This window comes from Perna viridis, chromosome 12 (genome assembly GCF_037379345.1).
Source record: "Perna viridis isolate PV_CMFRI_1.1 ecotype Kerala chromosome 12, ASM3737934v1, whole genome shotgun sequence".
NCBI lineage: Eukaryota > Metazoa > Mollusca > Bivalvia > Mytilida > Mytilidae > Perna > Perna viridis.
Window position 1 is genome coordinate 30,442,366 of NC_142456.1, and position 65,102 is coordinate 30,507,467.

The 65,102-nt window shown below is 31.7% G+C and overlaps 1 protein-coding gene across 3 annotated transcripts; it reads right to left on the reverse strand.

Annotated features, from left to right (window-relative positions):
• Positions 1-37,610: 37,610 nt before the first annotated feature.
• LOC148601991 (high affinity cationic amino acid transporter 1-like) lies at positions 37,611-58,576 on the reverse strand. Of its 3 annotated transcripts, none has more exons than XM_088556036.1 (8): positions 58,420-58,576; positions 50,033-50,150; positions 45,818-45,937; positions 45,256-45,451; positions 44,671-44,785; positions 43,625-43,762; positions 38,444-39,602; positions 37,611-38,208 (listed from the first exon to the last, which is right to left on the reverse strand). In XM_088556036.1, exons 2-8 carry the CDS (start codon positions 50,148-50,150, stop codon positions 38,084-38,086), a joined length of 1,971 nt encoding a protein of 656 aa, XP_088412162.1. In that variant the 5' UTR covers positions 58,420-58,576; the 3' UTR covers positions 37,611-38,083. The 3 variants fall into 3 exon arrangements, with proteins under 3 accessions (XP_088412162.1, XP_088412164.1, XP_088412165.1); XM_088556038.1 differs by lacking the exon at positions 58,420-58,576 and adding an exon at positions 50,522-50,613; XM_088556039.1 differs by lacking the exons at positions 50,033-50,150; positions 58,420-58,576 and adding an exon at positions 47,751-48,451.
• Between the last annotated feature and the right edge of the window lie 6,526 nt (positions 58,577-65,102).

The window sequence follows — 65,102 nt, forward strand, 5'->3', positions numbered from 1 at the left end:
TCTGATCCGTTTGTCATGATACTATGAGACGAATTTATGCAGTGAAACCTTTCGAAACCAAATCTTGAAAATTCCAAAATCTGACCAAAACAGACACATTTCAAAATTTGTTAATATTCTAAGTGTATTTGGAATCATGGCAAACCAAACATCTGTCTAAACCGAACCAATTATGAAATCAAAAGGAGGTTCTGCTTAGATATGTTTTATTGTACATCTATATTTTCTCCAAATGATAAAACACTACATTTCATGACATGAACCCCCTGTTAATCTGAAATAACCATTTGTACACTTGAAGCAGAGGACAGTTACCCTACCGGTGCACCTGGTCTATGCTCTGCTTCCTGTTTTTAGTGGAGTCCAAGTTGCTCAATTGCTTTTGTTACTTTGTATATATTATTTTGGTTATTTTATGTTGTTTGTTGTGCATGTCTGTTTTCCATGCCTGATGTTTATTCCTGGAATACATTCTTTTTATTTCCGCTAGAATCTTGGTTCTCTTGATTACTTCTTGAGAAATTACATCCAGCTTAAGGACATTTATATTAGTAGGAAAGCAAGTTTGAAATTTCTTTAGAAATAGTTTGCCTATGAACGCCATTTAAATGCTTCCCTTCTGTCGATGAATATCGTTCAAACCACAATTGAAAACGGATTTTTTTTCAACGGTGGGGTAATATTCAAGTAAAGAGATTTGACCCATTTTACTATGAGTTTTAAATGACATAGCACTGTTTGAAATCTGATTCTTAGCATGAAAATAGACAGAACTACGGTGACAATGTCAATCTATAATTTTGAAGATATAATACAAAGACATCGTCTGATGTCAATTACATTTCCATCAAAGGATTCTAGTAGAAGAAAAGTAATCATTTTGATTTTTCTTTACATCAATAAGATTAACAACGAATGCTGTTTTATATATCTTACATTTTTTCAGACAAATAATTTGCCCAATGAAAGCCGTAAATGGAACAGTAAAACGTGTTTTTGTCGGTTAATTTGTAGGTCATCATCAAGGGCAATTTATATAAGGAAAACAAAGCTAAGTTACAGATGCCATAATGTTGACAATTTTAAGATGAAGTGGACATACGAGAAGAAATCTGTTGTGAAGTAAACGAGTGACAAATCGCAAATTAGAATAAAGATACCATAGCCATACATATCCTGTTATACTTTCAAAATAATCTATATGATAGACATTCTTTCTGTGACACTTATACAGACTGTGCATCAACGACCTCGTAAAAGTTTTGTTTTGTTTTTTCTTTTTATTTTATCAGTTTGTTGGTTGTTTTTTTCATGATTTTGTTATAATTTCATTTGGGTATCGTACTTTATGACGATTTTGTCATAACTTCAGGGCAATTTTTTCCCATTTTGTTGATAAGGATAATTAGAAAACGCTTATTAATTATCATAAAACATATAGAAAATGAACAAATTGATCTCCACTAAAAAACTGGGAGCATGGACAAGGTACAACGGTAGGGTAAGCGTCTCTGTTTTCCTAGAAACACATGTCGAGTTGCTCATAAAATGTTAGGTAAGATACATTTAAAAAGAAAGACAAAAGGAACAATGACACTAAAAACTACACCACAGAAAATATTAACCAAAACTTCAAACTTTACATATTAACAAATGCTAGAAGTTCTCTATTTCGGACAGGCGCACAGGTATATTATAGCTGTTCTGACACTGTTAGAAATTCATGACATTTTAGTTCCCCGACAATCCTAAAATGTCTTGTAAAACATTTTCCCTCGTGCCGTCTGCATCAGTGTGTAATTCAATTTCAATCAGAAAATCAAATGAAACGCCCCTGGTACTATCAGTAATGGGAAATTATCTTTTATCTATTGTGTACTATTATAGGACATCAATTTCCTAATCCTGATTACATTTAAATAAGCTAACCGTGTTAAAGGAAATGAAATGTCAAAGAATGTTTTAAAAGAAATATCTCTTCAACTTACTACGTGCCCTTTTTAGAGTTTTGGTTATTTCACGATACTTTGTCAGAAGTTGTACTGGAAAAAATGTACAGTGAATCCAACCTCAATTTAACACACTTTTAAATTTCTTTTGGTTAAGAAAAGGTTTCCTGTTTATACAGGTTCTAAGTTTTTTCAGGGTTCAGTATAGAGAAGTTTTACTGTAAATGATAAACTTTAGAGAGAGGAGATATTTCTAAATATATTTTTTCTGACATAAAGCTTGAATAAAATTTACTTGACGTAACCTGATTAAGTTTTTTCATTGTTTAGTGTTAAAATTGTAAAGACATAAATTAAAATATACTGATTCAGATGAAGACTGATACAAACTTAATAATTGTAACCTTAGCAATCCAAGTATGAAGAATCAGTTTCTTTTAGAGGCAGAGAAAAACATTGAATTAGTGTATTCAACATAAGTACATCCAATTTATGCATTGCTAAATATAATGCGTTCATGCTGAAGCTTAACGAGATTCGACTACATATGCGTTCAAAGAGTTAGTTGTCATTATCAATTAAAATTGGAATATCTATTTTTTTACATATATTTTTTTTAAATTGTGTAAAATTCTATTAGTGTAAGTATTTTTACTCTTTAGCAAGACAAGATAACCTACAAAATACCGAAGCGTGAAAAATTGGATAATTCAGATACATACACATTTCAGTAGATGGCCTAAATTTGAAAACATGAAACAGACAATGCTCTTGCACCGAGGTTTGAGGAAGGAAAAATTCAGAAAATGGAACCTAACTATATATTGTCATAAAAATAACAAATATATCAATCTTACATTCAACCAAAACCATTATATTTCAGGATCAGAAGATTTATCCGTATTTGCATTTGACAATATGCATCACACATTATGGAGCACTTTAGTATATTTCTATTGCCTTTGTTAAAATTACTTAAGTACATCAAAGTTCTGTATAATGAGCGGCTTGTATTCTCTTGTCGAAATAACGTAATTTATTGCGAATAGGTCTATTACCTACGTTGCATAGTTACTAGAACTTAAGATATAGGCGATGAAGAAAACTACCGGAGTTTTCAGCGTATCTATTGATATTGATAATAGAATCAATGATTCCCCAAATTCTCATAGACTGTAGATATAATTGGACTCTCTGATAAGTTGTGAAAATGTGATTCATTTTTCAAATGATTACATCATTGCTTTCTCACTGGCTTTACAAATAAATTTATCCTTCACCCAGATGATTCTGCGGGTAATATTTCAAAGGATTGGAAATAACAGTAACCTTCATTCATTTAGGAAGGATGCATGTTCACTATTTATGAATGAACAAAAGGTTGTATAAAAAAAATAGGAAGTTAAAAAATATGGATTTCATTAAGATTAAGTGGAAGTATTGGGTGGAAAGTTCTGTATATTAAAATTTCCTATTTGTGAATCTTAAAAACTCAAGAGAGAGAGAGAGAGAGAGAGAGAGAGAGAGAGAGAGAGAGAGAGAGAGAGAGAGAGAGAGAGAGGGGAAAAAAAAGAAACAATCACCGAGGATAAGAGTTCGTCTTAATAGTTCATTGATATTCATGTTTCCTTGACAAATATTTTTTAACCTTATTTGAAGTCCCTGTCTTTTAGGGAGAAGGGAAAACTGGTATCATTGTGTAAATTATGCACTTTCGCCCATATCCACATTTACGTTTACAAAAATAATATGTATAAAAATATTATATGACGATGATAAAAAGGGGAGTTTCCAATGTGAAAAAGAGACCTTCGATTACCTTATATAAATTCTGCCTCGTATCTTCACCTTCGCTTAGAGAAGAAAGACATTGAATGTACATTAACAACACAATTTTAAATCAACTGCGATGACTTTGATTTTCCCACTGTCAACTTTCCATATCTATGCATTAATTTTAGTCTGAAGTCTTGACAAAGATTCGACGGTCGTCACCATGGCGTATCTGTTTTCAGAATGTCTTATGGAAAATATTTGACATTTGTTCATATTTATCATACAACTTCAACGGGCAGTTAGGCTGATGTATACGAATTCCTCCTTCGTAATGTAAGCACCAATAAAATAACAGAATAGTATTACTACAAAATGTCCTTTAACATCTTATTGAAATTCAATAAGGAAGAAAAGATGGTGTCATTAACCTTTAACGGCTATTGATGATATGACAAAAGCTCTTTCGAAAGTAAAAATAAATCCGAGGATTATTTAAAGATTACATTTTTTGGCATTTCAAGAGTAGCATGAAATTACATTATTGCTCATTTTTTATGAATTACACATTCCCATTACAGTTACAATAGGCTTTTTAAAGAGTTTTTTTTGTCAAATTAGACACATTGTGCAAGATATTAGTGTCACGTTCGCGGTTTTCTTGTTAGGATTAAGTTGGTCGAACACAAACTTTTGCAACAAAGATATGTTGCCCAAAGCCTAAAGTCGATTCCTTTCTAGATATTTGACAAGGCAGTACTACACGGTAAGGTCAGTTCTGAAAACTTGGTCTTATTTTGTTGAAATAAAGCTGTTTTAAAACAGTTCATACAGATATTTCGAGTTTTTCTTCATAAAAAAATTTTTTTTCTTATCCTTGGTGTTTGGAGGTTAAAGTAATTGATCTCTAAATTAGTAATTATTGTCATAAAAACTAGTAGCCATGGTAACATACTGACAAAAATATGACTTCGTATAAATGCAATGAGGGGTGCCTTTACAAAATTAACAGCTAAATACTATTTTTTATATTATATCAATTACTTAGAAACTAGCATAGGATGAATGCATATTTGAAGGTGGAAAAAAATAACACCCTTTTTGATTCATTTTCACGGAAATTTGAGTCCTGAGGTTCGTGCGAAAATAGGTATTTTAATATTTTAATTGTCGTCATTTTTGTTGATTGTTAGATTGAACGTATTTTCGCATTGGTCACTCCAATATAGAGTCGCTGTATGAAAAATATATTGTATGCATTATGATATATGTGAGTTTGGAAATTAAGGCATCGCGTACTTGAAACAACGATAATATAAGCAGTCAGAAAATGAGGAACAAAGAAATGTTATGATCTAAGCATGCAAAGCACAACACAAAAGGATAAATAAACAGCGTAAAACGCACGAACGTAAATATAAATAAATACCAAAAAAAAAAAAAATAAATAAAAATAAATAAATAAAAAAATAAATAAATAAATGAAATAAAACTGTGGGAAAAAATTTACATTTTACACATATTTGTAATATTTCAAACAGGGAAAGCAAGATGAACAGGCATACCTTTGCAAATAGTACATGCAGGTTATTCTCCTGTGTATTGAAGGGATTACAATATAATTTTAGTACTAAATTGCCACAAACATCCTACTGGAATTCAATAAAAAAGGAAAATATAGTCGTTTACCTTTAATGACTACCGATAAAGTGACATTAACTTCTTCGAAAGCAAAAATAAATCCGAGAGTTATTGCATGGTTTCATTTCGTGGTATTTCAAGAAAGGTTTTAAACTGACTTACTGCTCATTTCTAGGAATTTCATAATCGTATTATCACTAGAATAGGCATTTTAACGTCACTTTTAAATACCATAAAAATATTAAAGGTTCAAAACAATGAGAGCAGAATCCGCTGACATGGTCAAAACATGAACACAGAAAACTGTGACTCGGCACACAAACACACTGTAGAAAACAAACGTATAAAAATAAACACAGCACATACTAATGACACTGCAATGTAAACTCCCACAACAACCGGAAATGATATCAGTCGGTGCGCGGAAGGATGACCATGCTGTACTTTGTCATCTAGCAAGTCACCAAACTCCATGCAGCGGTAGACATTCGGACACTGCAGTTGCTCATTTGCTTTTGTTGCTTTGTATGTATGATTTCAGTTACTTTGTGTTCTTTGTTGTGTACGTCTGTTTTCCATGTCTGGTATTTGTCCCTGTCGACTCCTCTCTTAATTACAACTACAGACAGGTCTTTCGAAATTCGCAGACGTTATTCAAATTATACCTCGTTCGACAATCGGATAACGTCGCGTAAAATCATTTATTTTTTTCCGACTTTGCAAGATTCTTGCATTTTCCGAAAGGGTTGGCTGCAGTATCTAGGGAGAATTTCGAACGTCTGACCCTGTTCGGAGCTTGGCACGCCACATTGCTAGTGAGCATAATCTTGTATGCCTTCAATGTGGGAGATAGTCAATTAGGTATCATGTGAATGCTAACTGAATGTCATCTGTGATATTGAAATTTAAACTATAATTTCATGGTGTTAGTATCAACAGGACTGCGCATTCTCCTATTCTTAGAAGCGTATTTGGCATTATCATTACTCAGAAAGTATGCTTAAAGCACATGCACAAAGAAACTGATCGACTGGTAAATGTGTACTCGATAGACTAGAGATGTTGGTTTATTGCCGCTTAAAAGGGAAAGTTTCAAAATCACCACGTTTGTTACAATTGTCTTGTGTCACCCATTTATAGATCAATCACTGATAGTTGTTTCTCTAAATTCAAAATCATTTTTGGGTAAATCAAATATAACTAAACAGTGAAAAAAACCAAAGATATTGCATCATCTATGTACAAAATGTCAAAAAAAAATTTCAGTTCAAAGGACTTCTCGTAAAAATCTGAAAAAAACCCACTTTTTTTACGTATTACTAGATGAGCATACCTGTGTTGTAGAGAAATATTTGAGAAAATTATATCATGGTTCCCGGGACTACTTTGCAGGTATTAGCTACTAGCAATACACTGTCAACTACCAACAATTTTTATATGTGTAACATACTGAATATTGCGATCGGGAACCAGTTTAAGAATATTATCACTCAGATATGGCCTAAGCATGTCACGTGGGCTATTTGTAGCGTATGCTATATCATAGTAAATTAAGAGTCCAGTTTACTATTTACCATTTCTTTTTCTTCATGTATTCGATCAAAACAGTCTTTCATATACACATACTGCAGTAGAATAAAAAAAGATACAAATATAGAAGAAAAACTAAAACAGAGTAAAATTTCCAATAAAAAAACAAAAAAGATTCGCATTGAACTTAGTTGACCCAACAATATATCTCTGTTTCCATGGACACTTGTTAAGTTTCTGGTATTCGATGAATGGAATGATGGGCATATTATGAACCCCACAAAAATAAAAAAATGGAAATTAAAACAGGCACGTGATTGTTAATCATGTCCCACTTAGGTACAGAACAGAATGAATATTTTTGGTTGTTTTTCAAAAAGAACTGCTGAAACCTAAAGTCAACTTTTCAATGACTATTTTCTTTTCAGTTCTTACACCTGACTGGTGTTAATTTACAAAAATGCAATGACATAGACCTTACAATGATTTCCCTAATTAGAATAAAACCTAAACTGAATATCATTCTATGTCATTAAATAAAGCAGAGAAGCCAGCAATAATCCCTATCAGAAGGAAATTAATTTCACTTTGCAGATAATAAATTTCTACATGTTCGAAGAAAAAAAAACATCTTGTCATCACGATAATGCAATTCCCCATTACTAAAAAGGGATTATTTATTGTCGAAGAGTTTTGATTAAATGTGACTTAAATGCGGAAATAGATCCCTCAGACCTACGTAATATATCTCTGATTGTATGAGATCTCATAACGCATTTAAGGCTAAAACCATTTAATTAAGAGTTTGTGTATTTCCATTGTAATTCAATAATGCACTTTTTAAAAAAACTCATTTTAATTATATTTTGACACGTCTTCAATATGCAACATACTGATTAAATTAATTTAAATTTTACAACAGTTAATTTTATTATTTCACTCGTTTTTTTTCTTTAAATTGAGAACCTCAAAGTATTGAAAGCGAGGTTAGCAAATTTTTAAATGAAAAAAAAAAAAAATTTATTTGGGATTTTTATGTTTTATCAGGATGAGTTATGGCGAGTACGCTTCTAATTTATATTACATTTTTCAATTTTAAAGGAAAAGCATTTCAGTAGGTCAACAATATTCCAAAGGACCTACCTATGCAAAACTATACCACGTGAATTTCATCGGCAATGAATAAATGAAGTTTCCGACAGATTTCACTTGAAAAACATATGAATGGATTTTACAAGAATTTTTTTATGAACCTTTAAAGAAATTATGAGATTCACACGTGAACCTCACATTAATTTCATGTAAAAAATATTGCCTGTTTTAATCTTACCTCAACCCTGTACGTGGCCAATATATTAGTTTTATTTGTAATCAGCGTGCTCACACAGTATTAAACAACTTTTAAAGATCTGCATTAAATTGAGTCCGTGCTCTATGCTTTCGTTTTGAGTCCACTTGTTACATTAAGTTTCATGGTGATTTCGTCTGTTCTTTTCTTATTTTCCTGTATAATTTCTTGCTTTCCGAATTGCTATTTTATTTACCCTTCTCACACTGATGAAATGATATCTATTTAATGTTATTATTCACTATTACAGCCTTCGTTACGCAAAAAAAAAAAAAACATTTCAGTGACTTTTGTTTAACAAATGTTGGAACATGTCTTATAAACATGTTTCTAATTTAAATCAAAAAGGAAAACTCCTAGTTTGTGAAATCTTGCTAACTTCCTGTTCACTAAATGAATTATGTATTCCAGAAAAGCCTAAATTAATGTAAAACAGCTATATACTTGTGTTTTATTTGGCTTCGGTTCATTTGCACGTCATTTATAAATATAATCATGACCTTGAGTTTACCTTGAATTCCGGATCATCTAAACATCACCTTCTTTGAACGGTTTCGATAAAGTGTGGTAAAATACCTATTTCCGGTCCATAGAAGTCAGAGACAAATTGCACTGGGTTATTCTTCAAATGATTGTTAAGCCAGCACTCCACAGTTTAGTTTCGCATTTTTAGCTAGGGATGAAAAATGACATAAGTGGAAACCGGTGGTTGCTATAGTGATTAAAAATGAAGAATCTATTGTTGATAAAACATTTTCTGAAAAAAGGGGACTTTTAAAAGTATTTTGCAATGTTTTACATATTTTCAATGTTGAGGGGCCTTTTTCAATGACAATTTGACTTCATTGTGAAAGTGAAAGTAAGTCAATTTTTCAGCATGTTAAATTTAATAAGTGGGTTACAAAGTGAAATAGCTCAAAATCTAACCGGCGATGCCCATATGAGGAAGGGGTTTTCGAAGGAAAAAGTTTGAACAGTTTCAGAGGATGAAATAAAAATTTCAGATATTTTGCGGGAAATTTGATATTTTTTAACCTGATTTTATGAACTTTTTTGCAAATTTTCGCATATTTTTGCATGGTTTCTATGGCAACCCTATATGCTGTGGGTAATTTTTTTCCAGAAAATTTTTACTGCATCCTGAAGGCTTTGGTTTGAGCTATTTCTAGATATTAGATTTACAGATGCTTGACAATTTTTTAAAGTGATAAATGTTACAAAGCATCAGATTACAAGACCAAAATTAGGCAGTTCTACAATATTGTGGAGTGCTGGCTAAGAGCGTTTTTTTTTAAAACTATTTACAGTACTGGCTTCTACAACTTTGTCTAGCAAGCTATTCCAACTGTCCACTACCCTAAGCGATAAGCTATTTTTTTCTTGTTTGTTCTACATATTTTTCTGAAATTTTTTTACTTGTGGACTCTAGTTTTAGTATTTGAAATATGGAACAAGTCAGTACACTGTAAGCGATTTATGATTTTGTATGTTTCGACAAATTATGCCTCAGTCTCCTGTATTGGAATAATGCTAATCCAAATTATTTTAGTCTTTCTCCGTAACTGACGTTCGTTTTGGATTTCTCTTAGTAGTCGTATTGCTCGTCTTTGAACGTTTTCAATCAATATGGCTGTTTTCTTGTTTGTAACTGAAAAGACTGTGCTACCGTATCATGTTATGCTTTAAAGTGGTTCATATAATTCATTTTAACATCAAAGCAATTTATTATTCATCATTCACGATTTGATAAATGTCCTTCATTTCGGTTTTCCCATGGCCCAATTCAGCATTATTAAAACAAATTATAGGATTACAGACATCTATATTGCTACTGCTCTAAACTATTCAAACACGATTGTGCAATAAAGCACCCTATACCAACATTACGTGATCGACTCCTCTAATAATATTATTTGCATGGGAATCATTTGTTACTAAATAAAAGATTCAGGTGAAGTAATTCATATTTTGTTCTAAATAATTGGATTTTTACTTTCTCTTTTTCTTTTTTGACAAAAGCAAATAGTTTATCAATTTGCTTAAATCTACATCAAGGGAATATTTCAAACCATGACATCTGTGATATTAAGTGCATGACTGTAACATATCCTTGTCCATTTATTGGAATAATTTTCAGAAATATTTAAGGATTTACCTAATTCTTCTTTGTTATTGCACATCTGGTTGACCCTTCATACGTTATAGAATACTCTGAAATATTTTAGTGCCATTCTGTGTAAGAATTATGCAAAATTCAATCATTTCTTTTTCTAAATTTTAAATATATTCAATACATCTATAAAAACCGATAGGCTGTACGAATTATCCTGAAGCATCTGTGACGTAGAATGTTATGACTGCTTGTATACATACATGTATATGGATTTCCACCAATTTTCAAAAATGCATTTCGACTTCATTTGACGCATCATTATCTAAAAAAGGCAAAATTTAGAAAAAAAAGTTCATTTTTAGCGCTTGAGTATGCGGTATAAATGCAATGCAATCTTTGTTTTTTCGTCACATGTCATACTTATTGACATTTTGCCGAATTCCCAGACAGAGACAAAAATGTATTCATTATTTCAATATGGCTGTTGAATCATTTTAGCTGAAAATGCAGAAGAAAAGTACATAAGAGTATGCAGTTTAGGAGGAAGATTTATCGGCCTACATAGTGCATTCGATGCAACATTTGCATGATCCTTGCTGCTTTGTTCGCTAGTTGGAACGTTGAAATGTCTTATCTAGAAACATTCAAGAGATGCATTTGAAATCACCCAAAAATGTAGTCTACAAATTTTGCATTTATTTTCGAAAAAAAAAAGAAAGAAAAAAACTGACATTACTGATGTTTGTTCTAAATACGACAAAAAATCAGTTCATGTTTTGGTCTGTTGTACAATTGTCTTTATCATCTTTTGAATAAATATACGTTATAGCGAGAATTATTCAGTTCTAAATCATCCGGCATAGCTAAAATGTTATCAAACAGATGTTAGTACATATTGCAATACACCCAGTATTTCAAAATATTTATCTTAAAAGATTCTCAGGACAACATATCGGGAATATTTATAGAGAATTATCAATAAAGATCTACCAAACGAACGCAAAGAGGAAGAAACATAATTAATAGAATCAAAACAATAACAAAACATTCTTTCTTTCGGTCAAAACAGTTATAGGATGACAACTTTGTTGCGACTTTACTTTCGTTCATGTAGTATATAAAGAAGCTACAAAACTGAAGTCTTTTTCTTTCAGAACCATCAACGTATTTCTTAATAAAATTGTTTGACTGTACAGATTCAGTTTTAATTGAAACTTTGCTCTGAAGGTGACATTTTATGAGCGACTCGGTGGTTGTATCTTGGAAAGCAGAAGGCGCTTGCCCTATCGGTGCCCCTGGTCGATGCTTCCAGTTTTTAGTGGAGTACGAGTTGCTCAATTTCTTTTGTTTATTTCGCATGTATTATTTTGGTTACTTTATGTTCATTGTTGTGTCTGTTTTCAATGTCTGGGCTTTGTCCCTGGATTACGTTCTGTTTGATTATCGTGCAAATCCTGGTTCCCGTGATTCCTTCTGCCCAATTTCCTATTGTTAAATAATATTACAAAATCTGACGATTGCACGTAAGCAATTACGATGCAAGTTACTCTACGCATAAGCCAAATAAAAGAGGTTACTTAATAGGGCTTAGTGTCAGAGCCTTGTCGCATTAAAAAAGATTAAAACTTCTAATTTGAAAGATGCCTAGCATTTTAATGGTCATGCACCTTAAGACGAAAAAAAAAAAAGATGTAGTTGAAAGCAATTCAATAAGATTCACAGTATTATCAGGAAACTATTAGCTACAGAGGTTTAATATAACGTGTAAAATTTTCATCCCCAAATCAACTTATAAATATCTATAAAATACAACTTTCAATACGAGTTAAAGTGATTTATTTCAAATTTTGCTAAATATTTTAAGTTTGGTTGGAAGTACACTGATCTAGGTCTGTCACCATACTAAAGCATAAACAAACATTGATAAATAAAGTAATATCCAATATAGTCATGTAGATTGTGTTTTAGAAAATAATGATTCTTCTGACAAAAGAACATTTTGTCGTCGTAATTACGTGCACAAAGTAATTTGAAATTTAATAATTTAAACGTTTTGTTACGTCGAAGACAAATTAAACACTAATTCAAGTACCATTTTAAAACAACCCATAGATTGCGAAACTCTCTCTCTCTCTCTCTCTCTCTCTCTCTCTCTCTCTCTCTCTCTCTCTCTCTCTCTCTCTCTCAATCTCTCTCTCTCTGTGTCTGTGTGTGTAATTGTTACTCTTATAAGTTCGTTCATCAGATTCTTAATAAGACATATATATATCAAAAGAACCATTTAATTTGCATTATTCGTGCTGTAAGTGTATTCATTAACCATAAAAGGATGAATTGTCTGTTTACGACCTTACGGCGTTTTTGAAATCTGATGAATGTAATTTTAAAAGAAAGTACCTGATTGCTATCGAGTTCATGACAGTAAGAAGCAATACTTTGAAGACCCCAATAGCTTCAAAACTTGTAATTTTTTTTCTTTCTGCTTTCGTTAACTTGATTTAATATCTTCTTTTCCATGATTCTCCTGAGTTAATCAATGGTTCTGCAGGGCAACAGAAACTCAATTCCGAAAACAACTAGGATGTATGGAGATATCAAACTGATGTAATATCTTCGTCCTTGTCATGTTGAAAGTAATAAACGTCTCATTTGGTCGTCAATATTTTCAGAATTGAATATTCTATTGCCTCTAAAAGTCATTAATTAAAGAAAGAGTAAAATAACATCTTTTTACCAAGCGTTTAACATGAAACACTAATAACGAAGACTTTGTTTATATGTTTACAGGCGTATGATGTGTATAACTGCTTGTGCCACAATTATATAAGATTTGACTATTTTATTTATGATGTTGCAGTTTACTATTTTATGAGTTTAATTAATTTTGTATAAAAACGAATAATCATGAATGTCTATGATAGTTATGTTATTCTATTCTAAAGTACAAAAAGATATTACCGCCACTGTTTTGCTCTCCTGATTTTTGTTTATTACAAAATACTATTTTGTTTTATCTTTGTACATTACAACGTACATATTTTTCTAGAAACACCCGCCAAATTGATCATAAAAAGTCAAGTCCAGGGTAGACAACAGAGGGAGGAAAACTATGAAACGTTGAACAAATCAGTATTGCATAGTGCAGATGGATACACCGTAATGATCCAAGAGTTCTTGATGACGATTATGAAACTTCTGTAGTGATTACTTTAGGCTTGTAGCAACATAACCCTGTTCCAGAGTCTACTTGTAAGAAGACTAGCGCAATACAAACAGTATGCGTAGTTACGACAAGCTCTGTCATGAAATACGAATTGTGAAATGAAAAGTAAAATATGTGTTATGAGGTAGTTATCATCAAAATATTTTCTCCTAACTACATGTATTGGTGCATTCCTGTATTATTTGTGTGATAGAAAGTATTCAGGTTGAACAGTGGATGTAAATTCTAAGCTGTAAAATTAAATCTTTTGTTCATAAACTAAGTACCATTCTGTGTAGAAAAAGCTATTTAAATTTATTCCAAAGGATCTGTGATGTAGATACATTTCGATTGTTTATATAGGAAAAAAAGTACCGAAAAATTTACTGCCATTTACCCATAGTTAATTTTAATTAAATTTGACCTGTCAAAATCTTAAAATGACAAATTTTACAAACACTTTGCTGGCCAATGCTGGATGTTGTCATGTATAAATACTTGGTCAATGCAATAAAATCTGTTTTTTTTTTTCGTCATGTTCGTTCCTCACCTTCCACACATTTTGCCTGATTCTTAGACGGAGAATTACTGAAGACAAATGAACAACCACGCAAAGACCATACCAATTTAGTCGATTTGCAGTATGTTTTCAACCAATAACTGACAACTTGGAGAGGTCAACTGCAAATGCAATTCAGTATTTCCAAAATTATAATCGCTTTTTAAAAAACCGTTGAAATAGAAGGCACGTTTACTGTGAAATAAGACCAAAGAAGGTAGATTGTTTAGATTTTGAAGGCAATTACACTCTTTAAGTTTAAAATATTGCTTCTGTCCATGTTTTTCCACTGTAATTATAAGTACAGTCAAATACAGATTCCGATGTATACCATTGTCTTGATCTTTGAAATCAGATTTTGTATACTTCTCTGTTAGGCAGTATTGAATGGAATAAGTGTATACTTCCCTATCAACATCTCTTCTTATCACAACTCATACGTTATACCAGAGCTTGCCAAAACTACGCAGACTTTTTGTATCGCGCTAGAACTGTAACAAATAGGCTTCTGGAACAGGGTTATGTTGCTACTAGATTGAAGTCATCACTACAGAAGTTTTATGGTCGTCATCATGAACTCTTAGATCGTTATGGTGTATCCATCTGCACCATGAAAACTGATTTATTAAACGGGTCATAGTTTTCCTTTCCTCGTTTGTCTACCCCGGACTTGACTTTTTATGAACTCTCGGTGGGTGTTTCTAGAAAAGCAGAGGACACTTGCGCTACCGGTGCACCTGGTCCATGCTCCCAATTGTTAGTGGAGTCCGATTTGCTCATTTGCTTTTGTTACTTTGTGTGTATATTTTAGTTACTTTATGTTCTTTGTTGTATATGTCTGTTTTCCATATTTGGCCTTTGTCCCTGGATTACATTCTTTTGATTACCGCTATAAACTTGGTTCCCTTGATTACTCTTTCAATTCATTTCTAATCTAGTAATGCCGGAAGACGAAGAAATAAAAGCACAAAGACACTACAAACACTAATAAATGTAAACAAACAATTGCGAAATAAACAAAATGTGAATGGATGACTCAAGTTTGATACAAAATTATTAAAGTGAACATATAAAGACCTAAAATGTTTGTTCGTGAAACAATTTATGTTTGGAGGCGATGGCTGTTAGCTACAGTTAGCTACTCAAAGAAATTTATTATAAGTAATTGTTTCGCCAAAATCTAATAAAGACATCAACATTAAGAAGCATGAGAGTAATAAATATTGATATTGGAACCGAATCGTACCAATAAAGAGAAAGAAAGATTAAAAACATAAAGTGGTATCATATGGTATTTTCTGTTGAGGAAGATATTAAAACATTGATAAGAAATTGCTTTTCAGAAATCAAATAAAGACGTCGAAACGATGAGGCATGAGGGTCATAAAACAGCAATATTGGTATCGAGAGGCTATAAATATTCCCTTTATTGCCTTCTCAGAAGAACTAGGATAGCAGTACTTCTGTCTCATTTTATCTCCAAGTAAATGTTAATCGCCATATTTAATAAAAAAGGCTATTTGGTATGTACAATACCCTGACAGTACGTTTTCTATGCAAATCATTTCTTCATGGTTTTATTTCTTCTTTCCACATACCTTTTGTGTCTTGATCTTTTTAAAGAAAATATGAAAGTATTATTTGCATTTTTCCGAATGGTTTAGGAATTTAGATGCCGTCAAAGCTACTTTATCGGTAACTTACTTTCTGCAATAACATGTCTTAAAAATCCTATGTATTGTAATGTATGTGTATTAGATATGTATGTAAAGATCACATCTCTTATGTGAATATCGGAAAAAAAGTATTGCGACGTATACACATAAAACAATTCAAACCCAGGTTTTCATAAAAAATATCAAGTTGAAAATTTCCGCAAGTCATGTGTTTTTCCTAAGCATCTTCAATTTTAAGTGATCTGATTTGACTTGAGGAAGGATATGAGGAACGTTATATAAAACTAGACCCAGTTGCATAAAAGTCAACATACATAGCCAAAACGAGAAAACAAGATACAGAATAGAAACAAACTGACGTTAACACACAATAAAACTAAAGCACTAATAATTTGAACTCACAAAACAACCAGGAGTGAATTCAGATGCCCCAAAAGGACAAGGATGCCTTGCTTAGCAAGTGGAATATATCATATTATTAGTTATTAAAATCCGTTAACAGTCTAGAAACTTATACATTCACACTGTTTGAGGCTTCCAGTATGATTAGCTCTGTAACAAAATTCTGTATCTATAACGTCAAGGCGGACGATTCGGAAATTCATTGAGTGAAAACAGCAGTCAAGCCTGAATTACTTCCCCTTATGACTGTCTTAATTACTTCCGATTGCAAAGGCTTTCACTGCTTTGAATAGAAAGGCAGTCACTTTCGGGATGATTCGTTAATAGTTTGTTCAGAATATTGGTTAATGTTTAGTACATATGTTTTTAGAATTATGAAATTTCCAAACCCTAAATATCAATTGTTAGCAGCATGTCAGAAATAGTTCAATGAAACCACGAACGAAAACCACAATAACTGAGAAGTGAAATTGTCATTGCTTTTAGAATAAACAACAGTCTGCACTATTCTACTACTTTAAAAAGTAAAAAAATTAATGTCACAGCGGTACGAGTTCCAGTCCCGCGGAGGGAACAACAAAAAATTTGCATCGCAAATTTGACAGTTCTATCATCGTTGGGAATTTTTCAGACCTTTCTATATCTTTCCGGTATCAATTTGATCCTATGGAGCAGTGTAGCGAATGGAGTCGTCAAATTCTGAGACGTTTATATATAAATATATATATATATATATATATATATATATATATATATATATATATTTATAGAATGGTCTGAAAAATTCTCAACGATGTTAGAACTGTCAAATTTGCGATGCAAAATTTTGGTCGATCCCTCCGCGGGACTCGAACTCGTACCGCAGTGACATCTATGGCAACACCGCCTGCACTACGTCCAGCGCCATAGACCACTCGCCCATCTAGGCTATATGAAAAATATAGCTTTCGCTGGCCGTATCAATCCTCCTCGTAGGATTAATCTAGGGCTGTAACTTAGTACACGATGTATGGTAGTACGGGACAGTTCATTTAGATGTTATTATACAGGATAGAGGATCAAATTAATGATGCATGTCACAACAAATCAATATTATACAACGACTCAGAATGTAAAAGCTATATTTTTATATAGCCTAGCTGGCCGAGTGGTCTAAGGCGCTGGATTAAGTGCGGGTGGTGTTGCCATAGATGTCACAGCGGTACGAGTTTGAGTCCCGCGGAGGGAACGACGAAAAATTTGCATCGCAAATTTGACAGTTCTAACATTGTTGGGAATTTTTCAGACCTTTCTATACGTTTACATATCTTCCCTGTATCAATTTGATCCGATGGAGCAGTGTAGCGAATAGAGTCGTCACATTCTGAGACGTTGTATATATATATATATATATATATATATATATATATATATATATATATATATATATATTTATATATATATCGAAGCAAAAAGGGCAAAACGGTGCTTTTTAATGTGTCTATTCATTAGTTTTGGGGTAATTTACAATGAGTGCAAATGAATCGTAATGACGAAAGGCCGATGAGTTACCTTAAGCAGTTCGCCAGGTTATTACAATTAGTATATCAGAAATAAACTTCTTCATTGTATTCGTTGACTTAAAATAAAAATTAGACGGCCTTCGGAAGATATTTGAAGAAATGAAAAGGACACAAAAAATAAAAAATAAAACAGATCTCAGCAAAAACAAATGCAGTTATTTAAAAAGTAAAAAAAAACTAATTTCTGGATGCTAATCAACTTGTGTGCGAATTAAGATCATTTCTACATATAGCTGTGAAAGGGGATTTTACCAAATGAAATAAATGGTGACAGAAAGGTTATCATTGTAGGTTTTATTGTACCAGAAACATCATAAAAAATTAAATACCGCACAAAAAATATACCGAATCATCAATAATGGGACATTTCAAATAAATAAAAATCCAAGTATATGGCCTGAACAACCAAAAATAGAAACATTGCTCTCCGATATCAATTAAATTTTAATATAATGGGACTTTAGTCCATGTTATCGACAATACGTTTATTTCGAAAATTAAATATTTTTCTGCTTATACATTCAATGACATTTTATTTAATAAAATGCTGATTGACGCAAATTCATTAGAAGATCAATACATCTGATAGAACCTAATGCAAAAAAACCCATACTTTTCAATTAGAACAACCGATAGTTTTAAAATAAATTGAATTATTGAAATACAAAACACTTTAATTTGATTTTCTGATATTTTCCGCCCACAATTTGCGGAAAAAAATGAGAATTTTTGAAGACATATATATATCTACGACAGCAGTTAATGTTACATTTGAAAAATCAAGTGATAATGAACGTTTCTTTATTCAGAATTGGAATAATATATTAAGATGCTGAGTTAAATAATAATTTGAGATTATTTTTTACGGGTTTTATGAACAGACTGACTACCAAGGAACAAAATATTCTTTTCCTCTACATTTGAGATGATACCCACTTCTGAACAACGTCTGACGCCTGAAATTTATTCCATAATTGCAGACAATCATCTAAGAAAATAAGAATATTTTAAAATGATTTACTTGATGTTATTTGAGTGTAAAACGACAGTTGATTTGAATAATGTCAAATAAATAAAACAAACATATATTTGCATCGGAAAGTTAGAATGGGCGAACGTATGCTCTATCGTGTACTTTGAGATGAAATTTAGGGATCACACAGACACAGTATTTTTGGTAGTGCTTTACTTATATGATTACTTTTATGAGCAACTCTGCGAGTGTTTCTAGAAAATCAGAGGATGCTTATGCTTCCGATGCGCCTAGTCCATGCGCCCATTTTTTAAGTGGAATCTGAGTTTCATTTAATTACATCTGCTTCTTTATACGTATTATTTTGGTTGTTTTATGATAGTTTTTTGTAATGTGTCTGTTTTCCCTGTCTAGTTTCTTTCCTTGGATTGTGTTCTTTTAATTACCGCTAGAGTCTTAGTTCTCTCGATTACTCTTTCATATGGAGTATATTAAACAAAGTGATGATGATATAATAGGACCTTACAATTAGTGTTGTAGGATTTCACTTGTTTAACAGAAGAGCAAATTAAGTCAGAAAAAGGCCTTAATATACTTTACGGATACGTCTGTTGTCTATATTGTGTATGTGGATCATTAGAGTGTCCCCTTTTTAGGTGTAATGAATTTCGTTGGATTCGTATGTCTCTAAATGATACTATCTGTTTAGACACCTTGATACTTTTACCTAAGTCTTTACTTCTTACTTTTATGAATATATAACTGAAGTTGATTTTGTTTATAAATAGTAGCTGAAATTGTCATAATCGTTATGAAATAATTTTATCTATTATCTTTATATTAACTTATATCTTTTCTTTTCTCTTTCCTCTACCCCGGAATTGACTTTTTATGAGCAACTCGGCGAGTGTTTCTAGAAAAGCAGAGGACCATTACCCTACCGGTACACCTAGTCCATGCTCCCAGTTTCTAGTGGAGTCCGGGTTACTATTTACTTTGTTTGTATTATTTTAGTTTCTTCATGTTCTTTGTCGTGTTTGTCTGTTTCCATGTATGGTCTTTGCCCAGGATTACAATTCTTTTGCTTTTCCGCTGGAATCTAAGTTCTATACTCGGCGTCACATAAATAAGATACTGTTAAAATTTGAATGAAAATATTTTCTACGACTTTATTGACACCTACCGTCGTTTAACCAAACGGCTTCTCCATAAACATTGAATCGTTAAATTCCGGTCAGATTTTAATTCTCGGTGTCAATATTTACATTGTAAAAAGTCGGCCATGTTTACAGTGATCGGGTTGCTAGGAGATGTTGTTTACCTTTAAATGGTTTGTCCAAAAACCGAAGAACCCAGAATGCATTTCGGTGTTATTTCGGATATCTCGGATTTATTTTACGCGAACAACGTACAATACCGAGAAGTTGATCAAGCAGGCGATTGTCACCAGAGTTCGACAGGAACTTACGAACTTCGTTTATAAATAAATCGTCCTGTAGAAACCAACATGGCGGATATTAGTATGGGATTTTCCCGTAAGGATTTGTTACGCATGATTTAAGCTAATAAGCGACTCGTTGGTACTAATACGTGATGCATATATGCGAACTATCTTCAGATTAAATAAAAGAGAGACAACTCTAACGGTAAGTCCCGACGGTTTAAAAAGTAGAGCTTCAATTCGAAAATGTGTTGTATGTGACGTCGAGTATAAGTTCCCTTAATGAGAGGACGAGAGGATATTCCCAAACGCACGTGTACAGTGTGCAATATTTATATGATTGATTAATATTGCAACCACTGATTGTAGGCAATTGCTTCCCGATGGTATTCACCAAATATTTGTCAGACTGGCATAACCACGAACTATACATGTTTTACCAAAATTTTCCGAAGCTCAAAATCCCCTAAAAATTCTGAAGCTTCGTTCCTTGTATTGTTAAATATAGGGATACGATGAAGTAGTTGATTTGACATACTCTGGTACAACTTGTGGAAGGTAGATATGGTTTCCAATTGCAATATTCCTTGGTTTTATTATTTCTTGTATACTATGAACTTTCAAATCTTGAACTTCCTTCGTGTTTTTTCAAATGCCTGTATTGCCGTCGATGAGAGGTTATCCCCTGAAAGACGTGCACTTCATTCTCAATGCTTTACTTATATGGTTGGTATTTTCTCATATAAATGAAATTGATAATTGAACTATTTCTTTAATATTCGGCCATGTTTACCAAAGTTGTCATATATGTTTGCTGTTAAACGACACAATACAGAAGATACAACAAGAAAAGGACCTCTCGTAATTAGTTGTTTGCGTACTTAATATGTTCACAATAACGACACTTCAATCCATGCATACTTAAACACTCATATAAGCGGCATATTAGCAGCCTCTAACTTCACTTATATTTATCAACTATTAATAGTCATTACAACCTCCTTAATGTCATCATCAGAATAGAATTAATTATTGAAACTAGTTTTAAATGACATGTTTCAGAAAGCCCTTATCCGCAGTGTTTATGATATCATGGAGACAATCTATGAAGTTGACTTTATATTCGGTCATTGTACAAAACAGAGCGGCATTCTTAAGTTGGTACAGCTGACGATCTGGGTATATTTACCTGGTTTGAAGTCGATATTCATAATTAATGTCATTATGTCATCCATTAGGTACTATAGAAATAGACATGATTTTGTACTTTGGCGGAAAATATATCAACGCATTTAACATTTTCTGTTATTAAGCACAATCAAAGAGCAATCCATAATAGTTAAAAAAAAACCGTGGCGTCAGGTAGGTATGTAAAGACGGGAGATGTTGACAAATGAAGTAATTATGGATCGATTAACGGTTATTTGATATTGATTAAGTTCTATTTTAATATTCGATGCTAAATGAAAAGACTACGGAAAGTCCATTCAGGGATGACGTCAAGACAATAGCATAACATAACAAAGATCACAAAACAAATAATATATAATGCAAACATAGGAAACAAAAATCAAAAACAAAAACAAAACAAAACAAACAAAACAAACAAAACAAAAACTGGGAACGTGGACTAGATGAACCGGTAGGGTCCACACTTCACATGACCGACCTCTATCGTTCGTTCTTAACAATTAACAAGTGGTGACGTTAAAATGTAAATATGATGTTTTTAAGTATTCTTTTGCAAGAAATCTGTATTAAAACATTAATAAGTTTCTGTTTAATTTTTAACTAACTTTTTAATGTGAATAAATGATTGGGGAGTTATAAGGACAGTCGTAGACATACGACGACGAACCGTTGGCACATGCCGATATCTCGATAGTATATTATAGATTTAGAACTAATCTTTAATCTTGATATTCAGGATGTACCCCTTCGTCAAGTGAAGATTGTTCACAATAGGAAAATAATTATATAATAGATAGAATATGTAATTAATTAAAATTAAAACACATCTATTCTAGACTAAACTAGCTGTTGTTGATGGTTTCTACTGAACTTTAATTGTTAGGTACGGATGCGCCATATCAACTTAAGTATGCAATTAGAGGGTAATTCAAATTTTACTACAAATGCATTTGAAAAATATGTGAAGATATAGTTAAATTAATATTCGTTTGTTTAAACAATTCATGTATGTTGGATCTTATCTAACACAGAATTGGAGGTTCAAGACATGGTAAATAAAGAAACTGAATTTTTCGACTACATTTACTCTAGTAAAGGCAAAAAGGATTATGTCTATTAAAACATTCTGATCAATTAATCTCATGAAGATTTTACAACTGATTTTTACACATTTTGAAAGGCATCACTAACTGGTTGAAATATGATTGCGTTTCAAATTTACCTAACAACACACTTAAAACAGTTGCATGTTAAAATGAAATTATTGTTATGTTAATCCATTTTGATAAATTAATTTCAGAAAAATAAAAAAAAATATTTATCAGAACCAATATCGACCAAGCAATGCTTCTCTTTATAACATATTTACTTTACGCGATAACAGTTTTGCATTGCTATTTGCATTTAAATTGATTTTTATTTGGGATCAAGCTTGTTGAAGAAATAACTTGCGTAGATCGTTCAAAAAGTACCACTTAAAGACAAATTTGGGTTATTGATTGTTTTTAGAAAATATCATTTTTAATTCAGTTTTATATTGTCGACTTACGTATATATTTTAAATCATTTTCTACATACATCTACATATGACAATGTTAAAAATGCAATAATAAGTTTTGCATTTTAAGTTTATAAAATATACTTTAATAAAAACAACAACAGTTTTTGGATTTAAGTAGCAGTCTTTCTGAAAATGAGTCAGAAGGTGAATCATGCATGTCAAAAACCCACCGTCTTTTTAAGAAACAGTTACTGTTCGCATAAGCGATCTTAGTTGGTCATTTGATTGTTGCGCTTTTGAAATAAACATCATATAGAATGTATATAAAATTGGCAATGTGCAAGAGTTAACGTTCTTGATTTGATTTAATTTGGTTGATTTTAGTGGTAGATAAATTTATAATTTTCTAAAAAATACAGATCTGAATGCAGAAACGATTATCATTATGTGAAAGTATCGCATATGTAGATTGAAAAAGCATCGTTTGTTTGGTGGTTCTTTTTACAACATGAATCACTTTACCATTGGCAGTGTCTGAATTGCATATGGACTGATAATTAATTCTAATTTTAATTTCATTTAATTTTATTAATTTATTGTTCATAATTTCTGTACTGTTCTGACATATGAATTTACCGATTTTTAACTGTGATAATTTTATACTGCATGTTTGTGTTGAAATATACCAGAAATAATGAAACGCAATTAAAGCGAGAGGATGAATTCGCTTTAAAACCTGGTTTAACCACTTCCATCGAAAAAGACTATACTAAGTCAGGACAATAGCGGCGGTGTTTACTTTTCCGATTTTTAACCCCGATATTGTCATTTGTTATACTGATTTTCAGTTTAACTATTCATTTCGACTTTTGCCTTGATTTTATCAGTTTAGAAATTTTTTTACTCATAATACATACTCTCATATACATTTCAACTCTATAAATGCACGTTGAACACCGGTTTCGTAGTCAATGTACACAAGAGTAAAACTGAAATTATCGGAGGACAACATCAGCGTAAATGCCTTCACGGATATGATGACATTTTGCGACTCAAAAATCAAAGTAGGTATAAAAATTGAGACAATAACATGTTGCAGAAATTTGTTGTAGTATCTGGCAGTCATAATTTGCAATTATATTGCTTCTGCGAAAGCAAAAAATGAGATAAAAATTCCTTACATCTCAATGTTATCATACCTATAAAAGCTATCAAACGAATTGTCAACTTTGTCTGGCCAATGTTTTCAGTATAACAAAATTCAGAAGTACCTAAGCACTAAGGCTTACTGTACTCAGTGTTCTCAGTGCTGGTTTAGATATTTATGGTTTTACTTCTTGTAATTTTTGGATTTAGGTTATTTGGGTTTAATATGTTTAATTTTTTACAGAGTTTTGTTCTCCACATGACATTTTTCTGTATATGACATTATTGACATTCTTTTTGTTTTACTTCATATTGGTTTATGTTAGTTGAACCGGCAATGTATTCCTTTTACTGTATATTTAAAAACAAATTAATAAAACATGCATTTGGTTCAAAGAATTGCTTAATAGTAAACCACGAAAGAAAGCATTTCACAGTACCTTTTTTCGATGCACAATGAATGATTTAGGATGTGATTTTTAAAGGGTTGCACGCGCCAACGATGAACATGGGAGTTCCGCCAGTGACTCCTGCGGAATTTACCGACTAATCCGATATCTATATGGTTCAAGTTATTTTGCGGATCGCAACATTTGCAACACGTGTGGTCAAGTACCAATAAATATCAATTTTTCAATTAATATTTAGTGGAAGTATTTTTCAGTATCGGCGTTATTGTGCTATTTACTGATGTAAGCACAAAAACAACGCCAAAACGTCTTTAACTTGATTTGGACGATTCAGTTATTCAGTTTCACCAGGTATTTGATGTGTATTCCAATTATTACTGTAACTCACTTTCTGATTGTATAATCCTGTACATGAAGACTATTAACGAGTTAAGAAACAAAAATCTAGAAAGTAACTGCCCAGTTCGTCATGAAATGAATTTCGAGAAAAAGGAAAATTAGGAACTGTCGGGTTTTACAAAAATACCCCGTCATATCAAGAGTGTCTAATTTACATACTCAATGAATTGTCATGTAATGGTAATTTGTATATCGCTTTTCTTCGTATTTACACAATCAATATTTGATGGAATAACTGGTTGCTGAAATATTTGAGATCAGAATATTTGCGAGTTTTGTTGTTATGTTCCAGCAATTAAAGTCAGTCTGATAGTATTGTTTTTCTGTCCGTTTCATTTAAGATCTCTATTAAGTACTACTGGGTCTAAGAATCAAGCATAATGTGTGTAAGGTTTGACACATGAAGAAAAAAAAAATCACACAATTTTATTGCATAATCCAAATTTTTATACCTTATAACCATCAAAGTGTTTGTTAAGTTTGCATCTTCAAGATGTTGAACGGTCAAGTGTAGATGAAATAAACTATGGGAAAATGACGGGAAATTTTTTCTACATTGTTTCCTTATATAAGCAAAATTATCAATGTGACTGATACTTCAGGATAATGTAAATAGTTTTCAGGTGTTTTCTAGATGTAATGAAGATATTTAAGGCAAGAAAAGACTTAATTGAGAAAAACAATGTGCAACCTAGTGCCTGATTCCAATATAGAATGGTACTTAATGTGTAAATAGAGAAATAAATGTTTTGGTTATTGGACGAATTATTGTGAAGGTGAAATATTGTTTATTTTATCCAATGTCTCTGCCTGAACGGAAAATAACACTGTTATGAATCACAAACTGAATGGGAATGAGATTAAACAATTACATGAAGATCAAGTTACCAGAAAATGGAAACTGTCCATTGAAGGTCACTGATAGTCCGATTGATGTTGACCATATTAAGTACGATTAATAAATGTAGTTCCGTTAAATTCTTCTTCCATAAATGGAATAACACGCAACTGAAAAATGGATTTCTGGTCTAGTAAAAGACAGTATCCTGAAAGATCAAGGGTATCTACTAAAGGATCGGGAATAGTTTTGTTTGTTTGTTGTAAAATGATGATCAATAATTCTGTACTCAGCACATATCTGTCAATGCAGTCAGTAATTGTTGAATAAACCAATTACTCTTTTCTAGGAATTTATAGCAAACGATGATATGATAGATAAGATAAATTAGATAACAAACAAAACTAATCATAGTGGTTTCTGGTTATCTTAAAAGAATAATGTATCTTAATTTGTATTACGCAAAGTCATTGTAAATTTGTAATTAATAAATCGAATATTGTGGATATTAGTTCATTGGCATCAGGATCAATTGTTTTACTGACAAAATAGCAGCTTTCGGCGGTATTTGCACCATCATAACTTGGATGAAAAAAAAACAGTTTATTAAGGAGGTAGACCTAGGGTAAGGGACATACCTCATGGAATCAGTGATATGTTTGTATTATATTCAATTTCACCAAAGGCAGAATAAAATGAATCCAAGTTAGATGCTTACTTAAGATTGATGTAAAATACTGAATACAAACGTTCCAATGATTTTTAAGAGTTATGTCCCTTACCCTAGGTCTACCTCCTTAAATGATATTATTATTATATTGAAATGAATCGCATATGAAAAGCTCAAGAACATATAGAACGACATCATATTGACCCTGTTCAGAAACAAAGTAAGCATCAATATTGTCGTGGAAGAATAAAGAGGTTGGTCTTTCAAAGCTATTGTGTACCATGACATTCTCTCACTGTGCAAATATAGGTCAACCATAAAACGTAACATTGATGGTTACCGGAACCATTCTACAGAGTTATCGTTTTTAGTCGGTGTACTTATTGCCATTTTCCCATGTTGTACGGTGCAATGAATTTTGAGGAAAATGGGTTTTGTAGTCAATTAGTTCACTTGACTTAACTTGAGTGACGATCGTCTAGTCTATTACATGGTACACTACTTGTCTACATTCCCAAAGGTTAAGCGATTTGTTTTTGATTCTTCCGTAGTTAGATCGTCTCTGTTTCGTGACCGCTGATTTGCCGATTTTGACAACATCATGCAAATACTTTTTAATCACCAATGGTAAAGAATACAAAAAATACCAGTTTTATATATTGTAGATTTCGATATGCTGTACACTTGTTTCAAGGAGAAATCTCACACCACAGCATTAAAATCCAATATGTAGGAAGATCATAAACAAAATATCAGTTGTATACAAGTACTCAAAACCAAAACTATCGAAAGAGGAAACCAAATGCATCACAGAGAGGTTCTACCATATGCAATGCAAGGAATGAAGCCTCAGTGCTTTACCTATTTTTAAATGTGGAATATTGCAAGATTTCATAAATAGGGAAGATGATATATGATATAATTCGGGATCAGACAAATCTGAATACCCTCGGGGGCTTCAGGTCCACCAGCAGCAGCATCCACCCACTATTTCGTTTGATGTGTTTGTACCATTGCGATACCAGCTGCTCCAATGGTGTCATATCTATTTTGCCAGATATATGTTGGACTTGACTTAATCATGAAACGGATTAGTGTTCGGTAATTTTGTTGTTACCTTTTTCACGTGTTCCAGTTTAGGCAATGTTTTTGGATTTTTACGTATTTGAATCATTTCACTGCTGACCTTTTTTGCCGATATTCGGAACGATGCTCATTGAGCAACGACATTTTACGTATTAGATAAAATTGTTGAGTTTATTACCAACAGTTTGAAAGAATTCTTTCTATAGAAACCACCCTCTTAAAGTATTGCGATCAGATACATATCAATGATAATAAAAAAAATCGTGAAATGATAGCTATATATAAAAATCTATGAAAGATAATATTTTATCTAATTTTATACAGACTTGGATTTTGTAACATATAAATAGTTAGTAAGATCTACAATGTCACAGCTATAGACAATGAGAACATATTTTGAAACAGAGTCAATGTTCCCTGTAGTACAATAAAGGAAGATTATATTATCAGAATGAAATGATCCAGATATTATGTAGCTGTCGGTATAATGGCGCAATGTTCTATGTAATTAACGTACATTGGCTCCAGGGTATTCCGCAATAGCGAGTTTGTTACATAAACAACTAAAATGCACTGAAATTCACGCAGATTATGAATTCATTTAAAGTTAAATATCCGTAACAGGCGAGAAATGTTTGAAAGAATGTAAAATTCCGAGTTGTATGACAAGAAAAAATATCATCAATATTTTGTTTTTCTTCCGAATTAAAAAGAAATCAAAATGCCAAACCTTTTTTTTAAATGCTACTTTATACACACATAAGGTAATGGTTTGCTACTAGATTGATACAGAATAAAAAATCAAACAAGACCAGACTAAACTAGAAATGGGAAAAACAAAACTAAGCACATCATTTCATTTTAAAAAAAAAACATATTAATATGTCATAAACAAAAGAAGTAAAGAAGTAAAAATACAAGACTACAACATAAGTGCTAGATGTTTCTTTGAAAATATTAGATTTTCTCAAATGTTATGTTCCTGTTGGTACAGTACCACTATAAGTGCGATCTGTCATCGACCAACACTCAGTTTCCGATTAGTCATCGTTCCGTCAAACCGATCCGTGAAACCGTTGATGACATCAAGTGACCACGGCGGGGTAAATTCATGTTAAGGATTCCTTTGTTTCGTTTGTCAAATTTTACACAGATTTACTTAATGCAATCTATTTTAATGTCAATTAATTGCTTTTATTTTACATGTGTTCTTTTTTCAACAAAATATAATGTGTATTTAATATCTTCTATTGTAGATAAATTTGGTATGGAATTATATTGGATTCGTTTAAATGAAAATTCTGAAATTTACATGAACAGATCATGATATGACAAAACTGCGATCATATCAGTTAGCGATCATCGGTTATCGATCCGTAAGCATCGATCAGTTGAACATTTTTGCAGGTCGGTGCAGGGACTGTACACATGTATTTTCTTTATTTAAAACGGATCAGAATTAGGAGAGGATTATAATTCAAATATTATCAGAATTAGGGGGTGAATATTCAAATACTTAAATATTCCAATATACGTAGCACATATTTACTGCTACTTGTCATTTTGATGAGTTTTGTGTCAATCTAGCAGTTGATGAATGATCACCTTCATTGTTTTTGATTCACCATAAAGACGGCTGCACAGGATATCCATAGAGCGAACACAGCAGTCAATTCTAAATAACTTCCCATCATGACTGTCTTAATTACTTCCGTTTGCAGTGTTTGCCACTGTTACGAATAGAAAGGCAATCTCAGACCGGACGATGTGTAATTGATTGGCGCACTATATGTTTGTTAAGTTAAAACATAAATTGGTTTCGTCTTGCCAACAAAACAATACCATACTTTGTACTCAACCAGGTTTTTTATTTATCAAACTTATGGTAATATTTAGGCCTATGAAGAAAAAAAAACAATCTTTATATTAATTAACTTTAACTATAATAACCAACATATTTAATATTTTTTCTACTACTTTAAATTCCTCAAATGACTTTTAAATGGTTTAGTATCGGAATTTTTTGTAAAAGGACCATTTTCATATTGACATTTTATGACTTAAATACATGATCAGGTAACATGAAATTATACATTACACTTAGTGATTATAGATGTTTTTTGTGTGTCTTTCTGTGTTGTTTTGTGTTTTTCATTTGGTTTTCTTCTGTTGTAATTTATGTGTTATCGGTTTTGACTTGTTGAATTATTAATTATTGTTTGCACCTATGCTATAATCACTGTTCTTTTTAATAATTGTTAGAGTATGTGTTTGTAAATGAAATTATCGTATCAACTTAATTTGCTGATCGTATCTAATTCTTTTCAATAATAATAGTAAAATTTCAGGTCAGACTAGTCAATCTAATGATTATTTACAATCTTTCAATTTAGGTGCCGGTAAGTTCAAAGACAAAGTTGCACTTAGTCAATTATTTTCAAATTCAATACGAAAATAAAAGCAGAAGTTTTTATACTCATTTCTTATCTGGTTTAGAGAGACCAATAGATTTTACCACTTTATGACAAGCCATTACTACTCTAACATTACTCAGCTTAGAATTGGCATTAGACCCTCGTTAATGTCAGCTACATAATAGAATTAATTATTGGAAATGGATTTGTGAAATATGTTGTTATTTCGGTCTGTCCTTATCGGCTATTTCCATAATATGGATGAATCGTCTTGGAAAATAGTATTGTGTTCGTTCAACATACCATAGTTTATAGCCTTACCAGCGTATATCAATTCGCAATCAAGATAGTGCTGATTCCTAAATGAAACTGCATAATTTTTGTAAAAACAGGAAACAACGAAATTGTATTTTTTAAAGAAGTTTGCTATTAAACATTTATTTGTTTTATCATTCTTTAAATGCAATAAGAGCAACTCTTGCTGAATATCAGCAAATAAAAAAAATACTACAACGTTAAAAATCTGACGATCTCGATACATGTACAAGTAAACCCGAATATTGAACATCATTTCATGAAAAAAGTCTGAAGACAACAAGATATTACACTCAAAATAAAAGCACTGCACACATCTAACAAACCCGAAGTTATATCAGGTGTATAACTGTAAACCACTATCACATAGAATGCTGTTTGTCATCTAAATTTTAATGAACTTAACTTTGAGTTACACATAATATTCCCTAGCGTGCAAATTTGTTAACCTGTATTGCAGATAATTGACCGTTTCCTTATTTGCTCTAACCGGATATATGATGTTGCATTATCATGATATTTTTAATTTAGACTGCAATACTATTTTGCTAAAAATACGGATTGTTTCTAATTGAATTACTTGAAACTCAGATATTTGTATTCAGTGTGATTTGTTAAGATATCACAGATATGCAAAGAGTTATCAAGGGAACCAAGGTTATAGCGGTAATTAAAAGAATGTAATCCAGGGACAAAGACCAGACATGGAAAACAGGCATATACAACAAAGAACATAAACTAAAATCATACATATAAAGTAAGAAAAGCAAATGAGCAACTCAGACTCCACTAATAACTTGGAGCATGGATCAGGTGCACCGTAGGGTGAGCGTCCTCTGCTTTTCTAGAAAACCCGCCGATGACGACCATACAAATTTTGTAAATCTAGAATTACTAACTCTTTAGAATTATGACAGCTAAGAACTTGCAATATCATGTCTTACTGAACCCTTTTAAAAAGAAATATATTACGACGTCATCGGACAAGGTCGATTTTGTTTTTAAGTGTTTCACAAAACATGATATTGCATTCACTGAGCTGCCATATTTGTTTTATAACGTTTATCTATAGGAATGTTAAGACATTCCCATTCAATAATCTACCCTTTGACTTTAATACAGATATTCTCGTATGCATGTACTGTTGTTTAGTAAATGGACCGCCGTGCGATCTCATGTGTTTTACACCGATCGTGATTATCACAATATACAGGTGTGCTTTTTGTGCATGACGGATACTTGTAGGCACAATACGATATGAATGTTGACAATTATACATTTTGAAGTGGAAAAGAGGACATGTTACGCCAGGTTTGTGGACAGTTGCTCCTTAGTTTATGACGTATTTTTAGAAAAAAACGATCAAGATTATAATGATACCAACTGCAGTAACACTACAGCTAAATTAAAAAAAAACTTATGCTATATCAACGAACACATGCCCTTGCTCCAATGTGTTAATTTCTGTTTACTATAACATTTTAGACAAAATATCAAAAATTTCCAATCATGAATCACATTTTGCATGATCCTTATCTGGAGTCCTACTTAAATAAATATACGCTTGAGTAGTTATCTCCAGCGCGGAACATGTTCCGCACACTACTTAAATCTTTAAGCGTTCTTCGGCACACGTGACAGTTATCTACTCTTTCCAATTAAATATCATATTATTGCTTTGGGATTTAGTTTCCAAATTTTGTGGGCCCTTTTTCTATTTTTTATTTGATTTCAAATTAAGTTCTTGTATTGCCAGATTTGGCCCTAATGTTACCAGGCATTCATATGTTAACAAATTGGGCCCTCGTGTAATTAGAGTTTGCTATTGTGTTACCAGATTTGACCGTTGATTTAAAATTCAGACGTTTTAAAGCATTTCCTTCGTAAATAGTCATTTTATTTCATTTGAAATTTTTTTCGTATGTTTAATGTTTGAGCGATTCTTTCTCTTGCACCTTGACAAAGGAGTAAGGTCCTGCAAATGTGTTCTTTTTACACATTTTTTATCTAAGGGTCATGCTTTAATCTTCGAACAATAAATATATAAATAAATATTGCACGTTCAGTATTAGCATCATACACCAAGGCTCATTTCTTCATCAGTAGATAGTCTAGGTTCATTTCAGATAACTTTTTTTATATAAAAGGACCAAAACAACTGGATGTTTAGAAGCCGAAACTTCAAGTTTAAACTGAACACTACTATCTGTGACGTCACAAAAGTGGGTGTTATTGTTATAACTTCCACCAATGATAAAAACAGAGTAAAGGAACTGAAACTGTTCTATACATTTAAATGCAGACTTACTATTTCAGGAAATTCGGTCACTTGACTAAAAAGACAACTCCCGAAAGACAAAGTTACGTAACAGATCGTTTTACGCAGAGAACTGTGGAAATTTACATACTTTGACAAAAGTAGGAAACCGTCCGTTAAAAATTTTTCCGCAGTCGACAGTTTTAAATCATGTGTTTCTAATTGTTCAACGACTCGGACAAAACGTCACTTAAGGTTTCAATTATCTAATTGACAGTTTAGCTTTCATCAATACAGGCTACATGTTTTCTCGTCAATATTCTTTTGTATTTGACAGACGTACTTGGCAGGGCGTAAATAAGACATCGACAGGATTTTATTTAAAAAGTGTTTTTCATCAATCACATTAGAACGGAAAAAATACAAGTTGAGACGAATAAATGAATTAATACATACTGTACATTTAAGGAGGAAAACCTAGGGTAAGGGACATGATTTTTGAAATCAGTAATACATTTGTATCATATTCAATTTCACCAAAGGACATAAAGCTTTTATAAGAAACAGAATAAAATCAGTCCAAGTTACTTTGATGCTTACAAGAAATTAATGTTAAATACATTGCATAAACGTTCCAAATATTTGTTAGAGTTATGTCCCTACCCCAGGTCTAACTTTTCAAATGAACTATTCTAAAAAATTGTACATGCAATTTTTGCGTTTCAACATATCTGTTCCCGTTTCTATACTTTAAAATAAGTACACATGTATAACTTAATCGTATATTTCAAAAGAGTTGAAATAAAAAATCGTCTAAGAATTTTCAGTACTTCAAGTAGTGTTTCTTGTAGTTTTTTGTCGTATTAAACCATGTAAGAAATGTACAATGGAGAGCTTTCTAAATGTAATTATTACTCACGCCTTTCATAGTGCGGCGGATCAAAACGGGAGTAGCGCTCTAGTGATTGATTTCCAGTCTTTTTCTATATAATTAACAACCCTTTCGAGCATAAGGCTGCCGGCCCCGCCCCCGATCCGCAAATATAGCCTTATGGTATACAGACATAGTTATAAAATCTGCAGGAGATTATTAAGTATCATTGTTTCGATGATTCAGCCAATTCATAAATGCAAAATTTTGCATAAAATTTTAATGTTGTTTTTTTTTAACCAAAGATACTTTCTAATTCGGATGTTCGGAAATTTTAATGTTTTTTTTTTTATTACATTCCTTATTCGGATATTCGGATGTGTATATTAAAGTTCTGAGCAATCAACACGGGATATATTAGTGTCGTTTTTTTCTACGCTTCAAACAAAATTTATTTGATTTGCTGCTTTTGTGCCTTTTTTTCTATAATAGTAATCAAGGGAACCAAGGTTATAGCGGTAATCAAAAGAATGTAATCCAGGGACAAAGACCAGACATGGAAAACAGACATACACAACAAAGAACATAAAGTAACTAAAATCATACATACAAAGTAACAAAAGTAAATGAGCAACTCGGACTCCGCTAAAAACTGGGAGCATGGACCAGGTGCACCGGTACGGTAAGCGTCCTTTGCTTTTCTAGAAACACCCGTCGAGTTGCTCATAAAAATTCAAGTCCGGGGTAGACAAACGAGGAAATTAAAACTATGACCCGTTTAATAAATCAGTTTTCATGGTGCAGATGGAAACACCATAACGATCCACGAGTTCATGATGACGACCATAAAACTTCTGTAGTGATGACTTCAATCTTGTAGCAACATAACCCTGTTTCAGAAGCCTATTTGTTACAGTTCTAGCGCGATACAAAAAGTCTGCGTAGTTTCGGCAAGCTCTGGCATAACGTATGAGTTGTGATATGAACACTCCACACGCAGGAGCCGAAGGGATGTTGCCACAGAATATAAAAATATAAAGATGTGTGCCTTTTCTATTATCTCAAAAGGCTATGGAAAAATGTTTACACTCTTGTATCTTGTATTTTTGAAGGCCGATCTAGGCGATTATTATTTTTTTTTAAAATGTTCTATACGTATGTTTATCTTTTTTTCATCTATATGTGTTGTATTTCAATTTGATTTGTTCTATGAAGGGGCATATTCTAATTGCCATGTCTTTTTTAACCAAAGTTTCGTGCATATGTTCGATGTCTCCTTTTGCGTGAAACCTTATCAGTTTGATTCCACGGAGCTTAATTGCCTTTAAATGAAGTCTCTTACGAGGAAATTCCAAAAATTCAATTTAAGCTATTCCATTTACCATAATACAGCGGAAACATTTCTTCTGCTCAATTAGACCCTTTACGTTGAACCGTCTGTGCTGTATTGGATTCTAGACAAAATAGCATTTAACGTACAAAGCATGAGTAAGTTTGAGTCATTTGGCTTGAGGATAAATGTTCTAAACAATACGATATAAAAGAGTGCTAAACGACCCATTCAAGGATTCAGGAGTGAATAGTTATAAACATATAATAAAGAAATAGTATTACAACACTAGATTTCTGACAACTCCATGCAACATACGTTATGCCTTCGGATACAGTAACGAATACTATATCTCCTGTACTGTTTGGAATACTCATGTTACCAACATGCCAATTCTTTGTTTGTATTGTTATATATTGGAAACAATTATCCATAATAAAAGGTTGAAATTAATCGCTAAAACCTTGATTTAACCCACCATTTTTATCGGAAATGCTTGTACCAAACAAGGACAATGGCGATTGTTTCTAGCTTTCCAATTTTCGCCTTGATATTGCCATTTGTAAAATGAACTTGCCTCTTTCACGACTAATTTTGACTATTAGCTAGATTTTATCAGTTCTTTCCCTTCACTTGCATTTTTTATACAAATGACTCATTCTTTTTATTTGGTTTGTTAAAAGCTATGCAATATTATTTCTTCATTTATATAAGGTATATTGATAAACAACAGGGTGTTCAAAGCAACATAAATGTCTTTTTCAATTTGAAATTAATTATTCATTAGCGAAACACTTAAAAACGTCATTGGAAATTTTGCGTTTTGGCTGCAGCTGGAGTCCTACTGCACTATACGTTTATGTAAAAGAACAAATATCAACATTTACCAAATTGCTGTTAGCGTATCAATTTTTGTGGTCTCTTATTTTCGAGGATTCTGTCAATTGAAAATATTCGCTGATATTGATCTCGCCATTCAATTACTTGATATGCGTTATAGAGTGTTAAAGATATTTTACGCGGGTACTATTTTTCGTAGTTTTCTGTCCAGCACGAAAATCGCCAAAAATCATTCGCCGCGAACATTAATACATCTACAGTAATCACATTGTGTAGACTATTTTGTTAGCTCGAGAAACATATATTCAACCAATGACTGTCTTTATTTTTTATTTAAAAACTTTTAATTAAATCTTGGCGTTTTTAAACTAGATTAAAATTATTGTTGTTGATTGTTTGTAGATTTAAGGCTCGTAAAAATCGTGGGTATTGGACCCTAACTGACACTCAAAAGCACATGAGTATTTTACAGCAATTTTACCTTCCAAGACTCTAATATGTAGTACGATAAAAGTATGACACTTAAATATCCACGGACGCTTAGGAAGTTAAAAGAAATGGAACAATCTGACAACTACGCATCATACTTAAAATCACAAAAATACGAATCGCTCTTCAGTTTTAATTTTTTCAGCAGTAGAAATTTGTGATCAAAATAAATTTTAAAGACTTAAAACCCCGATTCCTTCTCTTGTGTCAAGCGTTCCTTTGAATGTTTTTATTTTGGTCATACTTGCTGCTGTTGATTATATGATCATGTTTTAATGATTATTTTCGTCACTTTGTTTTAGATAGGTGTTAATTATTATAATATCGAATACAATATTACAGAGTGATACAAAGAAAGAGGCTAAATTTATTTATGAAAGTATTACATTGTATATTTTACCTATACCAATATTAACTCACGTATTAGCACGGTACCATGTATGGGTATCCTATAAATGTTTTGCCGTAAATCTTTTATAACTGCCGACATTTCGTTTTTGAGTTAACCAAAAAATGATGCGTTTTGATCAAAAGCAAGTATAACAATAAAAATAAAAGTGTATAATGAAATTTTGTCAAAATTATTTTTAATCAAAATTCGTATTTTTATAATTTAATAAAATGTTGTATTGTGCCAACTCCTGAGGGTTTCTCCCAATGAGGTAAAGTTCCAAAATTAGGGGTCAGTTACTGCTCTTCATATTGAAAATTTAAAGACTAAAAAATTTAGTAACAATATCCATAACAACATTTGGAAAACGATTCATTCTAACACTCTTAAGTACCAGCCCGTATAAACTCAGGCAATACCTACGGTAAGGTGATTTATGGTGTAGAAAAACCCATGGATCAGACGATGCTTTTTTTGTCTTCATATGCTGTATTTTTATGTGACAATAGCCTTCTCTGTATTTCTGTACTTTTGAGAAAACTATATTTTAATCTCCGACTGAAATCAACCAAATCAAACTAAAACAAGAACGATAACTATTGCAAGTACTAATTACATGTACAATATATGTATATAAATTTTATCTCAAAACACCAACTCCCAAATGAAAAACTAAGATTGGTTAAGTAATATATAATGGGTTCTGAACTAGAAATGAAACTGAATTCAGTGCATTTTGCACATGCATGGAACAAGGCATGTCTGATTTTTATATAGACTGATACTTAATACAACCATTCTATTTTGCTTTTAGATTAGTGGTAGATTAAGGCAAGTGTCCTCTGCTTTTCTAGAAATACCCATTTAGTTGTTCATTTATCATACGCATGACAAGGGCAGATGGAAGAGAATAGGAAAACTATTACATCGTGAAGAAGGCGGTTGTCATGCTGCAAGTAAATACTCCATAACGATTCACGTGTACATGTTGACGGCCATAAAACTTCTGTAGAGCGTTGACTTAAACCTTGTAGCAATATAACTTAATTCCAAAAGCTTCATTTTAAGGAGTCTAGTACAAAAAATCGCGTAGATTCGGGAAGCTCTGGCATAACGTAGGATGTGTGAAGAAAGACTCCAAATGAGGTGCTAAATGGATGTTGCCGAACAGGAAAAGAAAATTGACAACACGGAGTGCAAAATCATCGCGTTTATTCACGAGTTTTCTCTTTTCTCATTTATAGAACAAACACTTAGATAAAAGGATCTAGCTAAACAATGGTCCTTCTTTGAGGTCAGATTAGCAATAAAGTAGGTTTCTGATAATGATTTTCTTTACAAAGTATGAAGTCTCTCTGCAAAGTACTACGTATTTGTATGTAGATAATCCGTCGTTTTTAGTAACAACGACGTATAATGTTTTTGATTCTGGATTTAAAATGAGTTGGGGAATAGTTGTACAAAGGGTTGAACAATCACAAATCTTCATGTCATTATATTGCGAATGATAATCAAGCATTGAGTGTTTCCTAAATATTCTTAAATTCTTTCAAATTCTTTAGAATCCAAATTGAATTGATACACTACGGGAGTTATAAGTGCATTGGAAAGACTGAAGACTAATGTAATTTTATTCTCAAATGACGTAGATATTTAGATACTTCACATTCTACCGAAAATGGTAAAAAATGTAGAATTTATGATGAAAAATGTCATTTATTGTACTTAGTACATGTGTATATAAATTTATAGTTTCAATGTGTAGTTCATTTTGCATTCCCTTTCAAAGAACATTTTTCTTGTTCATTAATTTCATACAATACTACTTCCTGGTCGTCAATGTCAATTTCTGTACTTTTTCGAATTCCATAGACAAAATACACTACCAAACCTGTAATGAATATACAAGAAAAAGTGTACTTAATCTTCCATATTGTTATATTATACGAAATGTTTGAGTATAATTTAGGGTTTTTTATACTAATTATATAGAGTTTATTATTATTGTTTTAGCTTGATAGTCGCACATATAATGAGGAATTCAATCTGGGAAGGTAAAAATAATGTGACGGAAATTGCTGATTTGACTAAAATGTAAAATGACGATAATGATAAATGGTACTCACCAACGAAAAGCCACATACTGAATCGAAGCCAAGCTTTATAGGAAAGTGCTGACATCAACATCATATTCATAAATATTGAAAGCAGAGGCACAAAGGGTACATACGGAGTTTTAAACAAAAGTTTTGATTGGTTATTAGGTTGTTTCACTATTGCAACTGTAGAAACAACTAAAATTATCACAGATATTAAGAAGCATGCGCAGGCCCACCACGATCCGTCGATAAGAGCGTTGTTTGCAAACACCACAACAAATGAAAACACTGTTGATGCCACAATGAAAATTATAAGTGAAACTGAAGCCGTCATTGACGTAGAATATGTTGGTTCTGTTGAAACTCCCATTGGAAGTTCGATCAGACTATTAGTACTTCCAACTGGTGTGGCATTCACAATGCTGTCCATTTTTTGATACGTACTGTCCCTAGGCTTTTTGGTAATTGAAAATTGACATTTTTGGTCGTGGCTTATTCGTTCCAAAATAGTTTGTTTTGTGTTCTTTTCGGATATCATCTCTTTACAAATGTTGTTGTTATAGGCCATAAATGGAGCATACAAAAATTCAGTACTCTGTTGATCGTCAATAATATCCTCATATTCTTTTATTAATCCCAAGTTAGCTGCTTGATAACGAACATTAATCACGCATATTGCAACACATGAATGGGCAATTAGTGTACCAAGTGCTAAAAATTGTATCAGCATATTCAATGTACAGAACAAAGAAAACACACTTGATAACAGCAGAGGAATAAATGCTAGTGTGATTAAGTTTTGTCCAGCGTCTAATTTAGGCAAACAACATGGGTAAAGTGAACGGTCAGTTTTCATTGCAAACATTATTCTTGTAACTCCATGTAACGAGTTAATTAGAGCTGTTGTCAACCCCAACAATCCGCCGATAGAGAAAACGTAGAACGATCCGTTGACACCTTTTGACTGGAATGACTTTGGTATGGCAGCAGTATCAGTAAATTTGTACCACGGGTATGACAGTGTTAAAGCTGCCGTTACACAAACTAAAAGAATACACGAAAGAACATTTGTTGTTGTGATAGCACTTGGTATCATTTTAACAGGCTCTTTCGTTTCTTCTGTTGTTGAACAAATTATGTCAATACTGGAAAAAATGCAGAATAATGTTGATGCACCAGCTATTACCTGAAAAATTGTACAAATAGAAGTATTTATCTACAAATAGGAATATTTATGTAAAAAAAGAAGTATTTATCCTTTTTTTAAACTTACAATTTTTACATTTTATTCTATCAGATTCATGATCTTTGTTTTACGAATCATTTTTACGTCCAATTTAAACTAAACATGAATTCGTTAAAATCTTCTCTTAATTGGACAAATGAATGTACAATTCATTTTGTCTGTATTTAGTTGTTTTACTTTATACTAAGCCACGATTTGGTCGTGTTATGCATCTTTCTTAATTTTGACGCATGACGACAATTTTGAGTATTGTGTCGAATTGCATAATCTTACTACCGAAAAAACAATCAATTTCAAACATCAAGATGCCTTACTAATCCACGACCTTAAGTTTCATCTTCAATTTTATTAATTGACTTGTTTAATGACACAATATCGATAACAAAGCACACATGAATTTGGACAAAACTACTTTTTTACGACATGAAATAAAAGTACATTTATTTAAAAAGCACATTTACAATGTAAAATATCTCCATGTTGTATCTTATGTTTGATCTAGCGTATTCTATAGAATACGCTACAATTAATCAACAACCATAAAAAATAAATAAAATAAATAAATCAATATAAATGAAACAAAACACCTTCACATTCAGTCGTCGGTTCAACCAGTTTCCTTTTAACACAATGTTTACATTGTAACTGGTTCTTTGCAAACTGTGTAGTTGAAGACTTGATAAGTAGATAGAACACTGGGGCATGTATAAGTATACTTGAAATTATTGCAGTAGCCATAGAGAGTTCTAAACATATGATACTAATTTAGGCCCTCAGTTAACAGTTTACTATAATTTGGGATTCGAGAATATATATTGAAATTAAATCTATTCAACGGAACCGTTTCTGGTCCATTTCTCAATTACATTTAATTTGTTCATTATTTAAAAACTGTTCTTTTGACAAATATAAATCATGATGCGTATCATAGTCAATATTGTCACTAATATCCCTATTTATTAGATATTGACGTTTACTTAGAGTAACTCTAAATCGGGTATAATAGAATCTTCAGGTTGCCTTTATAAACAAACAGTCAAAATCAATTTCACTTAAGTAGCACTCCAGCTAAGGATTATGCAAAATGTGATTCATGGGTAAAAAGCCTACATATTTTTATTTTTGATATTTTGTTTGAAATGTCATAGTAAACAGAAATTAACATGTGGTTTTTCATATAACCCGTGCTCTTTAGAGATAAAAATTATATAGAATGCACTGTAGATTTCAAACTTAAGGGAGATAACTCTGTAAATGACGCTCAAATACAATAGAATCTGTTGGATTTTCAATGTTGATTATCTCCTAAGAGCAGGCAGATTTGAATGAATAGTTACACATTTCATAGTATAGACCCATAAAATAACTTAATTACAGAAATAAAAATATGTAGCCTTTTTTGGGGTATATCACATTTATCAGATTTTGCATGATTCTTACAAAGACAGCAACTTAATACGTTTTGTTTTGGTCTTATATAGATATAATGTCAATATCATATGAATGATATATTTGCTATCAATATCAACCGTACCTTCAATACAATAAATGATTGTATGTTTAGGATATTTATTGACCTAAAACTAAGTAAACAATATGTTATTTGTTTTTATATGCCACTTATATTATGCGTTTGTCTATAAATTATGACTACACAGGGGGATCCTGTTTGGGATTTTCTTCAACAAAATGTTTTAATTTTGGTTTAGTTCTTTCTGGTAAATAATTAGTTTTGTATATGGCAATCCAGATTAACAGAACTGCGAAAGATGATACAAATCCTTAAATACAATTTTATGACTTCATTAAAACGATCAAAACAAATGATAACCAAAATGAATTTTCATTTTACAATTTTATACATTGCCAAGTTTGGACGTCGTATTTTAAAATTGCCACATCAGTTGTTTTGACTTATTTTTGTAGAAATGCAAGTAGTGTACTATTAAAATGAAAACAAAGTATAAACAATAAGATGACCTTTCTACATTTATTACATTTACAAATCTTTTGACTCCATATATAACGTATAATGTAACCGAAGTCACAACAGCTATTTATTATACTGCATCATTCACGATTCTCTTGACCAAGTACTTAAGTACGTATTCCATCATTTTAATTCACAAGGCCTTAATTGACCAAAATCACTTCTGTCTCAGCCATTTATAGAAATAATAACAAAATTGCCAGAAACATCTATTACTTATCCAATTAATATAAATCTCATTCATCTCTCTGTAAATAATTGCAAGATTTGGCCCTCAGACATTATTCAACCTCTAATAGACGGAATCCTGTTATTACCGTCAGTTTGGTAACGTAATTACTCACTAGTTATGGATTCATACAATGTTGCATTATTTAATGTTATTGCTGAAAAACAGATTAAATTATTCAATAATTCTAAGACATTTGTTTGTTTTTGACGAAAGGATGGGACTAAGATGTCACCTGTCTGGTCTTACATTTTTTGTAAACTAACCATCAATAAAAGATCAAAACGTATGTTCTTTTTTGCGTTTTAGCTTTTGGTCTAAACGAGTGATCGATTATGCAACAAAATTGATTCAGAAAAAAAGTAACCAAGGTTAATGCTTGTGGTTTCGCTTCATGTATGTTTGCAATCTCATACTTTTTAAAGCAATTTTTTTTAACTAAACGAATAATGATCAAAGTTAATGTTAGTTTGTTTTAATGATGCTGTCTTTGTTCATTTATTCATACACACATTTGTAACTCAACTATACTAAATGAGTATTGATAAACGAGAATTGACAGACGAGAATTGTCTTTCTTACACATGTTTACTAAAAAGTTATAGAACTGATTATTTCAAGTAAAGGAAAACTATTGACAAACTTTACGACAAATGTGATGGCTTTTCATTCAGAACTTTCCTTTCATCTGTGGCAACATCCCTTCACAGCACCTGCGTATGCAGTTTTCGTATCACAACTTATACGTTATTCCAGAGCTTGCCGTAATTACACAGACTTTTTGTATCGTGCTAGACTTCTTATAATAAGGCTTCTTGAATAGGGTTATGTTACAACAAAATTGAAGTCATCACTACAAAAGTTTAATGGTCGTCATCATGAACTCGTGGATCGTTACGATGTATCCATCTGCACCATGAAAACTGATTTGTTCGACGTGTCATAGTTTTCCATTTCTCTATCGTCTATCTCGGGCTTGACTTTTTATGAGCAACTCGGTGGATATTTCAAGGAAAGCAGAGGACGCTTACCCTACGGCTGCACTTGGTCCATGGTCCCAGTTTTTGGAGTCCGAGTTCAATTTTGTTACTTTGTAAGTATTATTTCAGTTACTTTATATTCTTTGTTGTGTTTGCATGAATGCCATGCCTGATTCTTTTCTCTTGGTTATATTCTTTTGATTTCCACTAGAATCTTGGTTCCTTTGATTTCTTTTCAAGTAATTTGTACACTAAAATAAAGACTGTAAGCATATGGCTTAGCAATAATTTTTACTCGGCGTGTTTTTTTTTATACCTTTCCCGAATATCGGCCATAATTCTAAATCCCAAACTAAAAAGAACTACACAAAATATTCAAATGAAAAAGTCTTGAAGTAGAGAGATTGATTACATTTAAATTCTTATTTTTTTTTCATTTTTTTAATTCTTGAATATAGCACATTTTCCTCCAAACAGTTTAAATATTTTATTTTTACACTCCCAAGATCATAGACTTTTTTTGTCTGGGATGACGGTTGGGGTTCTTTGCTCTGGTCTTATTTATTGTCCATGAAAAAGACCGTCAAGTTGCTCTGTTTGTATATAAGTTGTTCAATAAACCAGTTTTTATTTTCAAATGTAGTTACATCTTACTTTAGAAAATTATAAGAACACCTTCACAAACACAAATTGGAAAAAAATAAGATAAAAGATTACAAAAATAATCCTTATTAGCATTAAAATAATTTTTTACCGTACTTACCCCAGTCAACCCGAAAGGGAAGTAACCTGGTGGATTCGTCCAGTTCTCATGTTTAACATGAAAGAATCCGACACATATGATACAGAATATAACAAGACTATTTAGGATCGTCAAAAGGAACGACAATGTAGTATACATCTGTAAAAAATAAATTGAAAGAGTAATCAAGGGAATCAAGGTTATAGCGGTAATCAAAAGAACGTAATCAAGGGACAAAGACCAGACATGGAAAACAGACATACACAACAAAGAACATAAAATAACTAAAATCATACATACAAAGTGACAAAAGCAAATGGGCAACTCGGACTCCACTAAAAACTGGGAGCATGGACCCCGATGCACTGGTAGGGTAAGCGTCCTCTGTTTTTTTAGAATTAATTATTTCAAAGAATATGGGTTTTGCCTTTTTATTGATATTGCTATATAGACTGTGGCCTTATTGTGACATGTTTCATCCCGCTGGGATTGTTATCAACGTGTCATGGTTTTCCTTTCCTCTTTCGTCTACCCAAGACTTGACTTTTTACGAGCAACTTTGCGGCTGTTTCTAGAAAAGCAGAGGACGCTTACCCTACCGATGCACCTAGTCCATGCTCCCAAGTTTTAGTGGAGTCAGAGTTGCTCATTTGCTTTTGTTACTTTGTTTGTATGACTTTAGTTACTTTATGTTCTTTGTTGTGTATGTCTGTTTTCCATGTCTGGTTTTGGTCCCTGGATTACATTCTTTGATTACCGCTATAACCTTGATTTCCTTGATTACTCTTTGACATACTAACCATACCCATTTTTATATGTCCTTCTTTTGACTGTTTCGTTAATCATTTGCCCAGAGTTTTGCCTATCAGCTCGGCAACTTTACCCGAAATTATTAGATTGTATAAGAGCCCATCTGATGAATTATTTCCTTGTGTATAGTAATCATATGCCTATTTAGACTAAAAATGTCGTTTTTTTCTATATTACTGATGAGCAATTTAAGATACGTTGTTACGCATAAATTTGAACCATTTTGATTGGTGACACTCATCATCGTCAGCACTTACCTTTGAGGAGCACAGAAATAGGGCACCTATTAGAAGCAGAATCCCACACGACACAAAATCTGGTGCATTTGTGAAGTTTTCATCTCCCGGTAGATAAAGAGTTTTGTTGAAGTAGCTGAAAAGAAATTATGCATTCCTTTCAAAAACTTTTGTTTTCACACTTTATTTAAGAAAAAATGAATGTCAAATGTCTAACTTGAATTTATTTTCATTTAACTTCAACGCATTGATAAAAGGTGCAATCTCTATTTTGATTTTTCCCTTAATTGCATCTGTATTGGACTTGCAGATATATTCACGTTTACGCCGTACTCTAGAGATTTGAGCTTATCGGTAAAGTCTAGTGGTTATTGATAATTATGAGCTTATCGGTAAAATATAACAAGTCTAGTGGTTATTGATAAATTTCAATCTTGCATACAATGATATTACTTTTTATTTCAACTCCTATGATCTCGAACTTATTTAATCCTGAAGGCCTTGTACTAAGGAAGAAATCCTTTAACTGTCTTGACAAAAAAAAAAATTAATAATAATAATAATAATAATAATAATAAATAATAATAATAAGCTGCTTGCAAGTACCTGTTGATAGTTCCATTCAGGAGGCCATCAAAGTATTGACTCCATGCCTTTGCTGTAACGGCAGCAAGAAGAATATATTCAAGAAGCATGCTCCATCCAACAACAAATGCTGACAGTTCCCCCAGAGAAGCATAAATGTAAACGTATGATGAACCTGCTTGTGGGAGACGGATGGCAAACTCTGAATAGCAGAGACCTTAAAATAGCATTAATTTCATGATAAGGTGAAATAGTAATATTGTTAAACACATATGTATCTTAGCATTTGTTTTCTTCCGTTATTTACCTGCAATATTAAATTGCATGAATCTTTATAATGCTAATTTTTCTGAATAAGAAGTCGTTTTTTATTAATTTTAAAAGCATTTGATCAGTTTTTAAGTAGATAGTTTTCCACACATCTTGTTTGAAATTTTTCAACTTCTTGTTAAACTAACCGCAAAATATACAATGAAATCATGTTTCAACTTCCAGTACATTCTAATGTTTATCAGTAACTGATAAAATGAATAAATTATCAATTCTGAAGCAATCTTTGAAGAATTACCACAAAAATGCTTACCCGAAAGGAAGGCAGCGACTCCAGCAATAAGGACCGAAACGACAGCAGAGGGACCTGCCTGATGTTTAATAACGTAAGTAATAATAACATAGACTCCGATACCTAGGCAGCTACCAACGCCTGTAAAATAAGTCAAACCTACGTTTCAAATAATTTTACGGTAATATACTAAGTTACTACCCTAAATTAATCCTACAAGGTGGAATGATCCGGCCAGGGAAAGCTATATATTTATTCAGCCTCCTAGCAGGCCGAGCGATCAAGTCGCTGGATTTTGTGCAGGCGGTGTTGCCATAGATGTCACAGCGGTACGAGTTCGAGTCCGGGGAACGCAAGACCAAGTATTTGCTTCGCAAATTTGACAGTTCTAACATCGATGGGAGTTTTTAGACCCTTTTATATATATATTTTACGTGTACATTTTGTTATCGATCATAATGTCAAGTCTTAATACATGAAGTGATTTCTAACAACAGTATGCATCCATTAACTGGTTTTGTTCACTTGCAAATGATCATGACACTCGGTAGTCTATAGTGTTATGTAATGATTCATCTACATACATCAAAGTTAATTTGTATATGCAATTTAAAAATGATAAAATCACCGATATCTGATCAAAACAAGTTTTACTTTCATCTGCCAAACTTGATTATTATGCGGTCAGAGTAATGCAAATGAATTTCAACTAATGTCAGGACAATTTGTTCGGAAAAACCATCCAACTCTTAAAAGTACAATAGATTTGTTGTGCATAAATTAAGTTTTTAGTGCAGTGTTTGCCGTTTTTACTTTTATCAATGAATATTATATCATTTCAAAAGTTGCCACTTTTTGGATAAATAATTCAGAGGCAGTTTATAGATTTATTGCATTTGTATTCGTTTATGCGTTAAATATAGGATAAGGTTACAGTTTTGTAAATGTATTTCAACAAGCTCTTGCTCATAACCGGAAGTTAGGCTTATTTAAATATGTATTGCAGGTATATTTGTTTCGAAATCTAAACATTAAAGGAATATAGCAGACACCTCGATCATTATGAAAGAAGAACGAATATGGTGAAACACAACAAGTACGTCAGAATCCGATAAGGAAAAAATATATATAAGCACATATCATGGTGAAATTTGAAGGTAGCTCTATCTCTAATTGATTTCAACGTTCCTTTATGTCATTGTTAGGTAATTGAACACCTGTCTAAACTGAGACAATTTAAAAGTTGTATTGAAATAACATTTTTTTCTCCTGGTTTCAGATCCAAAATTGGAAAAGTTTACTGAAGCGTCAGAAGGAAACTTTTTTTCAGTTTTTCTTCATACAATGAAACCTGTCTTAACCGTATCCCTTTCAGACTTTAAAGTTGTTCGGTTTAGAAAAGTCAGGTTAAGATGAATTAAAATTGATACAAAGGGACTTAAAGAAGTATCTGTTTTAGACAGGTTTTCAGATTATTTAGGGTTCTGTTTAGACAGCTTTCTCTGTAAATGCTATAAGAGTATGCAATTCATTCTGAAATAAAAATCTCAAAGATTTTTATATCATAGAAACCACATGGACTATACTTACAACATAATAGAAAATAAATTTCGGATGACACTTATCGGTTTCTTAATATATCGTACCGATTTTAATCACTTTTTTGTCTATCTTAATGATAGAATTTCTTATATTGAATAATGCAACATAACTATTTAGTTTTCGCTCTTTATCGTGTTGTTTTCCGAATGATGCCTATTTAATATATGACATGTTTGTAGTAGCTTTGGCTAAAATGAAGTATAAAAACTCAAACACGGAGTTAATCTCCGGTAATGAGAAACAAATAAAGTAGTCGTGAGTTACCGACCAACTTATCAAACGAAAAGTTCAGCATTTTGAAATAACAGGAAGGAAAATTGTAAAACTGCTTGTTAAAATTGTCATAATTTACCTTTTCTCTTTTGTCTACCCTGGACACTTTTCCTACCGGTGTACTCGGTCAAATCCCCAAATGTTTAGTGGAGTCAAGGTTGCTAACTTATTTTTGTTTCCTTGCACATTTTTTCTTTGGTTATATCATGTTCTTTGATGTGTATGTCTATTTTCCGTACCTAATCTTGGTACCATTCACATCACAATTGAAGTCATAGATTATAAAATTATCAAATCGCCTTCTGCAGAATTGAAAAAAAAAAAACGAATGTAATTTTCTCATATCAGCATGCCCTTACATTTTTTAGTAGGTTTGTTGTTAGGGGGACAATTGTTGTAAAAATGAGCCATGTCAGACCTTAAAGCATTTAGAAATAATAATTATTGCAACTATCAGAACACAAAATTAAGTAAATGTTTAATGGAACATAAAAAAAAATCAAACAACCGTATTATCAAATATTATAATTATTAGTTTGGTCTAGGATTTGGATAAAAAGTTCCTATTGTGGTTTGAGATAGAAAGTTTTGTCCAAAGGCGTTTATAAAACAAATATAGCTGCATCGCCGAATGGAATTGCACAAGGAGACGCGATCTATGAGACTTCCTTGGCATATTCAAGTAATAAGAAGAATGTAGAGGGGTATTGTTAATCGTTCAGTTTTCTTCATGAGGTCATAGATTTGCTTAGGAAAAGAAACCGATACGTACCAGCTGTTTGAAAATTATCTTGATTATCTTTTATTCTAATAAAATAAATATCGTTTGCATGAATTACAAGTCCACATTGACCAGAACGAAAAGCGAAAAAAATGTAAGTACATAATTGCTTCCACCTCAAAATGCATCCCATGGTGTTTATAACTCTATAGTGATGTTTTGTCTTTAGTTTGGACTTCCTCAAATTTAAGTTTTGGACAAATACAAGTGTTCTATAAAACGATTGCCTGCTCAGGCATAAAATGTAAGTATTTAAACCAATAAAAGTGCGTTTTTAATGATAAGGGTAAGTCGATAAAGACGTATAGAAAAATGAAAAAAAAAACATCATTTACTAAATCATGTTGATGAATAATACGGATGCTTATGAATTTGCAGAGAAAGTAATAAATATGAGAGTAAAATCAATTATTTGCAATATTTAATGCCAAAAACCTTTTTGCAAGCTCATGATCATATCTTTTCCCTGGATACGCATGTTTAAAAAAACCATAAGTAATCTAAAGATTATATGAATTATTGCATTTTAATATTATAGCAAAAAAGCAATGAATTCGTAGAAATAATTTATTCATATATTACAAAAGCTTTAAATCTATGTAAGTATAATTTTTAGGCATCTTTATGTAATTTACAAACTACACAGTTATTGGGACATGACACATAGTTAATCTTATGAAAAAACACTAGTTTGTCCTGCACGTATTTACAAAGTAACACTTAATACGATAAACAACGGTTTACTTTGAACGACAATGGAAAAGTGACAAAGACTTAGAAAGGTTTGGAAGGGACAAATAACTCTTTTCAGATAATAAACATTATCTAGAAACCTTACCAATGTGCCACAGGTTTGCTACAAGTTTAATTATTATTTTGATATTTAATTTAAGTGAATTACCACAACTTGCAAAAAATCTATAATAATTATTAATGGAAACTAGAAGTAATTATTGTCTACCTAGAATAAGTACTTTAAAATGACAGTACTAACTGATAAATAATTCGCTGAAGTTTCCAGACAATAAATTTTAATTGCAACGTATAGATCGACACCATCAAATATTTATAAATGATGGTATCCTACTACAATAACTCAACATCTGTGATGATATTTCATAGTTATCTTCACAAATAAAAAAAACTCTTGTATCTTAATTGTTTATATTTGTCAAAATTTCGTAAAGAAATATGCACAGAATAATAGATTACTTTTAGCAATTGAAGATCGTGAAGCCATTCAGATATAATTGTTAATTCTACATCAAATGCGTTAATAAACACCGTCTACATAATATATAGAAAATAAATAAGAAAATATGCCCATTGAAAAATTCATGCAAATTAATTATGACACATGAAACGAACAGCAAGAATTATGAGAGAAAAACAAATATAATGACAGATGAGAATATAAAATGGTCTTAATTTCTTATAATCATTCATTAATAACTTTTGTAATAATGTCATAGTTTGGATAGAATGGAAAAACCCAATTCAAATTTAATGTCATGTTTTCTCTTTCATTTTTCAACTTGCACTTTGATAACGAAAACAAATAACAATAAATTTCGACTTACCTATTCCTAAAAGATCAAATATATTTAGGTTTCTTCTAAACCGGCTTATCAAGAGCTTTTTTTGGTCAATTGTTTTTCTTCTTCCAAATGCTTGAAAAAGTCTCCTGCAGTGATCCATCTGAGAAAAAATATAAATGAAAAAAAGTATATAGATATGTACTGACTATTCATAACATTGATTTTTTTCTCACTTTTACCCTTTATTATAATGTTTAGATCTAGTCTACAATCAGGTATGATAAATAAATATTTCTTTCTTAGTGGTTTATCATAATTGGATTGCCGTTACTTTTTTTGGTCATAGTTACTTGCCCTATACCGATCCGTTTGCCGTAAAAGAAAATTTATGAATCTAATATACAAATAAGTTTGCTCTTTCCCTGAGTTGTTCGGTTATAGTCATACAAGTTATGACAAAACTACTGACACATTCTATTCCATAACTCCGTAGAATAAATAGTTAATCCCAAAATTATTTAAAATTCTCACCACGACTCAAATAACTCTCCGAAGCGCAGACTTATACCTCCATTGTAGACTTGAATGATAAAATTACACAATAATACAATGTCATGTATCTTTCTCCGTTAAAACTTACATAAACATGTTATGATGATTTAAAGCTGAGTCAGTGCAATGCACCTTTAAGCACGAACGTCAATCATATGAATAACTAACATCGATGAAAAGCTTTCAAACTTTTCCGGTTCGTTTTCTTACTACGGGCATTTATTAAACAATGTTAATATTACATAATTATACCCATGGGATAGATTATTTAGTTTTACATGTTTTAAAAGCTTTATCATTCTGTGTGGTAATGGAACTATCGAATTCAGTTGAAACTTTAATACATGTAGTGTTTTTTCTGTTTGAAAAAGTGTTTCTACAGCCTTCCGATTCATAGTCTCTTGGCTTGGAAAGATAAAGACGTACAGCTGATTGTACAAACAAGGCAGGATTAATGTATGCAATCGTAGTTAAAAAGATACTGCCAAATGTTTTCAATTAGTAAAAATCAGTTATTATCACTTCGATTAAAATCACTTTTGTATTGTTTCATGAATAAAACACTTCGAAACAACAACAAATAGTTTAATCGTTGAAAGACACACCAACATAGCATTTAAGCCGTGATTGTTAATATTCTAAAACCGACAACTAAGAATAGTTTCCTCATCACCCTTCATCAGACACGCTCAAGGTGGACTAAAACAAATTTTGAATTGAAAATGCATGCATGTTGTTGTGCCTGACATTTGAAGCTGCAATGAAACATATATTTCAGAAGTATGTACACTTATCATCTTTCATAATACTGAAAAAAAACTGATCCTACAACATTACATAAGAGACGAAATCTGGCACTTATATTAGGCAGAAAAAAAAACACGTTATCAATACTTGTAAAACGATATACTGAAGCTCAACATTTATCTCACTTAATCTTACGTTTTCACGTTTGTTGACGTGCGAATTCGATTGGAAAATATGAAGCAACTATAGAATGAAGACTGAATGAAGACTTTTACATGTGTATTCTTATGGGATATAGAATAGCTCAAGTTGCTTCAAACATGATTTTGTTGTATAATGATGGCCTGCTTCTTCCTTACAAACCATAACCTGATAAATGACATTTACTTGTCATGAACTGCAATAACATAATTCAAACATGCCTATCTATTGCATGTAGTTATCCTGGTATATGCTCTTTTTGTACCAAATATATCTGGTATAATCGAACTTATTCTTAATGCAACTTAAGGAGTTGTTTTCGATTTTGATAAAAGGGATGATAAAGCAACTATAACATCGTCTCGTTGCCTGAATATTGGAGCAGTTTCTTTTTATATTTTTCTCCGTCCTGTCTGTTTTTGGAAGCTAAATCGTTGTGTTATGGACATTAGCTAACATGTATCTAAAAAAATTCGTGAAAGTCAGCACGATTCTATAGTTGTTGAAAAAGGCTGTCTAACATTAATACTTATTAAAAAGTTGATAAATTTCTTATCGTATCTAACATTATTTTTCTACTGAAGCTTTCTCATCAACACATATTTGAGGACATTTTGAACCAAACTGTGCACTCTATCGAAATAGTGAGGATGGGTTCTTATCGCAAAAACATAATAAATAAAAAAAGAAAAATATTTGACCTTTCAGGTATAGGAGATTTTACACCAAGTTAGGTCTAATCATTTAATACAGTTAACCGTTACACATTAAAGAATTACTTTTCTTTTATACGAAATGTTTGATTATAACTTTATAAGGGCAATTTAAAATTCCCTAATTATTTTAATCTTCATTTTTCCTTTGAGGTGATTAAAAGAATCACCCAAGCTAGATGATTGTAAATTTTATGAACACATTTTCTGTTTTTCAATGAAACTATTTTTTTGCACTTATAACGTAATTTTTTTTCAATTAATTTAGCCAACGAAACTTAACAAATTCCATTCGACTTGTTTTTTTAATTAATTCTATCTGAACAGTATTGTTTTCTTGACGATACTGTTATTACTATTTTATTTCCCCTCAGTGTATTGATTAGTCTATGATTTCAACTATGAATCTTTTGTCCATGAAATGTAATAAATATGATACGTGAATACGGTTATAACGATATCAGAATTCATTCGTGCCATTGATTTTCGTTGGCTGAAATAGGGGTCTCTCGCTGATGTCATGGTAAAACATATACATGATTGTTTGGGAGAGTTAATGATGCAGCTCGGTTCTAGTTTTACCATAACATGTACTTCTTGTGCGTATTCATACCTAAGTACCCGATGTGCACTCCTAATCCTAACATTTGTGCATGAAATTTTAATTTTTCACGAATTCTATTCCCCGAAAAATACCTTTAATCCCATTTATTCATCATGACCTGAAATTATGGATTTGCACGTGTTCTTATTCGTTCATTTTGTAGCATTGTCCTTGTGATTCCAATGTTTGAATAGCAAATACGTACTATGTTTTTCTGTTTGTTATTTTGAAAGAGTAATCAAGGGAACCAAGGTTATAGCGGTAATCAAAAGAATGTAATCCAGGGACAAAGACCAGACATGGAAAACAGACATACACAACAAAGAACATAAAGTAAATAAAACCATACATACAAAGTAGCAAAAGCAAATGAGCGACTCTGACTCCACTAAAAACAGGGAGCATGGACCAGGTGCACCGGTAGGATAAGATGAAATTTAGACATTTATTTGCAAATGTTACGTTCTTTTGATGATGTGACTTTTTTAGACGAATTCTTTCTTAATTGATTCGAGCTGAAGTTTTGGTGTTTTACTAATGTAGTCAATAACAAACAACATTATGACACAGAAATTTAACACAATAGTATGATTTCGAAATCGAGATTCATAATTATTTCCTCAACTTCCTCGCTTTTTTCCATTCCAAGTATGAAATGTGATTTTGTCAGTCCAACCACAATAGAGGCATACCATATTCATGTTGCAATTATATTATTGATGTGCGTGATACTGATCTTATCAATTTGTTCGCAGACTGTTCTTTTGAATTTTTTAAATTTTTATTTTCATCTGATCGTGACATCGTTTGATTGACTTTTCTTAAAGTGATTTAGCGATTATTTAGGTGTTGTCAGCAATATCTTTTGAAAGGCATAAATCTGTTTTAAAATTTATGTCATTAATGCATTGCATACAACAATTCATTTGCACCAATACAAGACATATTGTTCGTAATCACGACGAAAATGATTTAGACAATGGATTTCAGCTTTATTTTTTTGTAGGAGGGATGCTGCCTCAGTGAATAACAAAAACAAAACAATAAAAAACAAAAACAAAAACAAACAAAAAACAAAAAACAAAAAACAAAAAACAAACAAACAAACAAATAAAAAAACAAATAAAAAGAAAGAAACAATAAAAAATAAAACAATAAAAAAGAAATTTATTCCAGAAATTTTTTATTTACTTGTTAGTACATTTGCTTTGGATTTAATCAACGATTTAGATTTATCTCAAATTTCAAACCTGATATAGGGTTACAACATCACGTCCAGTTTGTCCCGAATCTCGATAATAAGAATAATGAATAAATGATATATAATGACGTAATTAAAGACAAAACGCGTACGGATTGAATTCAAGCGTTTAGTGCGATTTTTTTTGTGAATAAACCTAGCAACAAATAGTATTTGTGTATAATTACCATTCAAAGAGGTCATTAGTGATACTACCAGCATTGAAGTGAAAACCTAAGTCACAGTAGGACAAAACCGACAGTAAAATGCGTCAATAATTAAATAAATAGTGAAAGCGAGTTTTGGTGTCTTTCTTCTTAAGTCTGGTTCAAATGCAATGAGAATAATTGAAACAGTTACTAATCCTGTGTTTTAATTACATTTCTGTGTAAGAATCTGGCAATTGCTGGCACTGGTGGTCATTATTATTTTTAATTTGGTCTTTCTGCATCAAACATATTCAATTTAAAATTTATCCTGAAGCATCTGTTGTGTTGATATTTGACTGCTCATATAAGTACATTTCAACTTAATATGACCTATCAATATCTTAAAAAAGCAATTTTAACAAACACCTTGATGATTATTTCTAAAGGTAATCGATATGAATATTTAGGTTATGCTATAAAATCTGAATTTTGTTTCATGAGCCATACCTTATGCACATTTTGCCAGACTCTAAAACAGACAAGTGCTTATTTATCAGTATGTTTTGTACCTAATGTAATCATCTATAAATAAGTTTATATGTCATGAAGTTAATGTAAGGCACTTTCACTATTTACATTCTTTTAAAATACATGAAATATGAATGTCCAACATAAGAGGAAAACTTTTCAAAAATCTCATTGACGATTTTCAAGCCTTCACTTTGAGCTAATCTGAAAGCATATTTATTTTAATTTGCGAATTGAATTGCTAATCAACTATTGGGCCTATTATTTAAAACTCAATTTGCGCTGCTTGTTTAATCAAAGGGATTAACAATACTCCGTCAACAAAATGTTTGTTTTCACAAATTATTGAATTGATAATAATTGTTTGTTTTGCAAGATAATATGACAATAACAAAAGCATGAAACAAAAAAAAACAAAAAAAGAAAAAAACAAAAAAACAAAAAAAACAAAAACAAAAAAAAACAAAAAAACAAAAACAAAAACAAAACAAAAAACAAAACAAAAAAATGAACCACGAACGAAAGGCAGAAATAAATAATCAATATCCTATTTAGCAATTCCAATGAATTGTTTGAAGCGATATAGTTTGATCTCAAATTTAATGCTTTACTTCATATAATGCAACTGTACTTGCGAGGTAGAAATGGATTGATTGGTTGTGCTTTAACGTTCTATGGCAGAATTATAAGACTTTTAGGACGATGACTTTTGAGCAATCGAACTGAACTACACATCATTCATACCCATAGCAAATCGGTTGTCACTCTATCATAAATATCGTGTGGTTTGCGCAGAAGCAGAGGCCACCATTTTCAAGTCTTTGGTGTGGATTAGACGGAGAGCGAACCCAAGACCTCACACTTTCAAGGCGAGCATGCATATTCTGAAGCAATCGAAACGGATTTGTTCAGTCTATTGATATACAAACTTATATAGTAAGCATGGTTTTTCCAATTTTCTCCCACTTTATTGAGGTCTTATAAAGGTCAAATATATATTACCTGAAGCTGTTACCATTTGAATTTATGTAATAATGGAGTTTAAAAGTAAAAGCCAAGCCCTAGGGCCACAGAACCTACAAAAAATACTATAATAGGAGAAAATTTGTAGTTGTCATATATGACATCTCGTTTTCAATTTGAAAGAATTTGATTTGAGTACAATGGTAGTTAAGAAATTATAAGACTAAAGTATTTTAAAAGTGTTGGAGACCATAATAAAAGTCAAAAACGGTGTATTTATGATTCCGTAAACAAAGACTAAACTTGGAAAACATACAAAACAAAATACATAAAACAACTTAATTAAAACACACACATAGAAAGAAAGAATAAATGATGAAAACGAACTACACAAAAGTAGAAATATAATTGGGTCCACCTTTAGCAAAAACATAATATTCTCTTACGATAGTAATGATAAACAATACACAATTCTCCTATTTCAACCTTAAGATTTTTAATTATCGATGCATGTTTGTTTTCTCAAAAGTTAAAAGGAAGCTACTTCTGTACATAATGAGGTCTTCATTCAAAGACTTTCCGTATTTATGCTGACAAATTCAAATCAGGAGATCATGATAAAAAAAATATAAGGTATTTGAATAATCTGTACATTTTCAAGATCTCAAAGGAAACTTTCAAAGTTTGTTTACGTTTTCGTCTTAAAAACTAATAAGGAATTCTATACAATACCACTATAACTAACTTTCTATTGTGTTGTATACAACACTTTTTTTGAAAATGTAAAGGAAATTATACTGAGTTATGCATCATGCTGAATATTTGAATTATCAAAACATCCTTAAATGACAAAAGCATTTATTTTATTTAAGTTTGTATAAAGAAAACAAAATAATATCTATACCAAAAGTGTTGTTTTAGGGGATTGATAAAAAATTGTAATATCAACAACTGTCATATTTTTCGAGCTTGATGGAAAGCGTGCTACTTAAGAAGAATCGCCTCTGGTTTGTCAACTTTGCCATGAAATGCTTAATTTTATGCCAAATTCCCATCGTTCAGGCAAAACATTAGTTTTTTTCCATACAAATAAATCATTTATTCATAGCCGATTCATTTTTCAGAAACAGTTGAGTGGAAATGTTTATGACTGGAGTAACGTTAACACAACTGATCCCCATAAGGCATATAAAATTAAAATTACAAATGTAGTTGAATTCATTTCAATAATTTTAATCCTGGTCTTGAATTCCCAGGATAGGGATAGGAAGTGACTTGTTTGATAAGGTTGTTTTACATCATTGAGCAATGGTGATTCTGCAGAAGTGTCAAGCGATTAATTATTTAGGATTGAAAAGAATAGAAAATCAATAGAAAAAAAGAACGGATATGATGAAATGCAACATATGCATCAGCGTATAACCTTAATACAAAATAGTAAATATTTTCAGAAATCACAAAAATCACCACAAATCAACTCATACGTTATGACAGAGCTTGTCGGAACTACACAGATTTTTTGTATCGCGCTAGAATTTTAACAATTAGGCTTCTGGAATAGGGTTATGTTGCTACAAAATTGAAGTCATCACTACAGAAGATTTGTCGTCGGCATCATAAACTTGTGGATCATACGGTGTATCCATCTGTGTCATGAAAACTGATTTGTTCAACGTGTCATAGTTTTCCTGTCCTCTTTCGTCTACCCCGGACATGACTTTTTATGAGCAACTCGGCATGTGTTTCTAGAAAAGCACAGGACGCTTACCCTACCGGTACACCTGGTCCGTGCTGCCAGTTTTAGTGGAGTCAAAGTTGCTTATTTTCTTTTGTTACTTTGTATGTATGATTTTAGTTGCTTTATGTTCTTTGTTGTGTGCGTGTGTCTGTTTTTCATATCTGGTCTTTGTCCCTGGATTACATTCTTTTGATTACCGCTATAACTTTGGTTCCCTTGATTACTCTTTTACATCAATCTCTTCTAAGCATCAAAGTTACTTTGATTTATTTTATTCTATTTCAAATGAAAGCTTGAAAGGCTTTGATGAAATTAAATATGATGTAAACATATCACTGATTTCAAGAGTAATGTCCCATATCCTAGGTCTTTCTCCTTAAACAAATCTAAACAGACATTTAGATAGGTAAGCCATGAAGGCCCCTAATAACAAATCCCGTTTGGTTCTGTTTCAAATATTCCAAATGCTGAAATTCTGTGATTACGTTCTCGGTGATATTGAAAAAATACTAATATGTGGTTAATCGTCTATATTCTATGCAAAATACATTATGAATCTTCTCAAGCCGATGACTGGTTGTTCAAAAGATTCATCCACTGGACAAAAGCTATCCACTGGATAAATCTTGTGCAATCTATACAAATAATCTAGAGGATGAATATTTATACAGGGAACAAAGTTTTGAACATCTGGGCCTTGGTGTAAAAATGAACCTCAAGCTTTGAAATTATGTATCGAAATATACCCTTGTTGTTGGTACAAAACAATTGGCCTGTATCTAAAGAAAAGAAAAGACCATAACTATTTTGGCTACTTGTCTTCTTACCTTTGTTCTAAAAGGCACTCCGCGACAAAATGAATCAAGTCATATTATTAAGTGTCAGAAATAGCACATTTTATGACATTGTCAACAAAGACCAACTTACGAATAATCACGTTGCATTTCAGCTGTATCATTCAATTGCAATTAGTAGTCAAAGTTCTTTTGCCTACCTGAGCTTTTTATATTATCCTAAAAACTAATCCACAACCGAGAAACAATTAGAAGACTTGTATATCAACGATATCACGATCTCTTAGTGAAACATATCACCATCGATTTATCAGACATACAACAGTTTATCAAATGAGACTTGTAGAGAAAGATTCTATTTGACGATCAACCTCTATAATGGATGTTCGGTAGCGCAATATAGAACCAATCAACGTTGTCTAGAAATATTTTATTCTAATCGTATTCTGGTTTTGTATTAGATTTGACGATAAATAATAGAAAAGGTTGTTCCATGAATATTGGTAAATTTGTAACCGGGCGTTGTGTGTTTGTTGGAAATGTTGTAATCCTGTCTTTTGTTCAAAAAAAGGTATTTTGCTATTTTATAAGTTTGTGCAAGTTATACAGTAAACATAACTAAATGTTGAAGTTAGCTTTCACTTTCATTGCGTGCGTCATTTTTAGATAGAAACTGCCAATTCTATGTTTTATATTTTTGTGTTTCCTACCTTTCAATTATTAAAAATACATCACTGTTAAAAATTATTCTATGCATGATTGTCATAGCTGTCTTTCAGTCTATTGTGTGTAGAAGCACGTGGGGGTCAAATATTTTTGGGGTTTTGAATTTTTTTGTTTCTTTATTGTCTTTCTTTGTGTTTTATGTGTTCTCATGTTTTTTTTTGGTGTTCGTGATTATGATTTAGTTGTTTGTTTTAATTTTATTTTTGTTTCGAGACAAAATAATCATAATAATAACGATCGTAGACTAGGCCATTGTATTGCTTTTGAAGGAAGTTTGCATACATCGAACATCATTTTTTTTCACATTCTTTTGATCTCGACTACAACTATATTTTCAGTGCGGTATGTCGACTGCACAGGGACAATGCTGACAATGAGAGGTAGAATATTGATATAATGGAGAATTCGTATTAAAATACCTTAATCAAACGGATTTTTGTAGTTTCATTTTTAGAAATGTAATCTCCCAGTTTTTGTTGAGTCCAGGTTGCTTATTTATCATTGCTTCTTAATACGTATTATTTTGGTTCTTTCATGTATTTTATTGTGTCTTGCAACAGGCTGATTGAAACAATTTCATAGTGCATTACCCGATACATTATTTATTTAACTTTTTTGAAGAATTATATTCTATAAAATACTACCATTTATGTTAATGATCAGAAAGGTAGCATGCATTAAAACTGTAAATTGTCAAACTTGAAAGCTTTAATTAAAATATCTCATCGTCATCATATTCAACATTGAAGTATCTGAAAAACAAAGTATACTATTTTAGACCATTTATAGCGTAACATGTTGTAACATTCGACTGTGAATTTAAACTGGAACTGCATTTTTGGATACAAAATATAAACCTTTTTGTAGCTTTCCAGAAGAAAAACAAATGCTATAAAAGGTACAGTTTAAAAATTACATATTACATTTCGGTATTACAATTTTTCAGTTGAAAGCATTTTGAATGTAAATGGGAAATCTGTTATATTGATATCATACCCCTCTCCCGTATAACAACAAAAATAGTGTTTTCTAAGTTCTACTATATTATCAATGATCACAAAAAGGACGGCTCAGAACTAAAGCTCAATATATACCTATGGTCAATTCAAACAAGTACGAAAATGTCAGATTTTAGTATTTGAGACATTCATCCACTTCCGATTTGACACTGCACTTGGTGGGTTTCATTGGTGTGTGATTTTGCTTCACATTTCAATATTTTGTTCGTTTCGAGTGCATTTTGTACAATTTTCTTTTTAAAATCTTCCTATATATTTGGTTGTATGGCTTCTGATGAGATCGTAGCCTTTGAGACGTGTACAGTACACCGGAATTTGCAATATTACTGTAAGTGAATTTTTATATTTGTATGAAACATGTGTATGCAAATCACTTTGGTTGCCATGTCTATTGGATAATCCTATTTACCATTCTGTCTAATAATTCATCTACGATCACCTATCTTGAACTGTGTTTTATCGATATGTCATTATTTTCAAATTAAACACAATACATCACAATAAATTATCTATTATTTAAATGGGTTTTTAAATAATACCTTAAAATAATTGACAAATATTCGTTTTCACACAGGAATGTTTTAATAGGAATAGTAATTAAATGCTGAACGAAAATGAGTTTTGTAACGATTAATCATTTTTTTAGTAATTAAAAAAAAGATTATTGAACAAGATTGACAACACAATGCTATAATAGGAACTCAAATTTGTTTTACCGAAGCACTCATAATTTTATTTTAGAACTATTCTAATAAACGAATTATGGTCACTTTCATAATTACACTACAATCTCTGGTTTCGCCAACTTAATAATACTTATTCATAGAAAATAATCGTAAATTAAATAACTCTCTTACCGATAAAGATAACAATAGTAATCAAATAATCAGGTCCTTTAAAACAGCGGTGAGTACACGAATCTTTCAACAGCCGATGTGAATTATCAATTTTGGTTGGACATACTATTTTTGTCTCTTGTTCAGGTGTTGTTTTTGTTAAACAATAGTATTATTTTCATTAAAAATATTTCGTCGGTTATTGTAATGTTAAATATGATTTGTTATCTTTTTCAAATTCATTTAAAATAATATTTATTTTTTTTATGATATCGAGCTAAACGTCTATTTTTGAGATACCACTCACAATAGCTTGGTATTTAATCAAGATTTGAATATAACCAAGAAATTACCAAAATGTTCCTGTGTTAAAAATGAATGTGAATATCACTTAATTTGACTTATATGTCATTTATTTTTACAATTTTACAACAAGTTTGTTAAGCCCGTAAAAAGTTTCAAACAACAAAAAAAAACTTCCTGCGTAGCAAACAAGTAGACAATTTAATGTAGGTAATGTAATCACAAAAATAGGAGATGAAACAACTAAATGTGAAATCATATTTCTCTTGAATAAAGAATAGTCGTCTAAGGTTCATGCAACTTTCATCACATTTATGCTGAGAAGAAATTCGTCTTTTTTAATGCAATAACATATTCTATAACGATCCAATGAAAAACTAAGTTAAGATAAAGATATTTTAAAGTTTTCCAGGGAATTGTTACCTTTTTTGTAAATGATCTGATGCAAACTAATCAGACATAAAAATCAATTAATTGTCTGTTAACGAGGTAGACCTAGGGTAAGGGACATAACTCGTGAAATCAGTGATATGTTTGTATTATATTCAACTTCATCAAAGTATCTCAAGCTTTTGTTTAAAGCAGAATAAAATGAATCCAAGTTAATTAGTTGCTTACATATGATTCATGTAAAATGCTGAATACAAACGTTTGAATGATTTGTTAAGAATTGTGTCCTTTACTCTAGGTCTACCTCCTTAAACTAGCGTGCTGAAAACTCTTAGATAGAAATGGTCACACCTATTTACCAATCTAACGACAATGAAATACTAGTATGTGGCCATCATCTCTTTAATTACTGTTTCGATTTGCTCATTTACTTTGGTTTCTTTGTACGTATTATTTTAGTTATTCTATGTTCTTTGTTGTGTGTTTCTGATTTCCCTGTATGGTATCTTTTCCTGGATTATGTTCTTTTGATTTCCGCTAGAATCTTGGTTCCCTTGATTACACTTGTACTTAAACAGTAATTCATTTAACTGAGTTTACAGATGAAGAAGTAATATTCAATTTTCTTCTACAAATAATTAATAACATGTATGTTCTAAAATGTTACGATCATAAACAAAATCATTTAAATTATATCTGATAAGATCAGTTGAGTCAAGGCCAGCAACACGAATGATTGTTGCCAAAAGGTCAGATAAAAATAAATGTATATTAAAACATCAAATCTCTCATTCTTTGTTGTATGTGACAAGAAAGCAAATTTATCTCGCCCTTAATTCTACTGTATTGATAGATATTTTGTTTACAAAGCGGCTCTTGTATGAAATCCATCGACGTTGTACAAATTAGAATATTTGTGTAAAGTTGTATGTATTGAATAGTTGCTCAGAGCGTATAGGAAACCAAAAAGAAGTATTTCATTTATGAAAGAAGTCACCGTAACGGACACATTTGAGTCTTAAATCAAATGCTAACTGTAAATCAGTTGTCGCGTTTATCAACTTGTCATATTTGTAAAGGAGTTGGAATCTGTTTTTGAATTTTATGAAACTAAACTATGTATTGTCTTGGTCAAAATATAATATTTATTTAGATTGTCCCATTACGATTGAAAAAAAATGGCTGAATATACTGAAGAGAACTAAAAACACTAAAGCCTCCTTCTGCCAATCGGGGACCAGGTATTCTAATGAAATAACAAAAATTACAGGTACAAAGAAACAAAAGTAAACGACTCCGACTCCACTATTAACTTGGAGCATGGACCAATTGCAACGATAGGGTAAGCGTCCTCCGCTTTTCTAAATACACCCACCGGCATGTCCGGTGTAGACAAAAGAGAAACGGAAAACTATGACATCGTGAACAAATCGCTTCTCATGGTGTAGACGAATATACCATAATGATCCACAAGGTCCTTATTATTTCTGCAGTAACACCTTTTATCGTTATCATAGCCCTTTTCGAGATAGATACAATCAAATATCATTTCCATGTGTAAACATAATAAAGGTATATTTTTTATTGTGCAATATTATAATATTAAAAAAATACTTCAATTATTCAGGAGTCTCCCAGTCCAATTCAATTGATGTCAGTGTAAAACCTTAACAATACGTTGTTAGACGATGAAATATGTCGTATAAGATAGCTGTTAAACTATCCAGTTTCATCATTTGAGGATTGAGTTAGAATTGTTTAATGTATAATGTTAACTATTTTATTTTTTGTTCAATGACTTTTTACTGATTTTTTTTTCAGTAGCTGTTTTGGAATTTTACGTTGTTATTTTGTATGTATAATTTTAGTTACTTTATGTACTCTGTGTGTTTATTTGTTTTCTATGTCTGGTTTTCCGCTAGAATCTTGGTTGCCTTGGTTACTCCTTAGATGATGTACACCAATAACAAGTGTACTTTGATTAGATTATTCAAAGAGGGAAATTTAAAAAAAATATAAATGAGCACGGTACTGTTCCCCAGGTCATCAGTAAAAACTGATGAAAATAGTAGAATTAAATTACTACACTGAAAATAAACAATAGAGTAAAAAATAAACGTATTTAATATTTAATATTATATATAAGGGTCTGAAAACTTGCCAACGATGTTAGAACTGTTGGGAATTTTTCAGACCCTTCTATAAGCTTACATTATCTTCCCTGTATCAATTTGATCCGATGGAGCAGTGTAGCGAATTCTGAGACGTTGTATAATATTGATTTGTTGTGACATGCATCATTAATTTGAGATACATAATAACACCTAGATGAACTGTCCCGTACTACCATACATTGTGTACCAAGTTACAGCCCTAGATTAATCTTACGAGGAGGAATGGCCCGGCTAGCGAAAGCTATATTTTTATATAGCCCAGCTGGCCGAGTGGTCTAGGGCGCTGGATTTAGTGCAGGTGGTGTTGCCATAGATGGCTGTTGTCACAGCGGTACGAGTTCGAGTCCCGCGGAGGGAACGACAAACATTTGCTTAGCAAAATTGACAGTTCTAACATCGTTGGGAATTTTTCAGACCCTTCTATAAGTTTACGTTATCTTCCTTGTACCAATTTGATCCGAAGGAGCAGTGTAGCGAATTAAGTCGTCACATTCTGAGACGCTGTATATATATATATATATATATACATGCACGTGTTTAATCAAGTAATTAACCTGAAACCGATATTGATGAAAGTTTGTTTTCGCTTACAAAAAGGTTCGTGTCATTCTTTCCAAAAGAGATATAACTCCCACAAAACGCAATGGATTCCTTATAACACTACTACATATCATGTCCTAATTACCTACACAGTTTCATGAAATCATGTGCGGTAGTTTCCAAGGAGTTACACTTACAAAAGTGTCACGGACAGACAGACTGACAAACAGGTAATAAACAAGTGAACATTTTGGTAGGGAATAGCGTTAATAAAGGTCAATTAAATGCAATTTTACGTACTTTATTATAAAGTGTTTTATGGTTTGCAGTCATTAACTCTATACTCTATCATTTCTTAATCAAAGGTTCTTACTATCTGACAGTTTTCAGGATGTTGTCCAAAAACTGCAAAAACATCATGTATAGCATTGCAAGAGAAATAACTCTTACAAAGAGAAAGTTTCAGGGGAGAAGACATTTAAAAAAAAATAACGACGACAGACGACAGACACCAATTGATGGCAACATCTAACATGGCCTTTGATATTGTGATCCCCCCAAAAAAAATAAAATAAGAAAATAAAAAAGATACGGAGGCTAATTCGTTAAATTCACATGAACCGACCATGAAACTAATGTGGTTTTCGGATGAAATAAACGTAACACGAATTAAATTTGAACTTTGTCACAAATTCTAATTGCTAATTATGGTAAAAATCAAGTGAAATTCGTGTGAAAACTATATTTAATAAGTGGATGAGTATAATTTGTTTACAAATCTCTTAATTTAATTCATAGTTGTATCAATCAGTCGTCAATATTAGACAAAATGTCCATGAATGTATTAAAAGATGAACTCGAATCAGTGTAACATTCAATATGGAGAGATTTTGAA

Coding starts and splice junctions, on each gene's coding strand:
- LOC148601991 (XM_088556036.1), bottom strand. CDS start 50,150: ATGGATCACTGCAGGAGACTTTTTCAAGCATTTGGAAGAAGAAAAACA. Junction 45,938..50,032: donor ATTTGATCTTTTAGGAATAG/GTAAGTCGAAAT, acceptor CTTATTTTACAG/GCGTTGGTAGCTGCCTAGGT. Junction 45,452..45,817: donor AGTCGCTGCCTTCCTTTCGG/GTAAGCATTTTT, acceptor TGCTATTTTAAG/GTCTCTGCTATTCAGAGTTT.